Source organism: Papaver somniferum, chromosome 1, assembly GCF_003573695.1.
Source record: "Papaver somniferum cultivar HN1 chromosome 1, ASM357369v1, whole genome shotgun sequence".
Lineage (NCBI taxonomy): Eukaryota > Viridiplantae > Streptophyta > Magnoliopsida > Ranunculales > Papaveraceae > Papaver > Papaver somniferum.
In genome coordinates this window covers 97508721-97580809 of record NC_039358.1, presented here as the reverse complement: position 1 = coordinate 97580809, position 72089 = coordinate 97508721, and the positions used below count along the sequence as shown (strand labels likewise).

The 72089-nt window shown below is 36.7% G+C and overlaps 2 protein-coding genes and 1 pseudogene across 3 annotated transcripts; 2 read left to right on the top strand and 1 right to left on the bottom strand.

Moving 5' to 3' along the window:
• Positions 1-21305: 21305 nt before the first annotated feature.
• Positions 21306-21408, bottom strand: LOC113342484 (annotated as a pseudogene).
• Positions 21409-29043: 7635 nt separating this feature from the next.
• LOC113295003 (DNA gyrase subunit A, chloroplastic/mitochondrial-like) lies at positions 29044-42058 on the top strand. The gene is made up of 27 exons (XM_026543368.1): positions 29044-29720; positions 30782-30851; positions 31039-31104; positions 31262-31363; positions 31624-31668; positions 31768-31866; positions 32006-32092; positions 32313-32383; positions 32488-32596; positions 32733-32795; positions 34390-34455; positions 34557-34645; positions 34828-34876; positions 35994-36080; positions 36153-36246; positions 37380-37450; positions 37542-37631; positions 37818-37940; positions 38046-38203; positions 39215-39296; positions 39400-39564; positions 39662-39763; positions 39914-40035; positions 41175-41295; positions 41407-41461; positions 41577-41676; positions 41770-42058. Exons 1-27 carry the CDS (start codon positions 29275-29277, stop codon positions 41867-41869), a joined length of 2832 nt encoding a protein of 943 aa, XP_026399153.1. The 5' UTR covers positions 29044-29274; the 3' UTR covers positions 41870-42058.
• A 1587-nt stretch (positions 42059-43645) lies between these two features.
• Positions 43646-46805, top strand: LOC113294995 (protein DETOXIFICATION 24-like). 2 transcript variants are annotated; one of them, XM_026543358.1, is made up of 8 exons: positions 43646-44124; positions 44580-45121; positions 45275-45361; positions 45462-45518; positions 45606-45844; positions 45997-46115; positions 46179-46265; positions 46431-46805. In XM_026543358.1, exons 1-8 carry the CDS (start codon positions 43834-43836, stop codon positions 46494-46496), a joined length of 1488 nt encoding a protein of 495 aa, XP_026399143.1. In that variant the 5' UTR covers positions 43646-43833; the 3' UTR covers positions 46497-46805. The 2 variants fall into 2 exon arrangements, with proteins under 2 accessions (XP_026399143.1, XP_026399146.1); XM_026543361.1 differs by having other exon boundaries at positions 44020-44124; positions 44584-45121.
• Positions 46806-72089: the final 25284 nt, after the last annotated feature.

The following is a 72089-nucleotide window of genomic DNA, read 5'->3' as shown; positions in this document are numbered from 1 at the left end:
GAGCCTAAAGTATCCATACTTGTGTGTATACAAAAAGGTTATAGGAGACTGGGTAAGGATGCGTACCCGTACGCATACTGGCGGAAGTTCACGTCCGTGAATTTCTGCTGAGTTTGAAAACCAAAAACAAACTCATCTGATTACCTAAAGTACGCATACTTGCGGAAAGTTCACGTCGGTGAATTTCTGCTGAGTTTGAAAACTAAAACAAACTGAAATCCGGTTGCTTAAGTACGCATACCCGTACGCATACTTAAGTGGTTATTTTCTAAAATCGTTTGTGCATGAACCTAATACATTTATCAATAAGGAATGCAATCTTTGCAAACCGTGGCTATAATGTTCATGTATCGATTCGAGTGAATCAAACCGATTTTGCTTCAATTGTGTTCTTGTATACATCCATGAGAATATAGCAATTGAACAACTCTTTAACTAGTTTCATTTGAGCTAGTTACGGTTAAGATGAATAAGGTTGATATGAGAGTAATCATATGGCTAACCTCGGTTAACTATTTGTGAACCAACATGGTGTACACGTTTGGGTACGGTTACATAAACCTAAATGAGGGTACAGTTCATTTGTGTGTAACAAGCAAGTTCGATCTAACGGTTGAAATATATTAGCTTGGTTGAATCAGGTTTTTCATCTAATGGTGATTATTGAATGCTTTGTTACCAAGGTAACTTGGATTGCAAACCCTGATTTGATAACTATATAAAGGAAAACTCTAGTAACTGGGAAACTGTTAGTCCCCGGCAACGGCGCCAAAAACTTGGTAGTCCCCGGCAGCGGCGCCAAAAACTTGGTAGGTCCGGAAAGTTCTAAAAATTATCCCCGGCCAAAAACTTGGTGGACCCGGAGATATGTATAAAAATTAAGCGTGATAAAAACGGGGGCCTACAGTAATACCGCAAGTGCACGGTCGTCGGTTGTAGCTCGTGCAAGTACGGGTCGATCCACAGAGATCGGGTGTGTTTTGGAATGTTTCTAGCTAATTTAGGTTCCTAGATTTGCTTTGGGCTTAAAAGCCTTTTGGAAGTGTTGGGCTTAATGTACTATTGGGTTTGATAACAATAAAAGGAACTGAGCTTGGGCTCAGTTAGTCTTTGAAAGTGCAAATGGGCTTTGGCCTTAAACTTAGGCTTTTGATTAAGCCCACAGTTAAATTGGATTGGGCCTTAATGAGTTTGGGCTTTGGTCTTAAATGAAATGGGCCTCAGTGCACTAAACCTTGGGCTTTTGTTTCAGTCAAGAATCTGGGCCTTTGGGCTTCACTGATTTGGACTTTGGCTCAGTTGGATGGGATCTGAGTTCAGTTGGCTGCAGGAGAAGGAGTGGCAGGGTAGCAGCAGCCTGACAGCAACAGACAAGGCAGCAACAAGAGCAGCAGCAGCTTGACAGCAGTGGAAGTGGTAGCAGCAGTAGCAACTGCACAAGCAGTGCAGCAGCAGTGCAGCAGATGAAAGTGCACAGCAAGGCAAATGCACAACAAGAAAAGAAGTAGCAGCACAAGCAGCAGGAGCAAGAGTGGCAGCAGCTTGGCAGGGCAGCTGCACAAGCAGTGCAAAGAAAGAGCTGCACAGCAGCACAAGAGAGCACACAGCAGGGGACAGCAAATAGAATGTACAAGCAAGGAACAAAGCAACAGCAAAATAAAAGAACAAAACAAGAATGGACCAAGGCCTAAGGCCAAGGGCAGGGGTGATAAAGAAACTGAAATGAAGCAAAGCTAAGGCAGGATACAGGCAAACCTATAGAATGGGTTGAAAACTAGCTTGCTATAAGCACTAGCTTCTCCCAATGCACAATCAACACTACAACCTAAGCATACACAGGGAATGGCAAGAAAATCAGCTTGCTATGAGCACTGATTTCTTGCCATTGCACAATCAGCACATTGCTTCACAGATACCTAGCCTAGCATTCCTTCAAATGTAACAATACATTAAACACAACAGGAACATTAACAAATTTTACAAACTTAACAGGAGCATTTAAACTAACAGTGAGCAATTTAACAGTGAACTAACATAACCAATTAACAATGAACTAACATGGTGAACTAACAGTGAACTAACAACAGTAAACTAACAAGAATATCACACATTGAACTAACCCAAGAACAAGAACAAGTGCAATTAAAATTAACAATGCAACTAACAGGAGCAATTAAAAGTGCAGGAACAATTGAAATTAAAATGAAACTAACAGGACATGAAAGTCCTGGATGTGGGCTAATCCCCCCATGAAAATTACACACAACCCATAGTGCTATTTATAGTCACAGACCCAAATTCCCCAAATTATAAAATTAGGGTTTATAGAAAAATCCCCAAATTTCAACAGTGAAATTAGCTCACCTAAACATCAAATTGACGCCAACCCATCCCTTCTCTGACTCCCCTGTATCACTCCATGCCTTCAATTTCAACTCTACTTCACCTAATTTGTCAATTTCACCTCTAGGGTTCCTGACATGGGAGAGGCGTGAAATTGAGTGATTAGGAGGACATAGAGTTGATGAGAGTGGAAATAATGATGTGGGTTAGGGTTGTTGTGGAGAGCTGGTGGTGTTTGGTGGCGTCAGGGAGTGGTGGTGATGATGGTGGTGCGGCAGTTGCAGGAGGTGGCTCTGCAGAGAGGATATGGCTCGATGGTGTGGGAGAGAAGGGGGGTGTGTCTGGTTAGGTGGGTGGTCTCGGGTACTAGGGTGTGAGGCGGATGTATCTAGTTTTGATGTTCTGTGACTCTGAGCTGCTAGATGCGAATATGGTTGGTAGATCGGACGGTGATGTGAAGTGAAGCTTGTAGAGACCGTCAGATTTTTTGATACAACAAAATCAACGATGCCAGATGGAGTTAGGTACTGTAGTGTTAGGCGGGTATATCAACTTCGATACGCAGCAAGGGAGCGACCGTTGGATTCAACTACCATCTAATCTGAAGGCTTGGAATTTCAGCGCTGTGGTGCTCGGCAGAGACTTCAGATTTTGATGCTCTATGAAGGAGCGACCGTCGGATGCTTCTGAGAAATGATCTGATGGCTGAGAACGGAGGCGCTTTTGTGTGTAGAAAATGAGGTTGTGCGCACCATTCTTCGCGGCTTCCTTGCGTAATTTCTCCCGGCTTTTCACTACTTTTCTGCTCTTTTCGCTCCGCGACTCATCCGAACTTTATTTATTACCTAAAAATGCAAAATTAATTAATAAAAATATTTATTCTTGAAAACAATGAAAATACAGAATATGGGATAAAATGTAGAATTAATGCATAAAAGATGAGTTAAATGCCAACAAAAAGGGATAAATATATACAATATTTGGCACTCATCAAATACCCCCAAACCTGAATTTTACTTGTCCTCAAGTAAAACAAAACTAAGGAAATCCTAACTATACCACTGTCGCTGGTCTCTCGAATGCATTTAGCGTATGCACTAAGCCTTTTAAACCACTAAGTGTCCCTAGTGGACGAGTTGAAGTCTCGTGAAGGTTTACCAGAGGTGTGCCTACAAAACCTAAGGACAAAATATAGCTCAGATTCCATCAAATGTGACATGTGCAAAACAGTTAAGCTCACAGCAAAATGGAGATGTCAATCTAGCTATCGAAGGCACAATCCTAGCACTGATAACAAAAAAGACATGTGATAAGAGTGTAAAGTGTATCTACACATGTGTAAAGAAAGATCTGAAGTCATGACTACTAATCACCAAGAGATAGTTTCTCAGGCTAAGAACTGAGGTCGAAATCTAGCTAGCTGTCCGGACTTTACGAGAATTGTGAATGAGTTGGAGGTATTTCACAATTCTCGCGTTGTACATCAATGGCATACACCCTCCTTGCTTATTACAACGAAACAACAAAAGATGACTATTTACATGACTCTTATTTACATTGACTATCTCTTTTATTTTTGGAACAAGAGATGATGGAATTGATAAATACTTGATTTTTTTTTTTTTTTTTTTTGTATTTTTTTATTTTTTTTTTTTTTTCTGAATATACATCGTTTTTTTTTTTTTTTTTTTTTTTTTTTTTTTTTTTTTTTTTTTGAGGAAACACTTTTGATACATATACAAAAGGAAACAAAAGATTACATGACACTTTGCAAGAGGTAGCCCTTTTTGATGCACCCAGTTAAATTCGATGGTTGTCTTTCTTAATGTAACCTCCACCTTCTATCCCAACCAACCAAAGAACAAGCTAGTCAAGTTTCGTTCAGTATTCTAAAGTGATTGGCAATCGTAACTTCCTATCAACACCTTGAAGATCGAGGCCATACATGTATTGGTAGATCGTGCGCGTGCAAATTTCTTATCACTATGTGAATTGTGCTAGAATCAGGGTGCCTAAATATCTAGACTAAGACTCCTAATAAAAAACATATTTGCACAAGAGTCAACATTTCAAGGTAAATGAGCTCCATTTTTATGATTTTTCATTTTCAATTTTTTTTGAATTTTGATTTTTTTAATTTTTTTGGAATTTTTCAATTTTTTCAAAAAGAAGGAGTTCGTTTTCAATTATAGCATATTATCGTGGTATCTACTCTATACCCCCAAACCTAAACTAAACATTGTCCTCAATGTTTCAAAATGGAAAGAATTAAAATGCAACATATGGAAAGGGACATGCTGAGTAGAGTAAAAGGAGAGAGAATACCCGATTTCGGCGAAAGCAGAATTAAAACTCCGTTATTCAAGGCAAAAATCCAACATATTTCAGCCGAGATCATATTGGATTAGCAAAATATATACAAAAGGAACAAAAGGGTTTTTAAAAATTTTATCTACTGGATTATATACAAAAAATTCACCATACACTAACAATCTAAAGAGTTGAGGATCAACCCAAAAGAAAGTGTAGAGACAAAGTTTCAAAACACTAAAATTGGACTTAAATGGGAGTGAGAGTGAAAAACCGAATGAATTACCCTAAACCTAAATTGTTCAACAGGTTTACTTTTAAGCACAAAATCTAACAATTTTAGGGTTCAGGATTCAAAAGGTCTAACTCATAATGGACTGTTTTCGGGATGGGCAAACATGCAATTTCCAACTGTGGCTCTTTAAAAGTGTTATATTTTGAAGCAAAATAGTCCAAGAGGACTTGGGAAGCACACAGTTCCAATCCTAGATTAGGAATTTTCAGAAAAATTGGTTTTACAATATTGGTACAAACCAAATCTAGGTTGGGTGGAAGGCCACAGATTGTGACTTAGGTAGGAATAGGCATATCATTATCAATCAAATCAAAATCTTCTAACTCATCTACACATGTCACATCATGCTCACAATCATCAATCAAATTGGCAAGATTACAATCAGAATTATCAACATCATCAACAGATTTATTCTCGTATCGGCACATCAGGGGAAACATCACATGGAATACTAGAAGAAATATCATGCATTAAGGTCGGGGCAGAGAAGCCTAATGTATTTGAACCCAAGGTTCCATAACATTTTCAGTATAGACATGTTCTTCTATCATAATCATCATCATCATCATGATAGGATTTTGCAATCTAGGATAATTTTCAATCCTAAGGTCGGAGCTATTACAAGAATAAAACTCTAATTCATGGGGATGATCATATCATGTGGTGTTGTTCCTGTTTCCCTAACGGATTCCCATTGATGGGTTTTCTTTGCAATCTCGGCTAAAAAATTCCATGCATCATCCACAGATTTATCAATAAATCACCATTACACATAGACTCAACCATGGTTCGAGATTTAAAGTCTAGTCCCTCATAGAGGATGACGACAAGTCTCCACTTCTCAATTCCATGGTGCGGACATTCACTCAACAAATCATTAAAACGTTCAAAATAGTGAAAAACAGTTTCCTCATCCAATTGGACAAAACAATTGATATTTTGACGAATAGCGATGGTCCTATGGTGTGGAAAAATTTTTGGAAAAATTGATTAGTGAGTTGTTCCCAAGTGGTGATTGATTGTGGTCTCAAACCGTAAAACCATGTTTTGGCCCTTTCTTTTAAAGAAAATGTAAACAAACGCAATTTCAGAGAGTCTTCGGACAAATGATCAGGTTGCATAGTCCGACAAATTTGTTCAAACTCTCTTACATGAGTATAGGGGTTCTCAGAATCGAACCCTCGAAATATAGGAAGTATTTGTATCATGCTTGCATTTATTTTAAAAGGGTTATTGGTTTGAGGTAAGACAATACATGATAATGGAATTTGTATTGATGGATACATGTATTCATGGAGAGCACGAGGTTGGTCCATTTTGAAATGACACAAAGCCCACTATTTGGTTTTAAATGGGAAAATTTTAAAAATTTGGTTTTGGGAAAATTTGGTTTTGATGGGTAAAAGAAAATTTGGTTTAAAATGGGAGCAAAAGAATTTTTTTTTTTTTTTTTTTTTTTTTTTTTAAATAAAAGAAGAAAATAAAATTTGGTTTTTGAAATGGGAGCAAGCCCACTGTGCAAGCCTCTGATGAAATGAAGGCTGCGGCCTACGAAAATCCAAGTTTTAATTTTGAAAGTTTAATTTGGCCCAGTTGGTTAAGGCCCGAAGTTTGTTTTAAAACTTTGGTTTCGAGGTCCACTCTTGAGTGGAAGCAAGTCCACAATCAGTTATAAGCTCAGCTGGGTTTAAACCCAGAGTCCAAAATATAAGTCCAATGGAAAAATTTAAACAAGCCCACACAAAATAAATACAAGCCCACAAATTAAACAACAAGCCCACAAATAAATTATTACAAACCCAAAATAGAAAAATAAATAGCCCAAAAAATTGGGTTAATTATTACAAGCCCACAATTAAAAAATTGGAAGCCCACAGGTTGGGTTCTCTCAATGAATGGGTTTAGGCTTACCTTTTTAGCACAGCCCAGCTGCTCTGATATTGTTGCAAAAACCCAGTTGGGCTTTGGTTCTTTTCCTTGGTGGCGTCCCAGCAGAGGAAAAACAGGTTCAGAACAGCAGGTCCAACAGCAAATGAAGTGAAGCAGATGCAGATGCAAATGCTATGAAATGAAATGCAAAATAGCTAAAGAAAAACACAGATAAAACACAGCACCAATCCCCGGCAGCGGCGCCAAAAACTTGGTAGGTCCGGAAAGTTCTAAAAATTATCCCCGGCCAAAAACTTGGTGGACCCGGAGATATGTATAAAAATTAAGCGTGATAAAAACGGGGGCCTACAGTAATACCGCAAGTGCACGGTCGTCGGTTGTAGCTCGTGCAAGTACGGGTCGATCCACAGAGATCGGGTGTGTTTTGGAATGTTTCTAGCTAATTTAGGTTCCTAGATTTGCTTTGGGCTTAAAAGCCTTTTGGAAGTGTTGGGCTTAATGTACTATTGGGTTTGATAACAATAAAAGGAACTGAGCTTGGGCTCAGTTAGTCTTTGAAAGTGCAAATGGGCTTTGGCCTTAAACTTAGGCTTTTGATTAAGCCCACAGTTAAATTGGATTGGGCCTTAATGAGTTTGGGCTTTGGTCTTAAATGAAATGGGCCTCAGTGCACTAAACCTTGGGCTTTTGTTTCAGTCAAGAATCTGGGCCTTTGGGCTTCACTGATTTGGACTTTGGCTCAGTTGGATGGGATCTGAGTTCAGTTGGCTGCAGGAGAAGGAGTGGCAGGGTAGCAGCAGCCTGACAGCAACAGACAAGGCAGCAACAAGAGCAGCAGCAGCTTGACAGCAGTGGAAGTGGTAGCAGCAGTAGCAACTGCACAAGCAGTGCAGCAGCAGTGCAGCAGATGAAAGTGCACAGCAAGGCAAATGCACAACAAGAAAAGAAGTAGCAGCACAAGCAGCAGGAGCAAGAGTGGCAGCAGCTTGGCAGGGCAGCTGCACAAGCAGTGCAAAGAAAGAGCTGCACAGCAGCACAAGAGAGCACACAGCAGGGGACAGCAAATAGAATGTACAAGCAAGGAACAAAGCAACAGCAAAATAAAAGAACAAAACAAGAATGGACCAAGGCCTAAGGCCAAGGGCAGGGGTGATAAAGAAACTGAAATGAAGCAAAGCTAAGGCAGGATACAGGCAAACCTATAGAATGGGTTGAAAACTAGCTTGCTATAAGCACTAGCTTCTCCCAATGCACAATCAACACTACAACCTAAGCATACACAGGGAATGGCAAGAAAATCAGCTTGCTATGAGCACTGATTTCTTGCCATTGCACAATCAGCACATTGCTTCACAGATACCTAGCCTAGCATTCCTTCAAATGTAACAATACATTAAACACAACAGGAACATTAACAAATTTTACAAACTTAACAGGAGCATTTAAACTAACAGTGAGCAATTTAACAGTGAACTAACATAACCAATTAACAATGAACTAACATGGTGAACTAACAGTGAACTAACAACAGTAAACTAACAAGAATATCACACATTGAACTAACCCAAGAACAAGAACAAGTGCAATTAAAATTAACAATGCAACTAACAGGAGCAATTAAAAGTGCAGGAACAATTGAAATTAAAATGAAACTAACAGGACATGAAAGTCCTGGATGTGGGCTAATCCCCCCATGAAAATTACACACAACCCATAGTGCTATTTATAGTCACAGACCCAAATTCCCCAAATTATAAAATTAGGGTTTATAGAAAAATCCCCAAATTTCAACAGTGAAATTAGCTCACCTAAACATCAAATTGACGCCAACCCATCCCTTCTCTGACTCCCCTGTATCACTCCATGCCTTCAATTTCAACTCTACTTCACCTAATTTGTCAATTTCACCTCTAGGGTTCCTGACATGGGAGAGGCGTGAAATTGAGTGATTAGGAGGACATAGAGTTGATGAGAGTGGAAATAATGATGTGGGTTAGGGTTGTTGTGGAGAGATGGTGGTGTTTGGTGGCGTCAGGGAGTGGTGGTGATGATGGTGGTGCGGCAGTTGCAGGAGGTGGCTCTGCAGAGAGGATATGGCTCGATGGTGTGGGAGAGAAGGGGGGTGTGTCTGGTTAGGTGGGTGGTCTCGGGTACTAGGGTGTGAGGCGGATGTATCTAGTTTTGATGTTCTGTGACTCTGAGCTGCTAGATGCGAATATGGTTGGTAGATCGGACGGTGATGTGAAGTGAAGCTTGTAGAGACCGTCAGATTTTTTGATACAACAAAATCAACGATGCCAGATGGAGTTAGGTACTGTAGTGTTAGGCGGGTATATCAAACTTCGATACGCAGCAAGGGAGCGACCGTTGGATTCAACTACCATCTATCTGAAGGCTTGGAATTTCAGCGCTGTGGTGCTCGGCAGAGACTTCAGATTTTGATGCTCTATGAAGGAGCGACCGTCGGATGCTTCTGAGAAATGATCTGATGGCTGAGAACGGAGGCGCTTTTGTGTGTAGAAAATGAGGTTGTGCGCACCATTCTTCGCGGCTTCCTTGCGTAATTTCTCCCGGCTTTTCACTACTTTTCTGCTCTTTTCGCTCCGCGACTCATCCGAACTTTATTTATTACCTAAAAATGCAAAATTAATTAATAAAAATATTTATTCTTGAAAACAATGAAAATACAGAATATGGGATAAAATGTAGAATTAATGCATAAAAGATGAGTTAAATGCCAACAAAAAGGGATAGATATATACAATATTTGGCACTCATCAGAAACCTAATCCCCACACCTCCTGTGTGTTACTAGTTGCATAACTAGAGTCGATTCTCCTTTAACCTTAGGTTTCTTCTCGAGACCGTGTAGGTTAACGACTTGAAGACTTCATTAGGATTGTGAAGCCAGACCCAACTGTTCTCTTTGTAGTTGCGTGATCTGATCTTGCTGTTTCTATCGTGATTGAGTACAATTATAAAATTGGCTTGAGATTTATATCTCCGATAGGCAAGATAAAAAAGTAATCACAAACACCTTCGTCTCATCGTTTGGGATTCCACAATAACTTGTTTCGCTAGTCGATTAAGTTTATTGTGAGCTGATTGATAATACTCGTTTGTTCTTCGGGAATATAAGTCTGGTTTATCAATTGGTTCCTCTTCACCTTGATTTATCAAAAGACGGAACAAAAACTCTTGGGTATTTCTATGGGAGACGGATTTATTCAATCCTATAGACTTTTCTGTGTGAGACAGATTTGTTTATCAAGTCTTCGACTTTGGATCGTAGCAACTCTTAGTTGTGGGTGAGATCAGCTAAGGGAATCAAGTGCGTAGTATACTGCTGGGATCAGAGACGTAAGGAGCGCAACTATACCTTGAATCTGTGTGAGATTGATTAGGGTTCAACTACAGTCCAGTCCGAAGTTAATTGGTAGTAGGATAGTGTCTGTAGCGGCTTAATACAGTGTGGTGTTCAATCTGGAATAGGTCCCGGGGTTTTTCTGCATTTGCGGTTTCCTCGTTAACAAAATTCTGTTGTGTGTTATTTCTTTTCTGCATTACATTTTGTTATATAATTGAAATATTACAGGTTGTGCGTTAAAATCAATCAATTAGAATATCCAACCTTTGGTTGTTGATTTACATTGATTGACAGTTGAACATCAGTCTTTGGTACCGTTCAAGTTATTCCTCTTATATTCAATCGGGCTCGCAAATTTCTATTTGCTGATTGCGGATTGAATTAAGAGTTAGAGATATTAAACTCTTTGATATACTTTATTCTAGATTGAGTTTGACTGTCTAGCTGATTCTCCAGAAAGTGTATTGGAGTAAGTCCTCTCAGATTGCCCAACGAATTGTTGGGTGTGGTTGTTAGACCCCGTATTTTCAAGTTTCACTTGTAGTATATATTGTTTGATTGCAAATTCGGAAAATGATTATTTCGATAATTTAGATTTAGATTGATCTAACCAGACAAAGGATTTTATTAGATTAAACATAAGAGCCTTTGTCAACGACTCAACATATCTTTTTTTTAAATATTGAATCGAGTGGTTACCAAACAGATTTTTTCCTTTATTGTTTGGAATACGATTAAAAGGAGTTAAGTATATAAGTCTTTACAAGGGTAAGACAACTCGAGATAGTGACTTCTGTCTTGAGATTCACGTGCGTGACCAAAAGGTCGAAGACGCGGGAATACTGGGGGAACTAAGTAACTAGGGGTAGTTTACTTGTTCTCGATTATACGAAGTTGGCTTTTGTTATTTGTATAAGGCTTAATTCTGAGAATATTCAAAATTGGACTAGGTCCCTGGGTTTTTCTGCATTTGCGGTTTCCTCGTTGACAAAATCTTGTTGTATCATTTAGTTTACTTCTGCATTATAATTGTCTTATTATAATAAAGTAAATTACACTTGTACGTTAATCCTAATCACTTGACTTTGATCCTACAGTCAATTGGTCTGCTAACGTAACTATTGTCAAGTGAATATTATCAAGTTGTCGTATCGTCTCGACTTTGTCCATAGACGATCACACTTGGTATCAGACTTATAAGTTGAAATAAAAAGATGATGGTGTATTTGGGTACCGTCATATTTTCACTCTACAGTTCGCGGAATCCAGATGAACCACTTTGTACCAAGCAGTTTTGAATTTCTCTCATTCTTAAATTTGAAACATTTCTAATATCCATAGGCAGTATGCATTGTTTGCTTCGGAAATTTCCAAAACAACTTGAATAAAAATAGTTTGTGAACAATAAATTGTTCTAACTAGGATTGCTAAGGATCTCTGAACATCCAAGTTTAAATCATATTTCGAGAGTTTAACAAAAAATAAGCTTAAACTCAAAATTTCTTATTTGCAATATTTAAAAATCATACGACAACATCTCATTAGATAGAATGGTAGATACGATGAGTAAATATGATAGGTTTGTCTTCACATACATCTTTGTTGATGAAGTTCTCTCAAATATCTTCTTTTGTTCTCCAGTCATCAATCTCCGAAGGTTATACGGTGATATTCGATACTCAACTACCATGCTTTAATCCTAGTCCGAGACTCGACTTCAATAGACTAGAAATCACGATATAGTTTTGTACATCTAACATTGACAACAAGCTTGAGATAACAAAACTCGCGAGTTCAACCGAGCGATGCTCTTACAGTCTCCTCTTTTGTCAATTTTGGCGACTAAACTATCAATACATGTGGATTCAATAAAATAAACTTTTCAGCTCAATTTCCATAATGCTTGATTTCTTGAATCTTCAACATCTGCTTGAATTTTTCATACTTCAAGTTCTTTCATGGTTGTTGTTGATGGTGTGTTTTTGACAAGGGTGTTCGTAGTAAATTATCCTCAACCTAGATGTATAAATACACTAAAGATCCCTGACACGACATCAGGATTGTTGAATATATATCAATACAATTTTGTATTCCACAAAAGAATCAATAAAGTATATTCAATTAACGAACTCAGTAGTCCTAAAGCTATTTTGAAAGTGTACATTTATGCCAAATTTCAGGGCTTTCCCCAGCAGAAACCTCGATATTTCATGTACGCCAATGCACATACCCTTTATGTCATATACATGGCATTATTCATAATCAGAATGAGATTGAACGCCATTCTCAAATTAACATGTTATTGAGAGTATAGTATTTAGCACATAGTCATATCAGTATCGTCTCAAGTCGCAATCTCCCACGATTGAGTTCCTTAAATATATTGTAGCGGCACTATTGTATTCGAAATCTATACTAAAATAGCACCACGCCTCAAAATCTAGGCCTGACATATTTCCCTAAGCTCAAATCATAGGATATAGCTATATGATGATCACATCGTGAGTATTGCAGCATATTGGCTAAGTTGACACAATTTGACAAAATATGGCATGTGGAATGCCTGCCACTGCGCCACAACATAAGCCGTGCGTCATTCTCGGCCTTGGCAGCTTTGGCTAAGGCCGCAACACAATCCCACACCTCATTCTCGGCCTTGAAAGCTTTGGCCAAGGCCACGACGTGGTCCCGCGCGCCATTACTGTCCATGGCAATGTATCCAAGGCCATGGCAAGGTCCCGCGCCTCATTCTCGACCTTGACAGCTTTGGCCAAGGCCATGGTGTGGTCCCGCACGTCACTCTCGGCCTTGGAAGCCTTGGCCAAGGCCAGGACATGGTCTCGCGTGCCATTATTGGTCTTGGAAATGTGGCGAAGGCCATGGCAAGGTCCCGCGCCTCATTCTCGACCCTGACAGCTTTGGCCAAGGCCATGACGTGGTCCTGCGCGTCACTCTCATCCTTGGCAGCTTTGGTCAAGGCCACGACGTAGTTCTGCGCGCCATTATCGGCCTTGAAAATGTGTCCAAGGCCATGGCGTGGTCCCGTGCATCACTCTCGTCCTTGGAAACTTTGTCCAAGGCCACGATGTAGTTCCGTGCGCTATTATCGGCCTTGACAATGTGGTCAAGGCCATGGTAAGGTCCCGCGCGTCACTCTCGGCCTTGGAAATTTTGGCCAAGGACATGGCGTGGTTCCGCACGCCATTATCGGCCATGGTATATTTGGCCAAGGCCATGGCCCGATCCCACACGTTATTTTGGTCTTTGGCAGTCGCGGCCAAAACTATGGAAACTGCGACTTACTAGATCAGGCACTAATGCGCGCTATTCTTGGGCCACTATGCCAATTAAAGGCCATGCAGTAATTTAGTACTCCATTATCTCACGCACAAATTATGGCCTGAAATATCTCTCTCCATTTTAATTTTGGTATAAAACACACGCGGAACCATGCCACTTTTATGCCACTAGCATACTATGCTAAATTATAACGCATTAACTAGCCGCCAACATGCCAAGCTATTCTGGTATGCCACAACAAGGCACAAGCGCGCGTAAATCATGTAAACAACTACGATTTAGTCTAAGTAATATGAGATATGTGATTCATCAAAAACACCAAAGAAACATCAAAATACGTCACATGGGTTATTGGTATGGTGGTCTACGACAACATGCGGCGTGGCAACACTCCATGCGAAAAGTTAGAGTAGTGGCACGGTCACGACAGTTAGGAGAGATAGTGGGCGCAGTATAAAAGGAATTCATAAACTTCCCTAAATTATCTCGCACTATCCCACCATCTCCATTTCTCCATAACCCACGACTTCCACAAATTATGAGATTGGCATTGCATATTCTAAAAACTATTATAAATAGGCTACTTAGCCTATTCAGAGGACAAAACAAGCTTTCATACCCAAAAGCTCTGTATTCTTCCTAGTTTTCAATACCCAACACACACAATTCAATGCCATTGTCAATTTCTCAAACTTTTCTGCTTCCCTCCCCTAAGATCAACCCATCTTCCTTTCCATCGTGACCAAAGCAGGACGGAACAACTACTATCATGGTTTAGGCTTGTCCTATTCGATTTTGATTTTCGAACCTAAAAAGAAAGTACCATAGCGGTGCATTTGTTTTACCTGGAAGTAACTTTTAGGTACTAACAATTGTGCATATAATCGTTTTAGCACCTTTGTTGTTGAAGATTCGTAGAGAATAAAAACTTATGAGAATACTCAATTAGAGGTTTACTAGAATGACAAGTCAGTCTACTCAATGGTTATTACATCATTGCATAGTACTTTTACCTACTTTAAAGTCCATCTGTACCAAATTTTTGAAGCAATACTACGGTGATATGTTCTCCCCCTTGGTCTTTACTTATCCCTTTTACTTGATAGGTCGAACCTATACACTTAAATTCACCCCCCTTACATAATACTCCGAGAACCCATATGTTATAGTAGAATGTTACTAAATAATTCCCCCATTTTCTTCAAAAAAAAATGGATCTTAGTAAACTACGCATAAGAGTTATCGAGGCTAAAGATAATATACCAATTTTTCAAGACGATTCCACTAAGTTTTGCAACTTAGTATCTTCATCTAGGAGAGATAAAGGTACAACCATTTTTTATAACTCCACATCCGCATTTCCCATAAAGATATAACAATTAAGTACCCCAGTTGATATCATTCTTTAAAGAACAAAATGAGCCACCTTTCTTTAATAACAAGAGAAGGATTTCTTGGACATCAACATTTACAAGCAAAATTGTGTCCCAATATATTTTTCGCTCTTCTGGCCAGTTACGAACAAAGAAATTAAAGATAATGGTCTTACTGCTAGAGGCATCAATAAACATTATTTTCGTAAGAAAAATAACAATGGAAAAAATTATTCTCTAAGCCAATTACGAACAAAGAGCATAATTTGAGCGATAGCCGATATAACTCAAATAAAAATTACATCATCCCTATCCATATGCGGATGTAAAGATTTAAGTCTTAATCTTATTCCATGTTAGTTACGGGTTCAAAGAGGTAAAACATTGATTAAGACCATCTTATGGAATCCCTGTAATATGTTCGCAAAGTATAATCATGGGAAGATCAATATTGCAATCTCAAAATAGTTTACTCCTCCTTTATACAATTACGAACAAAAAAGTTAAGAGCTTAACCAATGAGAACATATAAGATATTCGTACTAATTACCAGAAATATGATTTTAAAGAACAAATTTCATAAAACAAGCAATACGTGAAACCATCGATAAAGATCAGGTATTGCGAATATCATTAAAATAAAATTAACGAAATAAACTTCAATAATTGATAGATGATAATACCTAAAATAACTAAAGTAGAAACATAAATAAACTACTTCAAAATCTAGTTTTTACTTTTTAAAACAATAAGAATAAATTCCTACAAGGAGTTAACTAAAAAGAAAATATGCTAATCAGCGTTTTAGGCCTTTGAGTTTGTCCTCAACAAAGTCCACAAAATCTACTGGGAAAATCTTTTCATTGAGGGGTTCATTGACACGAGATTTCACAAGAACAAGGTCAAAAAAAACCCTTTTCAACTCAGTTCTTAACATGTCTTGACCCTTCAAGGCTTCAATAAGTTAAATCCTAGCTTTCTCAAATTATTTTAGAAAATCGTACATAAAACTAGCAGAAACCATCTCTTCCCACTCAACATCTTGATGATCATAAGCAAAGTAATAACTTAATTCGGGATGATTCTCAGTAGTGTTCAAGTCATCAACTTCATCTTCAATCAGGGTTCTTTTCTTACTTGCTTTTGACGAAACCATTATCAAGAGCTTCTTCCATGTTTTTATGAGACAGGGTACGAGATACGAGAGACATGCTCTATTGCAAGAGTGACTTGAATGAGAGAACTCAACTCAAGTATGCGATATATACAGGTAAAATCGATAAGATATTTCCAAAATTAACAAATTGGTTTAGTAAGTACTTTTAAAAGTTGAATCAAAACTGGAATCAAGTAATTACTCTTTTGTTAAAACTGAAAACGCGGGGGATACCAAATACACTCAACTTTTTCGTTCGGCAACCTGTATAGACAAAACTTAATACAATAGTAAGTAGACCAATTGAATGATCCTTGACAATATGTATATAGAGTTTATATCTCAACCCAGGGATGGATCCAAGAATCATGAGAAGGGAGTGCAAAAATTTGCTATTGGTGAAACCAAAAATTTTAGGGGGTGCAAAAATGCAAAAGAAAAGGCTTGTTTGAAAAAAATAAATTCTTATAGGTCCTACAATGGGCTTTGGAGCCAGATGAGCGGGGGGTGCAAGTGCACACCCTTGCAATGGGCTGGCTCCGCCCCAGTCTCAACTTCTACCGAATCAGTATGCATACAGTCTTAGAGTCCGTGAACCTGATTGTTAATCAGAGTACTTGGACGATCTCAAAAATCAATATCCAAGATCAATGTAGTCGTATCCAAATAATCTACTCGAAATTCTGCCAGATTATTAAACTTGTTATCTATCTTTCAAGATACGAATTCTATAAGAAACAAGTCTCGTAATCGATTAATATTAAACAGATGTATCTACTTAGATTGAATACGTAAGAACCTGTGTAAATCCAATTATAAAGATAAACAATATAATGTCGAAAAGGAAAAACACAGCATACCAGAAATTTTGTTAACGAGAAAACTGCAATAGCTGAAAAACCCTGGGACCTCGTCCAGACTGAACATTGCACTATATTAAGCCGCTACAGATATTAGTCTACTATTAGACTTCAGACTGGAATATAGTTAAGACTGAAAATCCACCCTCCAAGCGATCCAGTTATATTCTTTCTCCTCACGTTTCTTGAACCTCGCAAGGTTCTACTCACTTGATTCCCTTAGACGATGTCCTTTATAGCCTAAGAGTTGCTTCAGCCGAGATGAAGGCTTTTGATACCAATCTTCCTCTTAAAGATAAGTCTATTTGGTTTCCGTTTAGATCGAAGATCAAGGTGTAGGAATATGTTTGCAATAGACAAAGCTAGCAAACCTCACAAATCCTGAACTTATGACTCCCGAAGAGCAACCTAGATTCTTAACCACCTCTCAAGAAAAATCTTTGAAAGATCAACTATGATCAGTCTTTAGATATCTATCTTGAGGAATCACAAAGTTTGAGAGGAAGAGAACTTGGCAATTACTATCTATCTTGCCTGAAAAAGATTACGAGAACCTCGATAACAAAAAAGCAAGATTAGGACTCACGAACTATCAAGGTAAAATAGTCAGACCTGGCTTCACAAATCCCCAAAGGAAGTCTTTTAGTCGTAGACCTAATAATATTCCATAGAGGAAACCTAGGTCAATAGAGGACGAATCTAGAATCAACTAGGACATAAAATGTCAGGGATTGATTTTCCTAGTTGAAAGAGCATCTCTATTTATAGTTTTCAAAGACCAGGGGTTGCTTAGAATTCAAGCTAAGATATCTTGAGAATCAAGCAAACACTTTAGGTCTTCAAAATACGATAGAAGAGTATGCACATAGGTTCAGTTACTGAATCGTGTATAATGATTGTTCGGTTTGGCAAGTTATCCAAAGAATTGAAAGCTATTTGATGTTCATTTAAACACATAAGAAATTAATCATAATACACGTACATAAGTGTTTAAGTGATCAATGATACACACCTAAGAAATTAATCATGATACACACACATATGTGTTTAACTTATACACACACATAAGTGTTTAATAGAGTTTTAGCAACGCTAAACATTAAAATAATAAGTCTTTAATTAAGCATCTACTAAACATTTTAGGGACAGTTGGTACAACGGTTCGCCAACCGTAGGGCTTGTTCACGAGTAAGGGTGCTACGGTTTGTGATCCGGGTTTTCCAACCCTACTAGTTTATGAAATTCGGTTGACCACAGTTCGTGAACTGGGTTCGCCAACTGATATCCTATCCAACTTAAAATTCAGTTCACCACGGTTCGCCAACCGTGTTCGTGAACAGTACCCAACTGAACTCGTGGTTTGCGAACTGGTTCGCCAACCTTCCTGTATTTTTGTAACTCAGATATCTATGGTTTGCGAACTGGTTCACCAACCTACCCTGAATAGAAATATCAGTAAGTTCATATTTATCTCTTATGATGTTTGAAACATTCCCAAGTGATACAATCATTTGTATGAGCAATTTTCAATTGATCCACCAATTAATTCATAAAGCTAATATTGTTAAGGAACATCTTATTTGTTAAATCATATTTCGATATTTTTCACAAGACAAGCTTGACTCGAAACTTCTTCTTTGTAATTCTACTAGAGGTCATACGACATAGTCCCAATAGATTGAATGATGGTATAATGAGTAAACTAAAATGATTCAGTTTTCACATACCTGATACATAAGTTCTCCAAATGTCTTTGTCGATCTTCATTCTTCAAGGGTGATCTCTGATACTCAACTACAATTCTAACCTAGTCTGAGACTTGACTTATTAGACTAGAAATCAAGATATAGTTTTGATCACCTAATATTGCAGACAATCTTGAGATAACAAAACTTGTGGGTTCAACCGACCAATGCTCTAACAATCTCCCCTTTTGTCAATTCTAGTGATAAAACTATTGAATACATATGGATAAAATAGATAAACTTTTCAGCTCAATCCACTATACTTATTTCCTTGGTTCTTCAACACACGTATTGAATTCTACGTACTCCAAGTTCTTCTAATGTTCTGCATGTGTTCGTTCAACACTTTGCTGTTGAAGATCCGTAGTGATAACAACTTATGAGAATACTCATTTAGATATTTTATAGAATGAGGTAAACACACTTTATTCATTAGTCGTTATACATAAGCATATTATTGTTACCTTCCTCAAAATTTAATTGCACCACAATTTTGAAGCAATACTACGGTGATATGTTCTCCCCTTACATGATGCTTCGTAAAGCCATATGTAATGTAGTAAGATACCACTTAATAATTCTTCTCTGTTTTGTCAACAAAATTGGCAAAGGCGAAAAATCAAGATAATCATGAATTAATCAAAAGAGTTTCAAGACTGGAGACACATACCAACCTTTAGTTTAGACGATTTCAACCAAGAAATCTCGGTTTGCGTCAAAGAGACATAAGGCGCAAGCATCTCCTACAATTCCACATCCGCTCTCCCCATAAAGATGTTACCATTAAGCACAAGTTCAGAAGAACTCTTCCCCATTAAATGTCATTCCCGGAAGAACAACATGAGCGACCTTAACTTTAATCATAAGAGAATGACTCTCTTGGACTTTAAATTTATTCGCCAATTACGAACAAAATAAATTTGTATCAAATATTTTTATCTCTTCTCTCCAGTTACAAACAAATAAATTAAAAATAGTGATCTTAATGTTAGAGGCACTAAGATACAAAAATTTTGTGAGAAAAGTCATAACACAAACTAGTCCCTAAGCCAGTTACGAACAAGAGAACAATTAGTGCGACGTGACTCAACATAATAATTATAACATCTCTAGCCATGTACGAACAAAGAAATTAAATTTCACCACTTACTCCCTGGTGGAGACACAATCAAGGAAGTAAGTTGATCCCTATAAAATATCTTACGGAATCCTATAGCAGTTCATTCATAAAAAGTATAATCGTGGAGAGATCAAAACTGCAATTCTCAAAATAGTTTACTCCTCTTTTGCAATAGTGAAAGAGCTTAATCTATGAGAAAATATGAGATATATGTTCTAATCACCAAAGAATGGTAACACATAAGAAATCTCACAAAACGCGCAATACAAATATATAATCCATAAAGATTAGGTATTGCAAGTCATCTTTCAAAGTAAAATTTAATTTATAAACTTTAAACATGCAAGATGATAATATTTGGAATAACTAATGTAACACATAAATGTGTATTGCTTTCATATGAAGGTTGTTTATTCGACCTACAAATGCTCTCACTGTATGTTATTGTGTTTGATTATTTTAGGGCTTAATTGGATAGTCCTCCGAAAACTGCAAAGACAACTTAAAGGTACCTAAAGGATTTAAAACAATAATATAATTTTACTGTTATAACTAGAAGCACTGCAAAACAGATGGAAGATAAACCAACTCCCCAATGAAACATTTCTATATAAAAAGTAAGCAGTCCAATTTCAAAAGGTTTTGGATGGAGATCAGTCATAACAGTCAAAAGATGATATAAATAAGTATACCAGGGATATGTAAGTAAAATAATGGATGAACGATCTGCAAGACAAACTAATACTCCATATTCTTGATATGGAATTTAGCAACAAACTCACCTCCATCCCAAGGAGTATCATCTGGGCTGCAAATAAAACCAATTGAAGTTGTAAGAGTGATTTTTTCAAAACTCCGGCCAAATAGAATCATCAGAGACAAAAGTCCACAAGCAAAAGAGAAGGTGGTTCCATCCCTTCCTTACGAAAATATAACAACATCCCATAGCATTATTTTATTGTATTGTGGCGCACCGCTGATGCTTGCTGTAGGATCCTGTTGCAATCTCTTGAAATCCCACATCAACCTCTTCCTTGAAGGGGTCGACATCCTCACAGCCTAAGAATAACCAAATAAGAAGCCAATAATATAATCAGTAAAATTCTCCGACACCAACAACCTGATTGCAAATTCAGCCTGACTTTTTCCATGTATCAAAATTATGTGAACCTAAAGAAAAAAGCTGCTCAGGAAGTTTAAGTAAGAAAGTGCACATACTGAAAATATTATCACATGTCATACTTGCTTCTAAAATTCTAATTTATAACAAATTTAGGTCAAAGCCTGAACAGGCAGAGCTCTTGGCTATCTCGAACTCATAAGATGACAATCCCATCAAGTTTATGTCCTTTCGATAAATACTGAGCTCTCATCATTGCACATTGCTTACGATAGATAATGATAAAACAATCACCAGAGGTGAATTGTAGGGTGCAACTTTTGAAACACCAACACACAACAGAAATGACAATCTATGTTATCATAATGAATTCACGGCAACTGTCATTTTCATCAGCTGATCTTAATCGCTGAGTTCTATTATATGTTGCTCAGGTAACCGCTCAGATCAACATTGTGCTTGTCAGCACCACGTTGACATCACATCAAGTATATTTACTTTCGTTAATATTGACCTCTCATCATTGCAACACAACCACCAAACATACTGTTAACAAATATTCACTCAGGGTACTTTTCTCATCATTTTGAAGAAAAATAACAAATACTGTTATAACAAATATAACAGTATCCTCTGCCGTATTGTAACATATCACTACATCTCTCTGCAGAGAAAAACCTTTTACAAGCTAAAGGAATAGCTGCGAATTTGCACGCTATCATGGACCCTGATGAAAACATACAACCCGAGACATATTTAAGACGAATCCCTAATATTAGACGCCCAAAATTAAAGCTAACAAACTGAAATATGATGGAGAAGGCTTTACTTACCCATGGGAATGATCAAAAGCATGAATCGGAATGACCCATTAATGCCAGTGCATACTTGTCCATATCGATGTCCTGTATCAACAATCCCATTAAACAAATTTTTTCAAAACTGTAACAAAAAATGCATCAAAATCACACTTTATTTCTATTTATATTAGCATCGAGACTCACAGAGGCCGATCATCCTCATCACGAGATTTTTCTATTCAACTTCCAACCAATCAGAAAACATACGAAAAATGGTGATTATGCCAACCACGAAACAGTAGGAGAGCGGTGAACTAAAGCTTGCTATAACTGATGCAACTCAAAAACCCCATTTTTAAAAAAATTGTAACAACATATACTTCCAACACAAGAACCCTAATCTAGTAACAAACAAAAACCCATATTTATCCAATAGAAAAGACATCATATTTACTAAATCAGCTGAAGTAATGATCTTACAAAGCAAACCACAGATTAAACCTAGCTTGATTAAACAAGAGCATGTTGTTAACCTTATCCTTTTGCTTTCCTTTGCTCCAATTCTGTACAAATCATAAGACAAAACAACTCATTATAAAGTAAAGAACTTAAATTCAACATAAAAGAAGATCCAAATATAGATTTAATCATGAACTGATCTTCTTCTTTTGTTTACCACCACCAGATTTAGCTGGATTTGAAGATGTGGTGGAGCTTTCTACTTCTTTGATGGCTGAATGAAAAGAGAATAACACAATCAATAAAAGAAAACTAAGAAAACAAACATATAAATAAACAAAAATAAGCAAATGTACAAACTGGCAATGAATCAAAAAAGAGAATTGATATGAAATCAAAGCTTTTAAGTTTACAAACTTCAAAACTAATTTCTTCCGAAATTTCAATTAAACTTGGATAAGCTAATCGATTGAACTAAAACGATAAAGAGAGATGATATTTATCTTTTGATTAAGTTGCTACAGATGAATCTTTGATTTTAGTTGTTGTTGATCTTCATCGCCTCTTTTTCACCAATTCAGGACAAACTTTCAAGAGATGATGTTCTTATAATAGAGGAAAAGAGGAGGCACACCCTAATAAGATTCAGTAGATTCAAAAACAGGTTGATACAGAAAAGATTAAGAGAATCAAAGTGTGTGTTGAGAGAGAGAAGTGAAGGAATAGGGTGCAGACGATAGGGATAAGGTTTAGTTTATTTTCCTCTTTCCGTAAAAAATTCTAACCCTCTCAGTGGTTCTTCAAGCTAGGAGTTTTTACAAAAATGCCCTTATAAAAAACTATTGTGAATGGAACGAGTTTAATTTTTTCGAATTTTTCCCCGATAAAATAACTGTGAGTCACGACACTATGCTTAACTACAGCCCAATAACAGTGGTTTTACTAAAGCCCAGGAAGTGGTTTAAAATCCATTTTCCACTAGTGTATTGCAAGTCATCTTTCAAAGTAAAATTTAATTTATAAACTTTAAACATGCAAGATGATAATATTTGGAATAACTAATGTAACACATAAATGTGTATTGCTTTCATATGAAGGTTGTTTATTCGACCTACGAATGCTCTCACTGTATGTTATTATGTTTGATTATTTTAGGGCTTGATTAAGCAGATCTGTTTTAACATTCATATTGTTGATTAGTTAGCCACCAACTTTAGGAGCACGCATATGAGGCACTCAATGAAGATATTATCAAAGTATTGTCTGGGGTAACAGATCAAATTATCAACATCAGATATCATATGCGCAAGATGGGAGATGTGACGAAGTCGGTGCGCGGTAAGTTCTTTTTAGACAAAAACTTTTCACTTGAAAAAAGAGAAAAATAAACTCGAAACTTAGTTTTTTAGATAAGTAGATTCTTATCTCTGTTTATATTTCCGATGCGAACATTTGGAAACAAACCATCTGCCTATGAAACCAGGAAGTTTCAGATTCGCCAACTACCGATGGAAAATCTCATATGGCAAACAAAATATCACATAATAAGATAGAATATCCATTAGCTGACTTTTATGGATTATGGTTCTAAAATATTTAGTTATATGAATGTATGATACTCTTCTTTTTCAATCCGCAGAATGAACATGGATCACATACAAAGCTTTTGGATGCTACTATGAATATAGAGGGGTTCTATTAGATGAAGTTCTTTTGGTGAAAATGGATTTTTTCATATTGAAAAGTTCAATTTATTTGGAACATGCACATGGCGCGTACGTTTATACTACTTTTCTAGTATCATAATTAGAATAAAGTATGGAGTTTTTGGTAGCAGCCTAGATAGCCTCTCAAGAAAAACTACTTAAAATATCGTAATTGGCATCTCTGATTTATCTATTGAAAAACTACTTAAAATATCCTAATTGGCATCTCTGTTTTATCTATTTTAACATCTCTGTTGCGGAGCTAAAGTTTGTTTCTTTAGCTTCTTAATTTTGATATTAATTATCATTTTGACCGTGCATAATTCTTTGAGTTAATAGGCAATGGAAAGAGTTATTTGTTTCCATAAAATTTCTTAATTATCTGGGTACAAATCTATTCAAGCCTAATGCAATTTACCTTTGCTCTCCACCAATGGACCCGATTTTGGAAATATTATTGAATGAAAGTTAAAATTTTGTTGTTGGAGAAGAACGGAAGGCACATCGCGCGTGCGTCTAGTCTAGTATCCTCAACTAAAATATAGGTTTAGTTCATCATGGATTTTTTAAAATCCATGAAAAATATAAGAGAAATCAGAAAACAAACCCTAGAAATTGTGATGATCATGCAACTCCAATCCCTGGCTTCTTGTTCTCTTTGTGTAAAAAAGTGTCTCCTTTATGTCTTCGTATTCTCCTTATATAGTATTCACAATATCTATGGCGTAGAATCCTTCAGGGACCGGGTTTTACATGTTTTAAAAACCCAAATTTATACCAAACACTATCTACGGCTAGGAATTGTCCCCACGACCTAGCCGTAGCTAAATAAAAATTTTAGGGTAATTTTCAGGTTCACTTACGGTTGGGTTACTCAATACAAAACCCAACCCTAAGTGGTCATGAGTTTTGATTTTTTTCTTTGCCATTTTGGTCGTAACTCCCTTGTACGATCTCCGATTAACCTCATTCTTTATGTGTTGACTTCATATTTTTGTTTCTACAAGATGGTGCTGACCAATTCTTTATATATCTTTATCTCATTTTATGGATAAGTTGAGAAGCAAGTTCTATCCGCATGTTAAGTTGGAATTCTTGTTACACTTTTTCTTCTTGTCTACGGATAGGTTTGAATGATTTTCTAAACGGAAGTGTCCTTGGAATTTTCCTCCAACATGTTCTTCAACTCTTACTTCTCCTTTTCATGCCAGAATATACTCCTTCCTTGTTCTTTGGTTGAACATCTTCAAAACTCAAAAGCATATTAAATCAAAGCATAATGATGTGAAAACTAACAAAAAAACAAATCATTTGAGTACTAAAATTGTGCAAATAATGAACCTATCAACAAACCACATTGTCTGGACACAAATGCCTAGCCAATACCATGGATCATTTGTATTACAACCCCTTACCACCTTATCCCCCAAAAGCACAACTTTTATTGTGGAAAACAATCGACACATGCCTCCCAACCCTCGCCATTTTAAACCGTATCCACCTTACCAACTCCAATATCTGCCCACAATGTAATTAGCAAAATTGCTACTCACATTCTCCTTAATTCTCAAGTTGTTATAGCTTCATGGGACATCCTCCTAACTCGGCTATCTAATCAATCAAACTCTTCCTAATATTCTGACCCCCAGACAACAATCTCGTAACTTCTATAAATAAACCATACTTCATTGTCAATACTGCTTTTTGTTTCCTTCTTTGGCCCTTGTGGTAAGCAAGGGTTGAAATTTTATATCGCCAAAAGCAACCAAATCTAGGAAGCATAAAACAGATGGTTCTCAGTTTTTAACAAAAATTTTCCTGGGCACGTGATAACTTTTCCTGCTATAATACCCAGAATGCCATCTTTCACAAACCCTGCGAATAGAACAAGAATGTCTACAACAATATTGGTGAGCTGGATTAAACCTAACTTAGACTGGATTAAAATCAATATAGATGGGGTAGCTCGAGTACATCCTAGAATTGTAGGGGCGGGTTTCATATGCAGAGATGGGCAGCTAGAACATAGAATCCCCACTTCACTGACAACAGAAGCTAGGATGCTCATAGCTAGGCCTGCACAAAAACCGCACCGAAACCGACAGAACCAAACTGTAACCGAGCCGAACCGTTAATCCAACGGTCGGTCACGGTTTGAAATTTGATAATCGTTAGATCTTCGGCTCGGCCAACGATTTTACCATTAAAACCGACCGAACCGAACCGTATTAACCGTTCAATTTGAATTGTTAATTTTTTATATACCTATTTAGATCCTAACCGTCAATACATGCATACATATGCATTACTAACCCCTAAATCTAAAACTTATTTCTTCTTCTGCAACGACATTTTTTCTCTTCTCCATCTCTGTAATCACCGTTTTTGTTCTCCTCTCTATCCATCACAACCATCAACTCGATCGGGAGCATCACAATCACCAGTTCTCGTAATCACCAGTTTTTCTTCTTCGACTACTTCTTCTCGTTTCTCTTTTTCAACCAACACCACATCCAACATCACCAACACCTACTACACCACCATTACAAGCACTACCACCTGCTACATCACCGGCACCAGCAACACCACCTTGAAAGATTGGAGATTTGATTGAAGATTGAAGATTACTTTGTTTTTAAATTTTAGGTTTTTTTTTTTTTTTTTTTTTTTTTTTTTTTTTTTTTTTTTTTTTTTTTTTTTCTAATCTTTATGGTATTCAACTTTATTTAACATGGGTTTTACAGATGTTATGTGACTATGAATTTTTGAAGGTTCAATTTGTATCTCTGTAATTGTGTGTTGATGAAATTGACATGGTCAAGACATGCCAACAATGAATTGTAAACTTCTCCTGATTCAAGCTTTGTGTAGTTTAATTAGATCTGTTAACAGTCCATTAGTCATGAAATTGGGACTAATGGTCAAATCTTTAAGATCATTAAACTATTAAGTCATGGAATGAACCATCAATGGATTGATTTTTTATCTAACGGAAGAGGAACTGAAGGTGTTTAATTTTATTGTTTTTTTAATCCAGGTGGAATCGGTGAAACCGTATAACCGTTAAAAATAACCGAGCCGACTCAGTTCGGTTTTAAACCGAATCGTGCCAATACAATTCAATTACGGTTTTGAAATTGAAAACCGTAGTATGTACAGTTCGGTCGACGATTTTGCCTAAAAACCGAACTAACCGAACCTTATGCGACCGTGGTGCATAACGTGAATGATAACTGAACTCAAGCAAAGAATGAGCCAAATCCCATAATGCATTATCCAACATAGCTACATAGAAGGAAATCAAGCAATGAACGGATTGGCGAATCATACTGCGAATACTTGGCCCATTGGTAAACTTCTACGATATGGGATCACACAATTCTGTCACACATAAATCAAGTCAAATTGTGATAGATGATTTTTGTTCTTCTTTTGATTCCCTAGACTAGTGGTCCATAGACTACATCCAAACTCCTTAAATTAGAGTGGATTTCAACAATTACAGGGTTCGAACCCCTACCTCCGCAGTGGGAGGGAACATGCCAACCACCAGACCACTTGGTGATTGGCTTGATAAATGACTCTTTGAATGGATTATACTCTTGTGTAATTGCCTCTTAGAGCATCTCCAAGAGAGGGTGGATCTATTTATTTTTAGTAACACGTAGGATTTTAGACCCCCGTTTGGCATAAATCCATCTCGAATAGTAGGGTCCTAGAAGTTAGGAGGGACCAATTACTAAATATGAAGGTGTTCAAGAAAGTATTATCTACACCTCCGGTTGCACCTCCACGTCATGTTTTTAACCAACTTTCTTTTAATTCTAAGGGTTAAATTTCTCACTGTTGGAGATGATTTTCTAGATATGAGGTCCTATATTTACTCTATATGTAGACCAATGTAGTTAATATCGGATATCGGTTCATATCGTCCAGGACCGATACACTGGTACGACTTTATATCGGGGATATTATCGTTTAAATATCAGTATAATATCGGTTCCAAATTTAGAGACTATAATTTTATAGCTACCATCATTCCCATGATGGGTCTCTAGCTTGCGTAGAAGAAGGCAATGAACCACATGAAGAGTTTGTGGTGTTTGCGTTGGATGCACTAGAAGAATCCATAATCAAAACCTAAAACAAAAAAAAACAAAATTTGAATCAGTAACTATGTTATGGTTATTCACACATTTCAACTTTTTTCAAATCTGTTGTTTCAGACTTCCAAGTTCCGACTTCCAACCAATCTGTTGTTTCAGACTTCCAACCAATTATAAAAACAGAGGAATTAACAAATCAACTAAAACCTACCTGATTAAGTAAAAATTGATGACATTTTACAATGTTATGCTTCCCTGATAACATACAAACTATGTTATGCTTTAAGTAAAATACAAATTGATGGCATTTCCTATAGTTTTTCGAAACAAATTGGTGACATTTTATAACTTGATGGGAAATTCTGAACAAGTACTTGAATAAAAAACCCAAATTTTTATATTAAGAGAGACATGCAAATTAAACCCTACAAACCGCCTGTATAGGAAAGACATGTTACCCATACCAAAACAACCATTAATCACACACAAAAATCATAATCAAAGCAAACAAAGGGAGTAATTAATTATCAAAAGTTTCAAAACCCTAACCTTCTGTAAGCCAACGATCTCTGGAATTTAGATGTAATCAAAAGTTCCTTCTTTAGATTGAGATTCTCACTGATGAGATTGAGAAGAAGCACATGATTGAGAAGAAGAACTGATGAAGAACACAATTTATTTTCCTTTCACTTCAGTTCACTGATGCTTTTTTTCAACTGAAGAACTAAATTTTGGATCGAGTTTAGGGATTTATCCCTTCCCTTCCACGAAAAACCTAAAATGCCCTTATTCTTTACCTAAAACTACTAGAGGAACCGGTACCGGATTATCGAAGGAAATATCGTTTCGTCTAATATCGGACGATATTATCGCCAAGATATCGTATCGCCGATACAATGCTTATCCTACCGCTCCAAGGCCGATATCCGATATTTCCCCGATATATCGGCCCGGCCGATATTGACTACATTGGTGTAGACCACGAAAACAAAAGAACTGAATAAAAAATCCACGTAGGATTTTTTACACCTTCTGTTGGAGATGCTATTAGTAGCTTAATAGATATCATGTTTCAGAAAACGAAAAGAAAAAGAAAAAAGAATTACAGTCACCATGTGCAATGTGGTTGTGTGGAAACCAAGGCAATAAGTGGAAGATTGGATACTGGCGCGCTATCAGTTCACTCTTACAGGGTTTAGGGTTTTTACATTTTTCTCAGACAGAAACAAGAAGAAGAAGATTAGAGAAGAAAACAGAGCGATAAACCTACAAGCATCTCTTTCCCACACCAAAAACTCAAAAAGCTTTAATGGAGTTTGAGTGAATGAAATCCTCACTCTCAAACTCCTCCCAATTCTCTACAAAGACAACAACAACCATGGCGTTCTCAACAGGACTTCGTTTTACAGCTTCTTCTATCATTCGCTACCGTCCTTCACTCCCTATCACTACTCTAAACACATTTAGGGTTTCTAAGTATCGTCCTGGTTTATCTGAGCTCCGTTTCCTGTCTGCTGCTCCTCGCAGAACTATAAAACCTAGGGCTAAGAGAAGTGAAGAAACAGGAAGAGAAGACGAGGAAGGAGGAGGAGGAGGAGAAAGTGGAAATGGGAGTTTGGCTGTCAAGGAGAGACCTGAGGGAAAGATTGTTCCGATGGAGCTTCATAAAGAGGCACATGACTCGTATATGGCTTATGCTATGTCTGTATTGCTTGGTAGAGCATTACCAGATGTTCGTGATGGATTAAAGCCAGTTCATAGAAGAATTTTGTAAGTAATTGCTGATTTTAGTATGTTTTTCATATGATAAGAGGATGTACTTGTGGATAGAATAAACAATTGTTTTTTTTTTTGTGTGTGCTATAAATCTCATTTTCGTAGACAAATTTCATATTACCTATATGGCTTTTGTCATGGCCACACTTGAAACATATTGTAACATGGAAATTGTAGCTTTAGTACAGAAATTCAAGCGAAATGAAATTCAGAATTTATTAATTAGATGTAAATGCCAAGTACTGGAGTGCTGTATATGTGAGTGTGGTGCTGTTGCTGCTTTCCTTATTTTGCTTCATCCATGGTTCCAGAATTTTCATGACATAGTTGATGAGTCAAGGTGGGAATCTGAAAGTGTCTGATAATGTCAGATGAAGTATAGAGTGGAAATGCAAAAGTTGGATTCCCTATAGTTTAATAGCTGGAAGCACAGTATTTTTTCCTTAGTCTCTCACTGATGAGTAGTTAGTAAGGGTCAAACCAGCTGATACCCGATAGTTGCCCTGGGATGCCTTTTTCAGTTTCGGTTGGTTAGACGTTGTACATTAAGAAGAATAAGGGCAGATTTCACTAAAACAGATTAGGATTTTAGAGACTGCAAACAACATAAATAAACTTACAGTGAAGGAAACAGCAAATGGGTGAGCGATGCAAAATAAATAAGAAAGGAAAGCCTGCACTAGGTGACCACAGTTCTAGATTTTCTAACATAAAGTTTTGCAACCAGATTTTTGTTACCGGTGATTAGTTAGATTGCAGTTGTACCTAAACACTAGTATAACCATCTATAAATCTATGATGCGGCACCCATTTAAGCCAGCCGATTGTTATGATTGTTCGTTCTACCCTTTCTGTTTTGAAATGATTTGGCTTTCAGCAAGTTGGGAATAGGTGTACACAGTATGTTTTGTGGTTTTGCTACTACTATATATATATATATATATATGTGCGTGTTCATGTATTTTTGTTGGTCATGAGATACTTCAATGTTGGAGCATGTGCCTTTTAGATTGTGTAATAACATGTTGATAATCAATCTTCAAAATTGGCTTCAGATTTGCTATGCATGAACTGGGTCTTTCATCACGAAAGCCACATAGGAAGTGCGCCAGAGTTGTTGGAGAGGTAAAGACTCAAACTGTATAGATATTTTTGAACGTTTACATGTGATGTGTTCTGCATCATAGTTTGCAGTGTAGGTGGCCTGTCCTTATCCTGTGTATATTTTTCTTTACCTTAAGTTCTCGTATTACTTTGCAGTAGTATATGGAAGTTATCTGCTTAACAGCTAGCTGTCAATGCCTTGCTGCAGGTTCTAGGTAAATTTCACCCACATGGAGACACTGCTGTTTATGATGCTTTGGTGCGAATGGCCCAGGTAAAAGATCAACTGTGTTGACTTAATCATTTGTCCTTTATATGAGCTGATTATCGTACCCATATGTCTTCATATCTGTGGTATTATTTGCCAATTTGTGAAGTTGTCAGTTCTAATTTTCCAGAAAATCGTCTTACGTTAGCTACTGAATTTTCAGGATTTTTCTATGCGATGTCCTCTCATTCGAGGGCATGGTAATTTTGGTTCAGTTGATGCAGATCCTCCTGCTGCAATGCGTTACACCGAGTGTAGACTGGAAGTAAGCTCAAATACACTCTTCTACATGTTTTTGATTTGTCGTTTAGATGAAAATTAGTCGGAATTTTCGTACTTCACTTTTGAAAACTATAGAAAGGTAAGAACTGAGGTTCAAGGGCTTACAGAAGAGCAGAAAGTAGGAACTTGATTGAAAGATAATCCAGGAAATAGGGTTTCAACTTTCAAGTAAACATTTAGTTTAAAACATTCTGGGAAGAATTTTTTTTAAAGACATTTACATGTTTCTTTTGATACTTGCAGGCACTTACAGAAGCAATGCTCTTGTCTGATCTTGAACAGAATACGGTGAGACGCTGTTTTTGTTAGCTTGTGATGCAGTTCCTTTGGATTAAATGCTCACGCTCATGCACTGGTTGGTTGGTGTTTTTCAATATTCTGTTTCAGGTTGATTTTGAGCCAAATTTTGATAATTCACAAAAAGAACCATCAGTTTTACCAGCAAGGCTCCCAACTCTTCTATTGAATGGTTCTTCTGGAATTGCGGTAAGTGGATACGTGCTACTTTTTTTCATGGTTTTTTGGTTTGAATTTCTACAATTTCTAGTAATGATCTATTTAGTCAGCATTTTGTCTTCTATTCTGAGGGACTGGCTTTCATATTCCATTTCTACACTTTCTTTAGGTTGGAATGGCAACCAACATTCCTCCGCATAATCTTGGAGAGTTGGTAGATGCACTTTCTGTTCTGATTCACAATCCAGAAGCTACGGTACCAAAGTTCCATCTTGTCTTCTTCTTCTTAAACATTATAAAATGGGCTTACTGTATTCATCACCACATTTTAGACCGTCTCCTTTTAAATGATCACATAGGGCTTGTACCAACATGTGCCCCTGTAAATAGCTGATAAAGTAGTGCAAAGACTCTTTCTGAAATACTTTTCTAATAAAGTTTAGAATTCTGAATCTATCTTTTTGGAATTATAAAAGCTCCAAGAATTGTTGGAATACATGCCAGGGCCTGACTTTCCAACTGGAGGTATAATCATGGGTACAACTGGGTATGCTCTATCTCCCCCCCACCCCTCCTCCTTCTGTACTGTCTACGCACATGTAAATTCTTGCAACTAGCTGATATAAAGTTTTACATATTCACATGTTAAAGTATACTAGAAGCATACCGAACTGGACGTGGACGTGTGACAGTTAGAGGAAAGACTGACATTGAAGTAGTTGATTCCAAAACAAAGCGCTCTGCAATTATTATCAAGGAGGTCATTATTTTCTTTGTTGAGATTATTTTTCCTTTTTCTTTTTTTCTCCTTTTCCTAGTTCTCTTTTACTTCTATATTTGTTAAAAAATATTTATGTAGAGAAGATTTCCTATTCTAATGGTTTAAGCTGTAACAGATCCCTTATCAGACCAACAAATCTACTCTAGTGGAGAAAATTGCTGAACTTGTGGAAACTAAGGTATTGTTACAGAATGTATGCTGCATTTGGAGGTTATTATGTTTTATCATTGTGTTGTACCCACTAACCCATAACGTGATGCTTAGAGAGAAATTTATAGACTATGATCTATTTTTTCCATCGAGTGTAATCTTGATAATTAGAAGAACAAAAATAAAAACAAAAGTTGGATAACTCAACCACAAGCGGGTTTGATGCTTTAACTAATTATACACGTGATCCTGTGCTTGACCATCACTTTCGAACTTGTTTTAATTCGTGGTTAACATTAGTAACTCAAGGATCCAAATGATCCGATAATATTGAGGATGTGCAAGTTAGAAAACATAAATGTTTATGAAACTAAATAGCAGCACAAGAATAGATGGGTAAAACCACCTAGGTTGGCAAACAAAACACAGGATTTGAGGAAAAAAAACACTAAATTGGAGCGATATGAAGGCTTTTATGGAGCTGCATAGCTTAAGTAGATTAATCTACTATTTTTCATCTTTTAACTAGCCGCACTTTGGATGGGACTATGGGAGTTAAGTAACTTAACAAGTTGGAAGCCATCTGAAAACACAAGACTTCTAGCCCATCTCCTATTTTTCATCTTTTAATGTTTTGGCTTAAGTAGAAGATCCTACTTAAACTAGCCTTACCCTATAGGAAGCTAAGCAAATTAGCAAAATGAAGGCCACCTTGCAACACAAGACTACTAGCCGTCCCCTTATGTTGATGCATTGTAGACTAATGCTATATTTGTCAAAAATTTCATTGATGTCCTTTTTTATGAATTGTGTTCAGAAGTCCAAATATGTCCCAAATGTGATTTTGGGAGGAGTCTTAGTGTAAGTTTTTTGGGGACTTTTCTATACTTTTCAAATTGTGTTTGTAATGATGAAATAGAAATAAGTTGCTCTTCTTCTATTCCCACTGTATTCTTTAGCTAAATTAGTTTGCCCAGTCCTAAAGATTTATTAGATGCCTCTTATAAGTTTGGAGTCTCCAATTAGCTGGGTTGAGATTCAAGCCTTTTAGATGTACACATTGGTTCACCAAGATACTTCAACGTATCCCTTTTCCTTTTGTTTGTGGCCTTGTTAAGTTCTCCATTAACAATATTTCTCAAATTTTGATAAGACTGTATCGAGGTTATCCATTAATGACAGCATGTGTTCACATGTCTTATAAAGTACTTGAAGTATTAAAATTCTCAGGCCACAACATCTATTTATTTCTAGTTGTTTGGGCCGCAGTTCGTTTCTCTTTTTTACACACGTACTAAATTTATTGGTCTTGAGTGTCCATGTCGCCAGTAGGTTGCTAGCTTGGGATAGTTGATTATTAAGTTGGGTGGCCTTAACATTTACCTTAAATTAATTAGAACGGTAGCCACATCATTAGTAGAGCTTCTAATACAATAAATATCTTTGATTTGTTAGTGGTGGGGTTCCTTTATCTTATTGATTTTCGCTTGATCTATAATTCCTAAACACATGTTCTTGATTATATTCATGTATATTGTTTAAATGCGTCTCAATTTGAAGGTATAGTGAAGCAACAAATTTGACTTTCCTACATAAAATGTATCTTTCTGTTACTGGTGCAGATTCTTGAAGGCATAAGTGATATTCGTGATGAAAGTGATCGTACTGGAATGCGTATAGTCATAGAGGTCTGGAGACACATGCTTTGTATCCTACTACAGATCTCTATGCTGTTAGTATTTGACTCATAATAGTATACTGATCATCAACAATGTAAATGCTTTATCAGCTTAAAAGAGGATCAGATCCAGCTCTCGTTCTCAATAATCTGTATCGCTTTACTGCGCTTCAGTCTAGCTTTAGTTGTAACATGGTTGGGTAAGTCGTATCGGGCGAATTCCATCTCGTTATGTTTGGAATAACATGTGGTTCCATTATTCGGTCATCTTTTTTTTTGTCCAACTGTGCACTTCAGTTACACTTCTATTTTTCCCCTTCTATATTTAGGTTTAAATGTACTAACTTTCTTTGATGTTTTAATTTGTTTGACACTTCCACAGCATCCTGGACGAACAGCCAAAACTAATGGGGTTAAAAGAATTGCTTCAGGTATGTGATTGTCGCCTCGTGTTCTGGTTTTATTGTTATCTCCTGTGTTCTGAATATTCAAGTGTAAAAGTTAGACCGAAGTATCAAAAACTGAATATATTTTAGAACTTCATATTAAAAATCAAATGGTCACATTCTGAATATTATTTACTATTTTTCCTTGATTAATAATAATGTTATTTTATTTTATTTTTGCAAAGGTTGACCAAGAGAACTGCTAACTTTTTTGCAGCTTTGTATGCCACTCATCTCTCATTGTGCTCGTACACATTTTAGGCTCATCATATAATTTTTTTAATTTGGGTATATGCCTGTTTTGTATTTCAAGACATTGCTTTCTGTTGATGACCCTAAGAAATGATTTTATTGAACTTTCACTGGTTACCAGTTACCACTGTGTTTGTAGTTTTTGTAACACTTACCCGCACCCGGTTTCAGACTTTATTTACGCTTGGTCTCCTTCCTGTTCTTCTTTTTTTCCGTACTTAGGAAATGAGAGTCTGCTATACATCATCCTTTTGGGCGTTCCTTTCGTCAGATATATATTGGTATGAGGGAACACGTCGTGCAGTTATATGACATGTCCACCTTTTATCAATGATTTTCTGTGCTGAATAAACTTTTTAGGGCTGTCAAGTATAGTGAGCCTTCAGAGTGACTGATTTGGAGTAACGCACATTTTTGCATGTTTCTGAATATATCAAAGAAACTACTTTAATTGGTACTTTTAACATCATAACAGTAACCCAACAACTCTTAAAGTCCTGCACTTGTTTCCTTAGATTCCATCCAACAGGATTCTCTATAGAGCACATGCACACAGTTAGTGACGAATAATGATCATTCAAATAATCAAGGCTCTGGTGAGATACTTTTATGTATCACTTCTCTAGTAAGTTGCTTCACTGGTGCAGTGACATGTGCTAACATGTCAAACATATAGCAATTGTGTGATCCTGTTTGATACATTGTTTAAATGTTGTTGTTCTGTATGTATTCTACATCTGTAGTGTATAGCATTTTCCATTAGATAGTTGTTGCTTCTCAAGTTTTTTAGGAATGTCATTGATGGTATTTAAACCCTAAAACATGTCATCTTTGTCACTTCCTTTCCCAGGCATTTCTGGATTTCAGATGCTCAGTTATTGAAAGGCGTGCAAAGTTTAAGCTTTCTCAAGCCCAAGATAGGAAACATATTGTAGAGGTATGGCAAGTACTTATGGAAAATGTTGATGCTTTCTTACCCATGATTTTCTAACACCACCAAAATTCCCAGGGCATCATTGTTGGGCTTGAAAATGTTGGCGCAGTTATTCGTGTAATTAGGGAAAGTCCAAGTAATGCAATGGCTTCAGCTGCTCTGAGGAAAGGTGAGTACTCTTATCCTTCTTTCTTCTCTTTAAGTTTTACTTCTGCTCTGTAACTTCTGAAGAGTTATGATTGTTCAATTGGAGTAATTGAATTTTCCAGTAAAGAAATATTCTATATATAAGACTTCGTGTTATCTCCTTTGATGCTTTCATGTTTTTTCCAAACTATGATTGTTGTCTTTTTCATTTCTAATGTTCATTCCTTTTGTGCTGTTTGGAGGCTTCTATTAGTTCTAAACTTCTAGTTTTTTTCCCCCTGGCACTCTGCATTGTGTCAACTTTGACACTGAGCAATTGCATTTTGCATTATTGGTTGTAATCCGATTACCTGATTCTGATGATGTCTCAGGGTTTTAGTCACACATTTTTGCCTTGAAGAACACACTATTAGTTTGCTTCAAAATGGTACAAAGACACCGAAACCTGAACCTAATCTAGGTTAGTGTGGTATTTTGGATGTCGAAGTTACTCAAAGCTCAATCCAACAAAGTTTTCTGGACCTCAAACTGGAAACCCAACTACTTGATTGACTACTTCTTTTTTGTCATTTTCATCTATTTTCTACTTCGTTTTTATACTTGGCCAGAGAAAATAATGGTTAATTAAATTTTTGTTCAAAATTGGAAAGTGACTTCTTCATATCTACATCTCCTCGACCACAAATCATACTTGATTTGATTGTTTGTTTGAGTAAAACTAATTCTAATGGTTTTAGAGCAGCAATAATAAAATTTTCAAATTGATTACTAGTCCATCTCATTCTGAATTATTCCACAAAAATGGGCATTATTTTTGGAAACCTATTCTCAATGGTTCCATTTTTTTTATGTATATATTAAAAAAGGTAAACTAGAAAGTGTAATATTATCTAGCAATCGACATGTTTCTCGATATGCAATCCATACCTAGAAACAATGTACTCGTTGCAAATGTACTATCTCAGAGACCCCTTCTCAAGTTCTTCTGCATGAATACACGAGCTTTTTTTAGGGAGGTTCCTTAGTTCTTGTCAAGTTTTGGATTTCCTAACAAACCTCTCAGCTCCTTGAATTCAGGTCAAACTAGAATTCGGAACATCACTCAAATTCTTGAGGTAGTTGTGAACTAATTGTAGCTGTTCTTTGCTGGTGCAGCATATAACTTATCTGAAAAACAAGCCGATGCTTTATTGGACATGACCCTGAGAAGGCTCACTTTAAATGAGGTGGGGTACAATTTATCTATTATGGTTCAATTAACTGATAAAGTATGTGTTGTCTTACTAATTCCGCATGCTTTCTTCCCTTATATTGCAGTCAAAGAAGTACATTGATGAAGCTAAGCATTTAACAGAAGAAATATCTAAGTTACGTGAACTCTTGTCAAGCAAAAAACAAATATTTCAGGTAAATATTCCATGAAAACTTCTATATCCTAGTTTTCAGTATGTTCTTCTACTGGTAAGATATTCAAAATGCTTGGTTTTAACGTATCAAGTTGCAGTGATGATAACAGTACTGGAATCAAATTACTGCTTCGTTATACTTTTTTGGCTTTATACTTTTTTGGCATCTTGGTTTGTTGTTTGCTAGTTGATAGAACAAGAAGCAAATGAAATCAAGAACAGATTTGCAACTCCAAGGCGTTCAACGCTGGAAGATGCAGACAGTACACTTGATGAAATGGATATAATCCCAAACGAAGAAATGCTTCTGGTACAACCATAAATTCCTTATTTCATTTTCAATTTGTGTGGTTGCTTGCTGTCTCAGTTGCTCTTTATGCTAATGCGTTTATGTGTTTTTGGCTTCAATATTCAGTCTCTCAGTGAGAAAGGTTACCTTAAGAGGATGAAGCCCGACACCTTTAATCTTCAAAAGCGTGGTACCATTGGAAAGTCTGTTGGGAAGATGAGAGTAAATGATTCTATGTCCGACTTCCTTGTTTGTCATACACATGATCATGTGCTCTACTTCAGGTTTTTACTTCTACTGTAACAGAATACATCTATATTCATTTTCTTGAATCTCATGTATTTTATGTTGATTGCTGAAGCATCAGTTGCATGGATGTGGGCTTCTGGTGTTAATTTGCTGTTACCTTAGTTTTCACTGTCAGAACTAAAAGTTAACCCTTGACGGTATAGCATAAATCATGCATTGTCTCCAGTAGGAATCTTAAGTAGTGACCCGACAATGATTCTTTCGTGGATAACCATCCATTTATTTCTCCCCTCATCTATTTATTCTATCACCTGCCTACACTTCTGATTGGTCAAATGCTATGCATATTGTGTTTTTTACTCTGTGAGAGTTTGGGTCTAAGAACACCCTCTCTTGGCAAATGATTACAATACTGCGAGTGTTTCTCGGATAGATTTGTCAATGGTAGCTGCACTGTGGATGATAAAGAGTATTCTTTCGTGTCTAGTGGTCCCTGGAGTCATGGGATTTAACAGGCCTATATTTTCTTTATGAGTCAAAAGAATAGTTTCCCAGCAGGAACACTAGTTGATTTTCCAACTCTTACGTCATGCTTCTTATAATCTTCGAACTAAGTCTAACTTTTTTCCTCATCACAGTAGTAAGCAGATTTCTAACCTTTGAACTAAAAACTTTATTCTCCGTGTTTCTCTTTTCCATTTGTCTGTTTAATCAATTTTATGTGTCTTCTTAGATGCGGAGATCATCATAGGACGGTAATGATATTTCAATGAAAGTTGCCACAAACTACATACATTCTGTTCACAGGCTTAAGTCAAAGAAAGCCTGTGCCATAAATCACGTAGTCACACTTATACTTGTCAAATATAGCTTGTTGCATTCTAATGACTCTCTGTGTATATTTAACTCTTAATGGTGCTTAGTCCATCATACGTCATTATGTTTTTCTTGTAAATAAACATTTCTCTTGACATCAGGTTTGATTTACCACCTCAAGAAATTCAGTTAATTTACACATTATCATACAATCAAATTTCCCATTTCAGTGACAAGGGAATCGTATATTCTGCCCGCGCATATAGAGTTCCTGAATGTACCAGAACTGCAGCTGGCACTCCTTTAATCCAGGTAGTCATTGTTTGTTTTTATTTTTGAATGAATCATACTTTTGTGGTCTTTTTTTTGTTTAATTTTTCTATTTGCTTCCTTGTGTTACTTGCTTGTGTACCAGATCTTGTCCTTATCTGATGGTGAGAGGATAACATCCATAATTCCTGTCAGTGAGTTTGCTGAAGATCAGTATTTAGTAATGCTCACGGCAAATGGGTACATTAAGAAAGTGTCGTTGAACCTTTTCTCTTCAATCAGATCAACAGGAATCATAGCAATTCAACTGGTCTGCTCACTTCTCCGTTCCTTTTCTTTTGTAAGTTTTGATCAATTTATAGTCACTCTACCACAGTTCTTTGGGACTCATCAATTCGGATTGACAGGTTCCTGGTGATGAACTAAAATGGGTCAAACTCTGCACAGATGATGACCTTGTCGCAGTTGCCTCTTTAAATGGGATGGTTATTCTGAGTCCCTGCGATACCGTAAGTTTATATAGTTACTTAACAATTTTAGAGCTGTACTGATGCTTCAGTTTAGTTCCTTTATGGGATGATGTTATCTTAGTTATTGTGCTTTCTCTGTTTTTCATCATTCATAACGTGACCAGTCAGTATCTTTGATTTTAACAACAGCTTCGAACACTTGGAAGAAGCACCAGGGGTTCAGTTGCCATGAGACTAAAGAGTGGGGACAAGATGGCATGCATGGACATAATACCAGCAGCCATAAGGAAAGAATTGGACAACCAAACTCGGTACTTTCTACTCCGTTCTTTCGTAACTTTTCTGTGTGTTTTATTTTTATATTTTGTATTTGTATTTTTATTTTACATTTCCTCAAACTCCCTTTCTTTTTAAAAGTTTTCGATCGCGTGTTTACTTTCTATAGTGCTCTAATTCTTAATGGATATGACCTTAATGCTCCAATTTCATGCATCAGTCCAAACTTTGGTTAGCCTATTACGAAACAGAAGCAACATTTCTAATTTTCAATGTCCCAATTCCCCCCACCCCCATCTCTCCTTCAGACTTTTAAAAAGTGGGTGTGTCAATTAAAAAGCCATTTTCTCTATTCACCTTAAATCCCAACAAGCGTAGTATGTAATCAGTGACCTGACTTGTCTTCTAATTTTCTCTCTTTCCTATGAAGTGCTGTATAATGCTAGTATTTGCTGGAGATGTAGTAAATTATGTGAGCCATGAACAAGAATGCTGTGTGTTTGTCAGTCACACATGAGCATAAACACATGTCTGACTAATATAAAGAAAAGGTCGCTTCAAAATTTTGGCATGGGATGGTAAGTGTTACCAAACTGCCTCCCATCATCACCAGCCATTCATGATAAATTAGGAAAATTATAAGGGTATATTAGATATTTTAATGCGAATTAAAAGTCTTTAACATCAAAGACTTCGGTCTAATTATCAGTATTAATAGGGACCTTTAATAAGAATACAAACTTCATACCTTGAATTTATAAACTACCATTCTTATAGAAGATCGATTAAAAAGAAAAAATCTTGACTTAGAGGTAGAGTGGAAACCCTGAATATTAGAACTACGTGTATTTGCTCATGATTAACTGCATATAATTGTTTGTGGAGTGAATACTTTAATTACTGCTTTCTACACGTTGCCTTTTATCTGCTTTAGTTAATCAGGTAACTGCATATAATTGTTTGTGGAGTGAATACTTTTCAGCTAATGTATTATTATTTGGTACTAATGTATCTTCTGATAAACTGAAGTTCTCTGCATAGTAGATATTGCAATTAAATCATATCTGTTTTGAGCGCGGTTCTTAAAGCGGCCTTTACTTTTAGGTCAATTTTTTGGCCACTGTTAACTGTCCTGTCTATTTACATATATTTATCTATTTGTTCGCGGGTTCAGGGTTAAGGATCCTAGTCCCCCATGGTTGCTATTTATATCTGAATGTGGTATGGGAAAGCGGGTCTCTGTGAACAGCTTCCGCCTATCACCTCTAAATAGAGTTGGTCTGAAGGGTTACAAGGTATTTAGCTTTTGATTGCCCTGAACTTTTATAAGCTGAACAAGAATTCTGTTTCTCTTTCCAATCACTTTATATAGACTAAGTAATAATCGTCTCTCCAATCACTTTTAGCTTCAAGAGGAGGATCGCCTTGTATCTGTATACGTGGTTGGTTTGTCTCCAGCAGGTACGCCTTTGTTGTGACTGACATTTTAATGCCAAATTCTCCAAAAAATTTCCATGCTAGTGTAAATTATTTCCTTGTAATCTTAATGATAGGGTATTTTGGTTTTGTTCGACAGAGGACGGAAGGACCGATGAACAAGTAGTGCTAGTCAGTCAAAGTGGAACAATTAACAGATTCAAGGTTCAGGATATATCAATACAGTCCAGATATGCAAGGTAACTATAGAATCATGATTTTTATTAATTTATTTTGTGGCCTTAATAATTTATATTCATCTAGTGGTTGATGATTTCTGTTCTGCTTTCTAGGGGTGTTATTCTGATGAGACTTGAGCATGCTGGAAAGATCCAGTCAGCTTCTTTGATATCGGCAGTAGAAAAGGAAGTGGACGCCGAGCCAGCAATCTGATTATAAGTCTGTAGAGAACAAAACACATCAAATTTTGAAAATATCATTTGTCCACAAATGATTTGTAAGAGCTCAAAAAAGAAAAAGAAAAAAATAGAGTTCTGGTCTGTAAATTGTCTGTCAGTATTACTGTATCTATCAATCTAGATCCATCTGTTCTATCAATCTTCCTGTACCATATTCTAAAAGCATCCTTTATTTTTCCCTTAAACTGTGTTCCAACTGATAATCAGACTTTTCCATGACCCTGCAAGTCAAAACATATGCCAATCAAGTCCTTGTACCTGTTGATGTTGGTTTGGCATTCGGGGGGTGAGTCCTCCCAGATTAAGCTTCATCCTTTATGGCGTTTTAGTATGCTTTTTCGGCTATGCCATCTGCAAAGTAGTTTTTGTTTCAGCTTACATAAGCGATCACCGAAAATGCAAGATATACACCACTCTCGAAGATTCTTCAAACCGGACCACGACATTGCATCCACTTAACTTAAACAATTTTATTTTTCTCAAATCGTTTGCCAACATGACCAAAACTGCCATGGAAAGTCTCAAATATTTCTATCGGCCTCGTGCGCATGGCATGTACCCTTGCACGACCCTAGCTTGATGATCAACACATGACTTGTTAGAATATTCAGGAGTCACCGTGAGCCCAAGAGTTCGCCATTCCTCGAGCGTGATAGTCTAGTAAATGTAAATAAATTAATAGTCTGGTAACTGCAACATCCTAAAAAAATGGCCAATTTGGCAGCTACAAAATAGTCACCAGAAGAGATACGGAAATGCTTCGTGCCTCCGGTCAGTGCGCTGGCATGGGAGTGACGTCATCTAACCCTCAGCATATCTACAACTATATTTCAACCCAATTTTTAATTCCACGCTTTACCCTCAACATACGGGATGTATCATATTTTAATTAGAAGGCTATTATTGGGCATCACATTTCATCAGAGGGGCGTCACCTAATAGGACAAAAATGGGTCACCCAGAAGTAATATCAAAAACCCCTTATCTCAAATAATTTTGTAATGACCGAATAACCCTTTAGTTAATTTTAATTTTATTTAATTTAATTAGATAATAATTAATTTCTACGGTTGGAATCAATACAAACCTGGACGTAAAACAATTTCTACGGTTGTCAATCAAAACCTGGACGTAAAATCAATTTTTACGGTTGGAATCAATCCAAACCTGGACGTAAAACCAATTTCTACGGTTGTCAATCTAAACCTGGACGTAAAATCAATTTCTACGGTTGGAATTAAAAGGAACCTGGACGTAAAATTGAAATTTACGGCTAGGTTGACGAAAGGAAAATTTAGAAAACTAAACCTAGACGTAAAATTGAAAATTATGGTTGAAATTCAACTAAACCTGGACGTAAAATCACTTCTATGGTTGGAATTAAAAGAAAACTGGACGTAAAATCGGATTTTACGGTTGGAATTAAAAGAAACCTGGACGTAAAATGAGCTTCTACGGTTGGAAACTAATCCAAACCTGGACATAAAACTACATGCAAATAAAGTTTTACGGTTGGAATTAATCCTAATCTGGACGTAAAATCACTTCTACGGTTTTTAAGTTTTTATTTTAGTTAAAGGGTAATCTAGACATTTTGTATGTGTTAGGAATTAGGATATTCCATAACTACTTTTTTGGACATTAAAAATCCAAGTGAAGCCCCTCTATTGGAGTGCGACGCCCCAATAATAGCCTTCTTTAATTAAATGTTTGGATATTTAATCAAGTGAGCGAGCCATTTATGATTTCAGTTTTCCGTTTTTAATGATTTTTGAATGCTGCACCAATTTTTAGAGCCATTGACCAAGTTAAGAACTGAAATACTAGTATGCTATTGTTCATTCTTTGATTATTTATTATCAGGTCAGGTAGATGAACAAGGACGACGACTAATAAGTCAATCATCAAGGTTCAAGGAAGAAAAAGCTACTGCAATCAATGGAACCTAATAATACAGCTGAAGAAAATCTACTACTAACAAGATCATCATCACCATCTTATGATGGGAGTGATACTAATAACATTAAAAATAACCAAAATCTGTGTAAAAGATTTTGGGTTGAATCAATGAAAGTATGGAAAATTGCATTTCCTACTATGGTTACAAGAGTCACATCATTTGGTGTTCTTGTTGTCACACAATCATTCATGGGTTACATTGGTGATACTGAACTTGCTGCTTATTCTTTGATGCAAATCTTTCTACTTCGTTTTGCAAATGGGATCCTTGTAAGTAGCTAGTTCATTTCTGTCCTCTTATTATTATTATTATTATTATTATTATTATTATTATTATTATTATTATTATTATTATTATTATTATTATCATTATTGTTATCTATATATTCTTATCTTAGACATACAATCTGATGTCGTAACTCATTTACATTCTAATTAACTGATAGAAAAAAAAAGTTGGTAAAAATCATAGGTATGTAACTTCAGTTTTAGGTTTTCTTTGACTTGAATTTCTTGATTCACTCTAACAAAGTTGTGACTTGTGAGGAAATTTATAAAGAGAAGTGTGGAAAGAGTGTTAGTTATTTCACAAGAAATTAAAAACACAGCTGCCAGTGAATTTTATTCTGATGCATTAGTTCTCCTTCCGTTTGAGTTGGCTGAATCATATTGGTGCAGGATTAATCTTGCATACATCTATATAATTATGTGTCTTTGGCGTGTAGTTAGGAATGGCAAGTGCTCTTGAGACGTTCTGTGGTCAAGCATATGGAGCAAAACAATACCAAATGATGGGAATTTATTTGCAGCGGTCTTGGATAATTCTTCTTATCACTACAATGCTTATTACTCCCATTTTCATCTTTTCGACTTCAATTTTTAGGTTACTCGGTGAAGGACAAGAGTTATCTGTCGTGGCAGGGAATCTTTCATTATGGTGCATTCCGATTCTCTATTACTTTGTTTTTGACTTCACTTTGCAAATGTATCTACAAGCCCAGGTCAAGAACATGATCGTAGGATGGCTATCTGCAGCTGCATTTGTTTTACATATAATCTTGTCATGGGTATTTGTGATCAAGTTGAATTTGGGAGTACCTGGTGCAATGGGAGCTATGATTATTTCAACGTGGTCAACAGTAATCGGGTTATTCATTTATGTTTGCGGTGGTTGGTGCGCTGATACATGGACAGGTTTATCAATAAGCGCATTCTCTGAACTTCTTCCAGTTGTTAGGCTTTCACTCTCATCTGGTGTGATGCTCTGGTAGATGTTTTCTCTCTCCAACTCTTCGTGATTTTAGTTCAAGATCGTTCATATGCTAGGCTTCTCATTCCTTGTTGATTAATTAGTGTTGCTTAGTTACTTACTTGGCAGTGCTCACTCTCACTGATGTTTTTTTTATCTTTTTGATTACAGTGTAGAATTATGGTACAATGCGGTTCTTGTCTTATTGGCAGGATACCTTAAACATGCAGAGATCTCCATTTCGGCCTTTTCAATTTGGTACAGTTCCTATGCTATCTTTCTGTTTACATTTCAACGATTATATAGTCTATCATTCTACTCTTCTATACTAACGGGATTTTGCACTGAAAATTCACAGCCTCAATATTTTGGGTTGGCAATTTATGATATTCCTTGGTTTTGCAACAGCAGCATGGTATGTCGAGTTTCGTGTTGTTTTTTATTCAATCTTTCTTCGAGACATCTATGATTTTGAGTTACCGATGATATTCTATTCATATAGTGTACGAGTGTCGAACGAACTTGGAGCAGGGAATGTGAAAGCCGCTCAATTCTCCGTTAAAGTCATCATGACCACTTCTGTATCACTTGGAGTGGTCTTTTGGATTCTGACTTTGGTTTTTGGCAACTCAATCTCCTACTTGTTTTCGAGTAGCAATGAGGTTGCAAAAGCAGTCTCAAGTCTCTCAGTTCTTCTAGCTTTCTCAGTCTTACTCAACAGCATTCAACCAGTACTTTCAGGCAAGAACTCAGTTAAAGGAATATACAGAAACACTACGCCATAAAAAATATCTTCCATTGCTAATGCAGATTTGAAAAATAGATCTTGTCTTCTTAGTTTTTGGTTTGCCGTTCCTAACTTATGTCTCTTTTCTCTCTAAACCTGTTGGTAGGGGTGGCAATTGGTGCTGGTTGGCAAACACTGGTGGCTTATGTCAACATCACTTGCTACTATATTATTGGGATTCCTATTGGACTTCTGCTTGCATATGTCTTCCATTTCCAAGCTCAGGTAGGATACAGCACCTCTAATTGTGAAGGCTTTTCTCTGCTCTAACTTGGTATTATGCTGCAGGGAATATGGATTGGAATGATATGTGGGGTCGCAATGCAAACACTTGCTCTTATTTACTTCACCTGGAAAACTGATTGGGATGCTCAGGTAATGTTGCAAAATATTTTTGCATTGGCATATCAGCAAAAGTGAAAGTAATATGAAATTCAGAAATGAGGTCACTAATAAAGGAACATGTTCTGCACCAACACTAATCGTTTTACTATGCTGTTTTATGTTTTTTGATTGAATTCTAAATTTGAAATCTCTCAGGTGGAAGCTGCATCAGCCCGGCTCAAGACGTTCTTGAGGGCACCTGAAGAGTACCTAACTGAATGAGAAAACCTTATTTCCTCCATATCACGGATATAATGTTATGAACACCGACTACCTGAGCTAGAAACTCGTCAGCATCTAGATGAGGGATTTTTCTGTGTAGGTAGCAGATTTAAAAGAGGTTTTTTAAAAAAAAAGTTCACTATGCCAATTTGTTTGGGGATATTCCGGGTTCCATGCAAGATAAAATATCAATTGAATTGGTATCCCCAAAGCAAACTGGTAACCCGATTAGCAGCCATGATCATTTTGATGTGTTTGAAGCTTCACTGGAGTATTTCTATGTTTTATATACAAAGAGTTCCTTGTTCATTCGTTATTCAGAATGGTGACACTATCCATACACCAGTGGGTAATTTAGGTTCAGGGTTTTTGTAATTGCAAAATCATAACATTGTACAGTGATTTGAATCCGAATTTATGTTTTATTAATTTTTTTTCTTTAATTTTGACACGACAAGATGAGATAAGGAGACCCATACCAAACAATGAGAAAGAAAAAAAAAAAAAAAACTAAAGTTTTTACAAAAACCTTCCCCACCTTGTCAGCCGCCAAAATTTCTCTAAAGTCTACCGAGAACTTAGCTGGATCCAGTTGCACATATTTTTCCGCCGGATGAATACTAGCCAAATGATTATCCGCTCTATTACGTTCGCGATACCAATGGCTAATCTTGACAGACACAAATTGACCAAGAAGATCTCTGCTCTTCTCCAAATATGGATAGCACACCAAGGTGGCTTAGGCTCATTGCTATTCAACATAAGATAAACAGTCGTGGATACACAAATGTACTCGTGCTGCCTGAATCTTGATAGCAATTTTCAACCCTAAAGGCAGTTCCTATGGGATCACCAAAAAAAATTGGTTTGCCAATCCAACTAGATGGCCAAATGCCTTTTCCCACTATGGAGAGCTGCACACGTGGATGGTCTAATTCAAAAAAGTTTAAATTTAATAACATAATAATCTATACTAGATTACCGCGCACAATGGGGGGCCGACCGAAAATCTGATCAAAATTCTTCTGGATTCAATTTTTACGGAATTCTTTGACTTTGCAACGGAAATCCAATTAGGAACACATATATGCGTTACTAATTTTTTTTATCTTATATCACACTTTTTCTGCACCACACTTTTTCAACTTTTTGGTTTAATTTGAAGCAATTGAAGGTAAAATTGGTAGGATTCACTCGATTTTATGGAGTTGAAATAGAACTGGGGACCCCAAATCATTGATTATCAAACCAATTTTGGAATAGGATGATGAACTTCGATCCAATTTGGTCGAATCGAATGAAATTGTACAAAATTGTGGCAAATTAGATTAGGCCACGGTTTTTTCAAGGATTTTAGGTAGAAATAATTAACAATCAACTTGCGTTTTGATCGATTTGATGGTGCTTATTAGTAGTTGGGTATTATAACTCTTTGATTATCAAATCAATTTTGAGAAAAAAACGATGATTTCATGATCAATTGAACCAATCAAAAATGAAAAAAAAGCATTGCCTCCAATTGCATTTTTGGCCTCCATTATCATCACATAGAAGGACTCCTTTCGGTCGTCCAACAATACTATAAAGTTTAAACTATTAATATAATAATCAGTTAAGAGTCAGAATTTAATAATATAATAATCTATATAGTATTATAAAGTTTAAAGTTTTAATAATATAATAATCTTTAAACTATTGTTAGGAGTCAGAACAAAGTGACAGTTTGTAATAAAGTTGCAGTGGGCTTTTCTTCTTTGCGCACCCGCGAACAATGATTGGACTCGTGGTTTTGCATCAAACGCGCGCTATTTGTTCCATCTCACTCAACAAACCAATAAATTTGTTGGTTTGTCCATCTATTTTTCATGTTTGTTGAGTCCATAGTGGGACCGAAATCAACAAATCCTTGTTTTATTGAGTCCATAGGAACTGCTCTAACTCCACCCCCTGAAGTTCATGAACAGTAATTGGAAAAGGATGAGAACCACCCCAAGCAAAAATTAAAGGATCACCCAATCTTTAATAACAACACCAAAACCAGCTGATTCTTCACCTATAGAACCATCATAATTAATCATGGCATAGAACCATCAGAATTAGTCATGGCATCATAACCCAAAAGGGCTAACCAAGTGCAAAAGATAAGTTGCTTAAGAACAAACTCACAGTTAATACCCTAACTGAAAAAGAAGTCATGCAGTCCTAGTTTATCCTCCATTTTGAGTTTCTGTGAACTAAGCTTCAAAAAAATATCATGGACTATCTTAAAATTAACCCGGTTCACAGAGTTAGACTGTGAAGAGAACGCTCTACTATTTCTCTCGCACTAAATATAATATATAAAACTATTCAAAACCATCATTTTTATTAGGCCAACCCGATTATTCCCCTTAAACTGACTAATGCACCACTCAATCTCTTCATTCCAATTCATCCTTGAAGTTCTACAATAACCCATTTTAACAAGAGGCCCTCTCATATTTGAAAAGCAAAAGGACACTCAAAGAAAATATGGTCTTGACTTTCACAATGAGCATCACAGAATAACCAAGAAGCACCTGAGAGGGGACCCTATTTTACCAGTTTATCTCTAGTTTCCAGTCTCCCTTGCAAAGCCACCCAAGAGATGAAAGAATGGATTGGAATATGATATTTGAACCAAACGAAAGCATGCCAACTAGGAGCAACTCTATGCAGACCAATAGCTTTATCTGTATCTTTATGACTCCATCTTTAATACTAAAGTCTCCAGTAAAGCTAACAGTCCAAATCATATTATAAGATTCAGCAATACAAAATTCAGCTTGAGAAATAATTCTGAAATTATCAATAATTGTATTGTCTTCAACCAAAGGCAGATTCCATTCATCTTCTTTAATAAAATCAGCAACAATACAATCTGAATTAGGGAAATAAGCCTGGATAATAGTTGGATCTAACCTATCAGTCAACCTACCTTTGAAATGCCAATTATCAGTAAAGAACTTAATATTAAGCCCATTGCAGAAAACATGAAACATAAAAGTCCTAACAATCTCTCTATGATCCGGTATCCTCTTCCAGCATCAGGAGGCATCCTAGGAAGCAACCAAAGACCAAAAATCCATATTCTTCACAAGATTACTCTGAACCCATTCAGTCCAAATTGACTGCTTGCCTAAGACCAGATCCCAGATATGACTGAGATTAACAATTCCTTCCCAAGTCACTACCAGACCAAAGAAATCTTTTAGAATGAACTTGTGAGCTCCTTGATAGCTCTCTTAGGAAGAACGAACTGGGATAGCCAAAAATAAACCATCCCAGTCAAGATATATTTGATAAGTATCATCCTACCAAGATAAGTTAAAGACCCAGCCTTCCAAGCATGAACTCTAGACTTGATATTAGCTAAAAGAGGCTGACAATCAAAGCAAGAGAGTCTAGAGGAGAGAAATGGCACTCTTAAATACTTGACTGGAAGAGTATCTATGGAGAAATCCAGGATTGAAAGAATGGAATCCAAACAATCACTATTAACAACTGAAGAAAAAAAGAGAGGTCTTTTGCCTATTCATTTCCAGACCTGTACAAGCACTAAAAATCAGAGATACAATTCCTTAGAGTCTGAGCAGCAGGAATCGAACCTTTAAAGAAAACCAGGACATCATCTACAAAACACAGATGAGTCAATCTAGTGAATTTGCATCTAGGATGAAGACCATACTTTCCCAGAGACACTTGCTGCTGCGAAGAAATGCTAAAAAGTTCCATGACCATTACATATATATAAAAAGATAAAGCGCAACCTTGTCTCCAACCTCTATTTGCACCAAAGTAGCCATAAGGGGACCCATCCACTAAAACAGAGTATTTGGGATTGGTAATACACATCTCAATCCAGCCAATAAGCATGTATGTGAAATCTATCTTTCTTAGAGTGCAAAGAATAGCTTGCCAACTAATATAATAGTAAGCCTTCTTAATATATATCTTCAAAGTACACCGAGGAGTGCCCTTAGTTCTATGGTAGTTCCTAACTCATGAGCCACTACATATTATCTTGAATATAACTTCCAGAAATAAAAGCAGAATGACAAGGATGAACCAAGTTTTATAAATCACTTTCATATGAAGAAAAATAATTTTTGTGATCCACTTGTAAATAACATTGCATCAAGCAATAGGTCGAAAGTCAGAAACCATACTAGGGTTATTCTTCCTAGACACAAGAGTGATAAAAGTACTATCTACCTCCCGAAACAATTTTGATTTAGAAAACACATTTTGAAACAACATCTACAAAATCTTCCCCAACCACAGACCAACAAAATTTGAAAAATGGCTTGAAAATCCATCAGGGCTAGGCGCCCTTGTAAAACCAATAAAGGGCAAAGCCGCAATAATATCATCTCTAGAAACATGTATGATAAGATCCTCAAAGAAAGCTTCATTTACTTTTCTATCAAAACTCAACTGATTGATCATATCAACATTAGTTTCAACAATCCCAGCTTCATCATAAAGGATAAAAAAGAATTTAATACATTCATCATCATCTTTATCCTCAACCAACACTTTATCAGACATAGAAGTCAAGCTCAAATTTTTTTCTCTAGATCTTCTGACTCTCAAGGAGTTATAAAAGAAAGAAGTATTAGAATTACCTAACTCAAGCCATTGAACCCTGGATTCTTGTATTTTCATAGACTCTTCAAACCTAGCAACAACAGAAAAATGAAAAATAACTTCCTTCTCTTTACCAGTAAGAATAGGTCAGAGGGTAGAAGGTTGAGCCTGCTCCTGAACCTGCAACTTCTCATTTTTTTGCATTAAGAATTTGGTCAGTTAAGTTTTTGAATTTCTTCTTTTTCCATAAGATAATCCTAGCCTTAGTTCTTCTCAGTTTAGAAACTAAGACAAACATATGATTGCCTCAACCTTCTAAGTCTAAGCATCTCTAACAGTAACAATAAATTCAGGGTCCTTAGTAACAAAATTAAAGAAACGAAAAGGAGAAGGGCCATGTTTACACATTTCAAAAATAGTACCCAATCTTGGAGAATGATCAGAAATTCCAGGTCGAAGAAAATCAGCTTTAGAATTACAAAATTTATCAATCCACTCCAAGTTTACCAAAATTCTATAAATCTTAAAGCCAATTCTCGATCCACCCTGCTTATTAAACCAAGTATAGAAGCATCTCAAAAACTGAAGATCAAAAAGTTGAGCATCCTGAACACACAAACTAAACTCATGATAATGAAAAGGCCTCAACTCAACACCACCAATCCTCTCATTAGAATCCAGAATAGAGTTAAAATCTCCAAGAATGATCCAGGGCTTAGAATTAATCTTAGAAAAAACACAAGTATCCTTCCAAGACCCCTCCTAACAACCACGTCATTTGAACCATAAGCAAAAGTGGTTATACAAAGTTAAAATTCTTAACAAACACATCAACAAAAATTGACTGAACATAAGAATGAAGTAAAGTAATATTAACTACCTCTGGATCCCGGCCTAACCAAATCCTACCAGAGGCATAATCTGAATAATTATCCCAAAACTGCAAATAAGGCATAATTTTATTTCTAATCCTATCAGGATTACACCGCTACAGATGGGTTTCAACAACACCGATTATTGAAATTCAATATTTCTAATAAGCGAGTTAACTTCCACTTGCTTTAAGGGGTCATTCAGCCCCCTAATATTCCAATTAGCAATTTTAAATATTATGAATAGTGGTGAGGTTAGATTTCTTACCTCTACCAGAATTTTTCAAGTCAACACTCTTAGAAGCCAAAACTTGCTTTGAGCTCTCAATACCAGAAGATTGTTGGATAAAGTAATCTCTAACACCACCAGGAGCATATGAACCGTCCCTTACATCTTTACCATCCACCTTATTACCTCCACTGAAACTTCAAACATATTTGAAGTTTGCACAAATGAAAGCCAAGGAGGAAGAAAGAAATTGATGAGAACCGGCCCCCAACTTAGAAGATTTTTCCTTACAAACCTCATGATACTCAATTTACATAGAAAATTCTCTCATAACCAGAGGCTCTACAATAGAGTCATTAACCATATAAGTACCTCTTAGACGTTTTAACTACCCAAGTTTCTTTTAAAGATTTTCTCTAATCAACTGGCTTAGAAATGACCACTGACTCTTTTATTGGAACTTTTTAACAAGACGCCACTGAATGTCCAAAAGACTGACAGTGAGGACATTTGAGAGGTTTCCAGGTATACTCACTTGAACCTCAAAAACCTCATTACCTTCAATAGCCACAGGAATCACAGAAGGAAACTCACATTTCACATCAACTTATACACAAACACAAGCATAGCTAGGGCTGTCAAAGAGTCTGGGTCCTTCCGGGTATCATAGAACCCGGAACAGAACCTGACTTATTAGAATCGCTTCTTGGTCCTGGCGTTTCCGGATCCGGTTCTTAATTTTGTAGACCTAGAACCGGCCGCTATAAAAACAATGTGAGATGACGAGGGTACCAAGTAAACCATAATATATTCGATAAAACCTATAAGTCCGATACTTTGTGCTATCGTCTATGGAAAAAGTCGAGTAAATACAACAAGGTAATCACTTGATAATAGTTACGGTACAAGACCGAACAAAAACTCGTAGGTATTTCTGTAGGAGACAGATTTATCTATTACCGTAGACTTTTCTGTGTGATACAGATTTGTTTATTAAAGTCTTCGACTTTGGGTCGTAGAATCTCTTAGTTGTGGGTGAGATCAGCTAAGGGAATCAAGTGCGTAGTATCCTGCTGGGATCAGAGACGTAAGGAGCGCAACTGTACCTTGGATCAGTGTGAGATTGATTGGGGTTCAACTACAGTCTAGACCGAAGTTAGTTTGTAGTAGGATAGTGTCTGTAGCGGCTTAATACAGTGTCTGTTCAATCTGGACTAGGTCCCGGGGTTTTTCTGCATTTGTGGTTTCCTCGTTAACAAAACTTCTGGTGTCTGTGTTATTTCTTTTCCGCATTATATTGTTTATCTTTATAATTGAAATATCACAGGTTGTGTATTTGAATCAATCAATTGGGAAATACAACCTTTGGTTGTTGATTAAAATTGATTGATACTTGAACATCGGTTTGTAGTACCGTTCAAGTGATTTCTCTTGTTTTCAATTAGACTCGCAGATTTCTATATGCTTAAGTAATTATTGAATCAATAAAGAGAGATATAAATCTTTGATATACTTTATTAAGATTTAGCCTAGTTGATTCTCTTGAAAGTATATTGGAGTTAGTCCATACAGACTGCTAATCGAAATATTGGGTGTGGTTGTTAGACCCCCGCTTTTTCACTTCTGTACCTGCAAAATAATAAACTTAACTTATTATCAATAACGCACAGGACGGAGTATGTTCACAATGGATGATCACAAGTCAATGTTAAACTATTGATCTAGTTTGAGTGACCTTATGTCAGAAGAGAAGGCTCTCAAGAATAATCAAACTAGGTGCAAATCAAGAGATAACTACCGTTATTTATTCAAATCAATAATAGAAAACTAAAATAACAATACGATTCTATTTTCCCACCAACGGTACTAGTAGACGTTTCTTGATCCCAGAGATGAAGTTTGCCTAGCTCAGGATAAGGTTGTAAGAAGATCAAACTTCCTTATTTATAGACCAATGTAGTTTGGGCACCAAGGAATTTCCATAACCGAAGATATTCAAAAGATATGCAATAAAACACCTAATTCGGTTTTATAAATTCCAACCAATATCCAACCGTATAGCCGAAATCTCAATGGACAAATCAATATTGATTAACAATTAACTAATATATATATATATATTTCCAAATATGTGTTTTGATTGTTGGTAAAACAAAACATATTAACTTCGAAAATTTAACAAAGATTCTCTATTATTTTCAGTTTGGGATATCACCTTGAGTGTTAAGGAATATCTTTGAATAATTAAGAAAAAGATTTCAGCATATCTTGAACTTTCCTATTTTGAAAACCCAATTTCCAAATCACACAAACCCTAAAGTGTAGTTGACTTATAGAAATCGGCTTTGCCTATTGGTATCAGTTCTACCAAGATACCTAAATCAAGTGAGGATCAGTTCTACCTTGACTCTTAATATAGGTAGGGAGGTTTTACCTTAATTCCCATTTTAAGATAAGTTCATTTCTACCCTGATTCCCTATATAGGTTATGATCGGTGCATACTTAAGATCTTCAATGAAAACCGAGACCATAATCCTTTTGATTTCCTTTCGACTACGAAACAAGTTCGTACATATACTTCCTTAAACTTATGTAATTAAACATAGTTTCCTAGGTATGAAAGCAAACCTATATTCACTACACAATCTAGTAATGAGTTATAAAGACTATGTCGATGTCGCAATTACGAAGATCAAAAGATAAGCAATATACATCATAAATCAATATACCAATACAAAGCACTTATCTTGACACTTTGATCACAATATGATGGTCAAGTCTATTATACTAGAGTTTCACATATACAACTTCTCATGTTATGTTTTAAATCAAAAACGAATTGAAATCTAATGATATATAAATGGAACAAGTCAAGTCATGTATTACTAACCTCAAGTGGAAGTATGATGTTATCTTCGTTGTCGATACGTCTTCGGAATTTCAGGTCTCAGAGTAATACTTGTATGTCTCAACATTTTTAAACTTCCTAGTCTAACCTAACAAAGTTGACTTTAGTAATATAATCAAGCGACTTATGATTCTTGATACTAAAATATGACAACCAACCTTGATATGCCAACGCTTGGTGGGTTCAACCGAGCAGTGCTCTAATACAATGAGTAACTATCGGGTCCTGGTATTTACTCGTTAGCATGAAATTTTTACTAAATTCTAAAAATTGAGTTTTAAACATATAAAAATACTGAGTGGAAGTATCACGAGAAATCGTTTCATGTAAACAAATCTAAATCGCCATAATCCTAAATAAGCAAATATTGTAGTGAATCTATTAGACCGAGGGAACTTAAAACCATCCAGAATATATGTAGCAAAAGTTAGTCTAAAAAATTGAGCTTCCAACAGAAAATAAGAGCAATATTTTACATCAATCAATCAAAAATATAAACCTACAAAAGCTTATTGCTTAACAGAGAACGGAGAACCATACCATGAAAGTATCAGTCAAAGCTTTTATCAATTAATAACTAAAAATCATACAAACTAAAGAATCAAAAAAAATTTCATTATTTAACAATAACGGGGGTTCCATAAATCACTGAACTTTACTAAAGCTTTAGTTAATTAACAACGTACAAAGATTTCAATTGGAACAATTAAAGCATACAAATTAAAGAATCAAAAAGTTTAAACCTATTACAACCAGGCAATACAGATGAGGTAGCTAATGAAATAAGTAAAGAATAAACTTCTATCATGATTTGTGAAGACAAACCCCAAACGAAATTTATGTTAAGTTGCGATCTTGCCGATGGAATTTGGAAGAAGAAAAGAGAAGTGCGGCTTGAAGATAGGTCTTTCTTTCTTATATTCCAAAACTACATTTATAAACCTAATTTTCTCTACTATATTTCGAAATTAACCTTCTTTATTTATCATATTCCCAAAACTACATGTATAAACCTAATTCTTCTCTATTATATTACGAAATTAACCTTTGAAAGTGTAATAATTATTATACTCGAGTACCCGTGGGTATTCGGCGGGTCGGACTCGGTTGGAACCATTTATAATCGGGTCTAAGAGGGTCTACCCGGTTAGGAACCAAAACTACGAACATGCCCAGTTTTGGGACCCGAACCCAATTAAACCGACTCCGGGTATATGGGTACCCATTGACAACCCTAAATGCATAGATCATTTTGGTTCTCTAAATAGTATATTTTTCATGCGTAGTAGGTCTACCAACAAATATAGAAATCAGTCCCAACCCTAGAGTATTCCACATATATAAAGGGACTTTTTTCAATACATAAATGGGTTTAAAATCCTCAAGTTCATTCTCAATATTTTCATGCCAGGGATGAACAACAAACAACTTACTAAAAATATAGAAGCACCCGTGCTCAAGAGCAGAAACCCTATCATCATCAGATTCAAAATCAGATAAAAATTTAGAATCACCATTCAGAGTCATCATAAACTCACCATTGATCTTTCATTCTCTTTTTACAACATACGAACAACCATGTAAAAAGATCTCTTACCCATAAAAGCACCAACCACTAGTTGCCTGCACTTATTAATAACAAAATCAAATGTATTATCAGGTATGGAAATTATCTGCTGAACATCAACCATATAAGGAGGATGATAAAGAATCGGAATATGAGGAGACATATCAGCAACAGGAGGAAACAGATTCTTCCAATCCAAACCCTCAGATCTAAGAAGAAAATCAGAATTACTCCAAAAATCAGACCCGGAACCACCAGAAAGATCATAATCAACTTTCCCATGAAAAACCATATCAGATGCTCCCATAGAAATATCTTCTACCCCCTAGGAGGAGGAAGATAAAGGCGGTTGATGAGAGAGATGACAATATTCCGCTGTAGCAGGCGAAGAAACCACAAAAAGTGCAAAAAAAAAAAAAAACCTTCAGAAAATCGCCCCACCACAGACATTCTCTCTCCTCACGTGATTTTTTTTCCTTGATTATTAGTAGCAGTTCTATGATGAGATTTCCATTTCAGTAAAAATTCTTCATAAAAAACCCCATATATGTAACCTCCTTATAGTAAACTTGTCCGGAAAAACAAAAAAACTTATATATAATAGTTTAAATTAGATTAGTAAAATAATCAGACCTTGATACAATGCTAAATATGAGCTCACTTACTAATATTTAGCATTGTTAAATTAGTTGAGAAAGATGCTAACTAATCTAAAAATTCCAAGATAGACATGCGTTTTATGTAATCTCTCTGTAACATGATGTTGGATATTCTGGAAAAAGATTCTTATGGAGAGCTTTTACTATATGTGGGAATTTCACTAAACATTCTATGCTTCTGTGCTATTGAATGGTGTAGAGGACAAAATATAGCATCTACCCAAGAACTGGCAGCTAAGAGTACTATGACTGAGATACAGAATAAGACTCAAGGTCAGATGTAAAAGACCTGAAACAAATGTCCATTGACCGAGCCATAGGAGGTCAAACAAGACAAGGACACGAAGTTGGGTGCACATGACCTGAGTCCAGATGCGAATCTAAAAATATTTTTGATGCTGTCAGCTAAGGGGAGACCTGGAAACCAATCCCAGGTCGGTACAAGCACAAGGCATGAAACTATCGAAGTCCAGGATATCACATGCTTAGTCATCAACATGTAATTATCATGTTAATATGATGTATAAATATCCAAAGAGGCTGATGATGTAAACAATTTAATTATGATAATAAGAAATAGACTTAAGACAGTTCTCTCTCCTTTCTCTGATTATCTTCTAACAACCATTAACCTTAACCGACTTAAAAGATAATTAGGAAATCAAGATCTAACACCACCGGAATCCTGATCGGAGATCAAAGAACAAAGAAACTACCATGATCATACCCCAAATAGAGGACAGAGGTAAGGACTTTGTGAAGGTACGAGTTTGACGAATCTTCATTGGCGCCGACTAAGTTCTTATAACTTCATGATTCTTACACATAATATTGATCATAATCATAAATTTGATGCATGATTCGGTATAATTACTTGACGAACTGCATGTTTAAGCATGATTTCCCAAATATTGATGATCTGTGTGTTTATTAGTCCATATCATGATGATTTTGATTGAAATCGAACTTTCACATGCCGATTTTGATGATCTTAATCCCATAAACATGTCGACCTTGACCAGATCTATTGATCAATGGTAAAATTTCTTTAAAAGAAGAATTGCTCGAACCTAGATCTAAATTTTACGGATTCATAATATTTTTCTGGTCAAAATCTTATTTGATTCATGATCTTGTATGAATAGAAATATCAAATCTAGATTTCATGAGATGTTTTATTAAAACCGACGCATGATTAAGTTATTAATTTAACATCTTCATCAATATGTCTATAAATCTGTTTACAACATGATAATATGATAATTGATTTTCCTAAATTCGCATTTTTCATATAGAATCACATGCTTTAGGCAATCGAAATCTCAAAACTTATCTACTGTTAGGTTTTCACCAACAGATCCATGTTAAAAGCACGATAACTGTGCTTTCTAGTAAACATAAAGTGATAGATCAACCAAAATCATACACTACTACTCAAAGAATAATTAGATATGATACTTGAATCGCTAATCAAAAACTTTGATAATTGATCTCTGATAATGACTCTACTGCGTAACAATTAAGTATTGCTTGAAAAAGCGGGGGTACAACAACCACACCCAATATTTCGATTAGCAATCTCTATGGACAAACTCCAATATACTTTCAAGACAATCAACTAGACTCAATCTTAATAAATCATATCAAAGAGTTATATCTCTCTTTCTCGATTCAATTCTTACTCAAGCAAATAGTAATCTGCGAGTCTAATTGAATACAAGAGAAATTACTTGAACGGTACAAAAGACCAATGTTCAAGTATCAATCAATTTCAATCAACAACCAAAGGTCGGATTTCCAATTGATTGATTCTAACACACAACCTGTGATATTTCAATTATATAACAAAATATAATGCGGAATATAAATAACATAGACACCAAAGTTTTGTTAACGAGGAAACCGCAAATGCAGAAAAACCCCGGGACCTAGTCCAGATTGAACACCACACTGTATTAAGCCGCTACAGACACTAGCCTACTACAAACTAACTTCGGTCTGAACTGTAGTTGAACCCCAATAAATCTCACACTCATTCAAGGTAAACTTGCGCTCTTTACGTCTCTGATCCCAGCAGGATACTACGCACTTGATTCCCTTAGCTGATCTCACCCACAATTAAGAGTTGCTACGACCCAAAGTCGAAGACTTTAATAAACAAATCTGTATCACACAGAAAAGTTACAGGAATAGATAAATCTGTCTCCCACAGAAATGCCTACAAGTTTTTGTTTTGTCTTTTGATAAATCAAGGTGAACAGGAACCAATTGATAAACCAGACTTATATTACCGAAGAACAGCCTAGTATTATCAATCACCTCACAATAATCTTAATCGACGCGGCGAAAGAAGATATTGTGGAATCACAAACGATGAGACGAAGATGTTTGTGACTACTTTTATATATTTCCTATCGGAGATATTAATCTCAAGTTAATCGTTACGATTATACTGAAAACGATAGAATCAGCAAGATCAGATCACACAACTACGAGAAAGTAGTATCGGTCTGGCTTCACTATCCCAATGAAGTCTTTAAGTCGTTATCCTGGTTTACAAGAAGAAACCTAAGGTTAAAGGAGAATCGACTCTAGCTAATACAACTAGTATCACACAAGAGGTGTGGGGATTAGGTTTCCCAGTTGCTAGAGTTCTCCCTTATATAGTTTTTCAAATCAGGGTTTGCAATCAATGTTAGCTTGGTAACAAAGCATTCATTATTCACCGTTAGGTGAAAACCTGATTTATATTCAAGCTAATATCTTTCAACCGTTGGATCGAAAACTTAACTTGTTACACACAAATGAAATGCACGATTTTAGGTTTGTGTAACTGTACCCAAACATGTACATTTGTTGGTTCAACAATAGTTAACCAAATGGTTATCCATATGAGCACTTTCATATCAACCATATTCTTCTTCACCATAACTAGTTCAAATGACTCAATTGAACTAGTTAGAGAGTTGTTCAATTGCAAGGAAATCTTATGTAACTACACATGACACAATCGAAGCAAAAACGATTTGATTCACTCGAATCGATTCATGAACTTTATAGCCACTGTTAGAGCATAGCTCGGTTGAACCCACCAAGCGTTGGTATGTCAAGTTTGGTTGTCATATTTTAGTGAACCAAACTCATTTAAGAGTCACTTGATTAAATGTACTAGAGTCAACTTCGTATATGTTAGCTTGAAAGTATTAAGATATGAGACATCACAAGTATTGCGAAGACTTGAAGAAGTGGAGAAGTACGGAGCTACAACTACAACATCATCCTTCTACTTGAGGTTAGTGATATTTGACTTGAACTGTTTCATTCCCTAACGTATCTTTCAAGTCGTGCATATTGAAAACAAAACTGCGAAGCATGAACACTCTAGATAGACATAGTATTAAGGAATTCAATACGAGTTTTATTGCTTAACCATTAAACTTTGTAGACAAGACATCAACATAATCGTATGAATGCAATTGTGCTTATGTATGTGTATGAGGTGAGGATTTCATCATAAGAAACAATGTTGTTACATGTGTTTTAAGGAAGTAAGTTCATGAACTTTGTTTGTGAACCGAAAAGGAAATCGCCAGGAGTTATTGGGGCTGTTCTTCATTACATATCTTATGAACGACCAATATGTGTGATTAGTATAAACGCTCATGACTCGTTTGTGTTCTTGGTAAAACTATTCACATGAGGCCTGACTTTTGTATTGGTATGACTTTTATTAGCGAAACCGATCTTAAGTAATCACCTGTTAGTATGATCGAGTTTGTGTAGTTTGTAAGGCCTAACACTGGGTAAAGGGGAACCGATCCTAGTAAGAGGTGCAACACGTCACAAAGGGGAATCGATCCTTGTATGGGGTGAAGCAAGGTGTATAGCAGAAAGGGAAATCGATCCTATGGACATGTGCAACACGTTTTTAGGCAAAGGGGAACCGATCCTATGGACATGTGCAACATATATGAGTTAGATACCATATATATGTGGGGAACCGATCCTAGAACCTAGTCAACCGAATTTTGGGAAGCTAGTGTGACTATGCACAAAACTCACATGGAGGTAGAACCGAAACTTGTTTTGGTAGAACCGTTAAACCCATGATTTGTGATTGAGAAGTTCTTGATCAATCGCATAGCTCTTGAAAGTCAGATGAACCAATTCTAAACTTGTTTGGAAGTGTGGTAAATCGGTTTCAAGTGAGTAAGTATGAAAGAGGACTTACAAAGAAAGGATGTCGACACACTTTGAACACATGCAATAATGCGTATATTTTTTTATTGTTCAAAGATATTCCTTAACGGCTAAGAAGGAAGTAAATCCCAGGATCGAAATTAAATAAGTTAAGAATCTTTTAATTAAGGTTTTTAATTATATATGGAAAATAAGAATTAGTAATGTGCATTTGGTAGTTAAAGATTTTCTAAGGAGATCTTCGGTCATTATTTTGAACAAAGCATTCTCAGGAATTATGAAAACTGAATATGGAAATTATTATAGAATATCTTGAGAATATTTTCGGTTTTGGAAATTCCTTGGTGTCCAAACTTTCTTGTCTATAAATACTTGAAGTTTTCCTATCTAGCAAACTAATCCTTCGTGACAGTAAACTTCCTATGTTGTACAGTTACTGGTGAAGCCGCCTATTCGGAGAGGAGCGTAACCTAATTAGGCGAAATCTCTTACGGATGCTCAGTTTAAAGTCTTCTTTGGGATTGAGAAGCTATAGCGTGTACCGTTGGTGGGAAACTAGATATTTTCGGTTTATCTTTTGTTTTCATATTGATTTGATTGACTAACGGTGGTTGAACTTTGATTGCACCTAGTTTGTTTATGCTTGAGAATCTTCTCTTCTGATATAAGATTCACTCAAACTAGTTCAAGGTTTCGACAGGGATCTTTAGACTGTTAGTACTAAAGACGATCTTGTGATAATCCATTGTTAACAGACTCCGTTCTGTGTGTGATTTATCACAAGAGATTCAAGTAGTTGTGTGCAGGTGTTTATTGAAGATCTAAGAAGATTTGAAGACAAAGAAGAGATATAATATTTCTGACTTGGTTATATAAATCTTTTGTGTGCACAATACTTGTTTCGGTAAAAGAGGATCCAATTATAATCGGTTTATCCTTGTGGTATTTTGATAGAATAGTTGTGTAGATCGACATCAATACGTTTCCTTGAGATTTAAGGTATTGATTGCAAAATCTTAACGATTACCTTTTGGTAATTCAACGTAAGATAGATCTTGGAACCTGGCAAAGGAATTTAGGTTAAGATAAACAGAAGAGCCTTTGTCCAACTCATATCACTTGGTTGAACAGAGTTGATACCAAACAGATTTGTTGTTCCTTTACTATTTGGAATACGAACCAAAGGAATTGATCCAAGTACGTGACTTGTTTATAGGTCGGAGGCGTGGGAATACAGACGAAACTAGGTGAACTACAGGTTTAGTTGCTTGGTCTCAACTATACGAAGTTGGTTTATTTTGTATAGCGGCTTAATCCTGAGAGTATTCAATTCTGGACAAGGTCCCGGGGTTTTTATGCATTTGCGTTTTTCCTCGTTAACAAAATCTTGCTGTGTCATTTACTTTATGTTTCCGCATTATAATTGTTTTATTATAATTAAAGTAAATTACACAAACGTTAATTCCTATTTACTTGATAAGCAATCCTATTGTGTTTGGTTAAGTCCGAACCTTTGTATCAAGTTGTGAATGGGGAAAAATGATTTGCTGGTTTTTACGGAATTGAAGAGTCGACCGTGTGGAGACTCCTTGAACCGAGCGAAATGTTGAACCTCACACAGACGCACTGCATGAAGGGAGTGATTTAAGTTCGAGAGATCAACCTGTAAGACCCCGGACTAAACCAAGAACAATGGCCGTTCCAGAGTCAATTCGGTCACAAGAGAAGATGGGTTAATCTGTAGGAGGGAAGCTGAGAAATGCGTGAGATCAATGGTGATCTGAGATTGTAGGTGTGTTGTGAATTCAGCGTGAAAATACTCTGAATGATTGAATTTTGCTCAATTGAGAGTAGTTTCTGTGAGTTCGTGTAGACGAAAGATTGTCTGTATGAACTTTGATGAGAAATTGCTCGTTTTGGCGAATGTTGTTCGATTGTTCGAAAAACTTTTGTCTTTTCAATCAGGATTCAGGGACATTTTATAATGCCGGAGTTGAAAACACCATGATCCCATGAAGTATGACAGTTGCTGGAATCAGAGAATGAGAAATGGGGAAATCATGTTAAAACCAATTACTCATCGTCCGGAGACTTGGTTAACTTTCCACCCACTACTTTGCTGACTCTTCCAACTGATTGCACGACTTGCTCACATTCTCATCTTGGGTGAACACACGTGCCGTAGACCGCCAGACCGAAATCCTAGTTAATATCCCCCCATGTGACACGATTGAAATCTCGTGATTTTGGAGTCAGTTGCTGACTTTATGGGACGATGAGTCCATGTAGCGCTGAGTTGAACATGTGTGAGTAAGTGTTTCGAAACTCATGAATTTAACGTGTCTGCTGAGGAGAGGTATCATCATAACCTAAGACGAGCAAAACTGTGTTGCTAAATTGTTGAATATTGATAGTTGAACCAACATTCTCTGGTTTGAGCAAATATTGCTAGTCCGAGCAAATACTGCTAATTGAGTAAATATTGCCGGTTCGAGCGAATATTGCTAGTTCGAGCAAATATTGCTAGTTTGAACAAATATCGTTCTTTTAATGAATTGTTGGTAGCTGGACCAAGTAAAATATTAATTTAAGTTACTGACTACTGGGTCGAGCAAAATAAATACGAATGTTAATCATGGAATCAACATAAAATTATCAGAGTGTTCGAATCTGCTCAGAATTACGTTTCTGCAGAGCTTTGGATTCAAAACCCTAATTTTACCGAGATAATGATTTATTGCAAATCATGTAAGACCGGCTACATGGGATGATTGGTTGACCATATAACGCCCAGATGCTCGAATGAGAAAAAATACCAAAGTCTCTTGAGGACCAGTTGGTGAAAGAATGATTAAATGTTGGTTTAATCATTTACTGAAATAATGCTCGTGTGAGCGACAAATCATAAAACCTGGTTTTATGGAAAATATGAGGGACCGGAAAAGAGGTCATGGGACCGGCTCTTGATGGTCGTGGGACCAGTAGATGGTCATTTGAGCAAACTTCCAATTGTTTGGAAAGAGTTTAAACCTAACATGAGCAGTTGAGCAAATTAGGTTAAAATCATTAAAGCACGCGGGACCAGTTGTTTGCAAGCCTTAGGGTCACCCTTGGTCGGTCAAGGGGATGTTCCCATGTCACCATAATGTTCACGCTTCAGTCCTGAGAATTTTGATATTTTCTGGTGCACGTTTGAGCAACATTTGGAGAAAATATGCAAAATCCATGGTTTTGCTGAAACCGGCAAAAATACATGAGATGATGAAAATAATAAATAAAACAAGGAATTACAAGGTGTGGGACCGACCACGTCTAGGGCATGGCCGGCCGGCTGACACGCGGTCCCACATGCTTTTTCCAGTTGTGTGATTTTACATATTTTTCTCTGATTTAAGGGAAATTCCATGAAACTGGAGAGTTTGGCGAAATTAGGGAACTTCCATGAGATGAGAGACATAAATTAAAATATAAAATAGGGAATGGGAGTGTGGGACCGGCAATGGCCGTGGCATGGCCGGCCGGCCAATGGGCGCGGGTCCCAAGGAACTCTTCCCAATTTTTTGTAATTTTGATGATTTTAGATAATTTTCATAAAATCAAAGGGATTTGTTGAAAATCAAGATATTTTGTTGAAATCAGGGAGTTTTCATGAAATCAGGAAACAAAACACCAAATAATAATAAAATAATGGGCGTGTGGGACCGGTTAGGGCATGGCCGGCCGGCTAGATCCCGGTCCCACAAGTTTTCCTAATTTTTTAATATTTTCCATGATTTTAGAGAAAATGCATGAAATTAGGTAATTTTAGGGAAAATTCATAAAATCAAGGAATTTTCATATTTTGAAAAGGAATAATAAAATAATGGGACGTGAGGTGCGGGACCGGTCACGACCAAGGCATGACCGTCCGGCCGGCGGTCCCGCGACACCTTTCCCTAATTTTATTATTTTTGATAAAATCATGTGATTTAGATAAAAATACATGAAACTAGGTAATTTTAGGGAAAATTCATAAAATCAAGGAATTTTCATAATTTGAGAAGGAATAATAAAATAATGGGACGTGAGGTGTGGGACCGGCCACAGCCAAGGCATGACCGGCCGGCCGGCGGTCCCGCGACACCTTTCCCTAATTTTATTATTTTTGATAAAATCATGTGATTTAGATAAAAATACATGAAATTAGGTAATTTTCATGATTTTAGGGAAAATTCATAAAATCAAGGAATTTTCATAATTTGAGAAGAAATAATAAAATAATGGGACGTGAGGTGTGGGACCGGCCACGGCCAAGACATGGCCGGCTGGTGCTTGGTTCCGCGACACCTTTCCCTAATTTTATTATTTTTGATAAAATCATGTGATTTAGATAATTTCTCTGAAATAAAGGAAATTTGCTCGAACAAGAGGATTTTCATGAGATCGTGCAAATAGTAAAAATATGATAAAATATAAAATTGGGCGTGGGACTAGTCACGACATGACTGGCCGGATGGTGAGCCTAGTCCCCCGAGGCTTATGATTAATATTTTATTATTAATATTTTCCCTTCCTATTTTGCATAGGTTCCTCGTTTGTTCGTATTTATGAAATGCTCGTTCGTGCATTCAAAATGCTGGTCTGTGCATTAGCTGCTAATGACACTTGCACCATTTTTGTCAGGGCTTATTTGATGCTCAGATGCCTGTTTCGTTGAATATTTATTACTAACCTATGGAATTCTGCTGGGAAGAACCACAAATTGAAGTAACGAAATATAACGAGGAATCGTAGAGTATTGCTGGATATTCAGGCGATTAATTGACGACTCGTAGAATATTGCTGTATATTCAGATGATGGCTCGTAGAATATTGCTGGATATTCAGACGATTTAAGATAATTAATTGTTGGCTCTATACTAGAAGGGCTTCCTGTCTAGGAGCATTAATTATCTGAGGGTTGAGCAATATGAACTTGTTGGAGTGTCATATTCCTCTTGCATAGTCGGGGAAAACCTGGTTACATCCCGAAGACGTTGTCGCTCTATACTAGCAGACATGCTGTCTAGGAGCCGCCCAATCTTTCGATTCTATACATTATGAGATGTGCCGAGGCCTCAGCTGAGAGACTACACATCTTCATCTTCCCTGAGAGACTTTCTCCATCAGAGGTGGCATGAGATTTCATGCATAGAGACATGAGTCTCGATACTCATCCGATTGCCGGATCCTGAGTAATTACTGAAATTGCTCAGTATTCATGAGATGTGTCGTGGCCTCAGCTGAGAGACTACACATCTACATGTACTCTGAGAGACGACCTTCTCAGTCAGAGATTTTATGGCATGAGCTTTCATGCTTAGAGACATGAGTCTCAATACTCATCCGATTGCCGGATCCGGAGTAATTACTGAAATTGCTCAGTATTCATGAGATGTGCCGTGGTCTCATCTTAGAGACTACACATACACATCTTATCTGAGAGAACTTTCTCAATCAGAGGTTTTATGGCATGAGCTTTCATGCTTTATTGAGAGACATGAGCCTGAATACTCATCCGATTGCCGGATCCGGAGTAATTACTGAAATTGCTCAGTATTCATGAGATGTGTCGTGGTCTCAGCTGAGAGACTGCACATCCACATCTTCTCTGAGAGAACTTTCTCAATCAGAGGTTTTATGGCATGAGATTTCATGCTTTATTGAGAGACATGAGCCTCAATACTCATCTGATTGCCGGATCCGGAGTATACTTTTATAATTTTACCCTTTGTCGAAAATCCACCATCTACATTAAGTCTCATGCTTAGTGAGGAACAGTCATGTTCCTCAGTCAGCATTGAATGGTGATTTTCCACGTACAAACAAAAATAAGTAATTGAACTTAGTCATAAGATAAGACATTACAGGATTTCGACTGAATGAGCAAACCATGGTTTAAGCGGAACCCCAGTGGCATAATAGAGCATCATCCAGTGAGCATAAATTGGTGTAGAACCGCTGATTCGATGGTGGAACCTTGGTCGATTTAGGAATCACGGGTCCGGGACCAAGAAAGGGAATCCGCGGACGTTCGTTCATTAGTTTAAGAAACAAACAAGATAGACCTGATTCTAATGATAAAATTTTGTTTATGAGCTTTCACGAAAAACATTTTTTTTTAAATTTGTGAGATTTCACAAAGTGGAATAAACTCTCGTTTCAAAGGTGAATGCTCGTACGAAGAAAAGTTTTTTTTTAATAGACATTGCATCTGTTTGTAATAAAAATTTTTTTATGAGCTTTCATGAAAATTTTATCTTCGAGCTTTCAGAAATCTTTGAAAATATACTCTCGCTTCAAAGACAGATGCTCGTGCGAGGGAGCAAAATATATAGACATCTTTTTTCAAATTTACGTGAGTTTCACGTTAAATATTTATATATTTTTTAAAATCATGTTTTGATTTTGAACAACTGTTGAAAGTAGACAATTATATATGATGAAATAATGTCTGTATGTGAGTTTTCACAATTGTAAAATGGACGTCTGTCCAATTTTTGAAAAACTAGTGAATGTTAAAATTCACGTGGGTGGTTCACGGTTTGATGAAAAACAAGTCATGATTTTGAATAATGAATTTTGCTCGACTTTGCAGGTTTGAAGGAACGAGCAAATTTTCGAAATTTTGACGTTATAATCACTACAGCTAGTGAAATTGTAAATAGGTAAGAGTTGGATTGTTACCGTTTCAGCGCGTGCTTGTTGTTGGTATATCCATGACTCCATGTATTTCGCCTCAGATAGTGGTGACTTCTGGTTACAACCACCCTTCTGGATCTTCCGGCGAACACTCCAGAAATATCAAGGAAAACATGAAGACGTTTGCAGATGTTCATCCTGGGATGAATCAACCTTTCAGAGACGCTGGAAAGCTGGTACTTTGTATATCTCTAGATCATCTGTGAGTCGTCCCTTATCAGCATAAGCACCGCCGACTTCAGCAAATGAGACTATCGGCTGAAGATGAAGTTCGGCTTTGTGTTGATGGTGTAGCTCCTGATTCAGATGTGGATGAACGAATAATTTCACCATAATTCGTCATCAGAAAATTCAGAAATTAGGTCTTCATTGAAATTGTTGTAGAATCTTCGTTCGATGTTGGATTTTCGCGGTCTACCCATGTATCCTCATGCCCAGGAAATTTCCAAACTTTATCAAAGAAGCTTTTTGGGTTCCGAGAAAGTTTAGGATCCGAAATCGACGAAACAGTAAACTTCCAGGAGACCTTCAGAAAATTTTCAGCTGACATGTGGTCCAATGTTTTGGCCACAACTCTTCGCTCGTTTCTTCAATTGCTGTGAAATTTGGATATGTTGAAGAGGACATCCATACGAAGAGAGTGATGTACGTCCCATCCACAAAGTCTTCACCAATTTCTCCCAGATCGTCGGTTTGTACAGGGAAGTGTAAAATCATCTCAGACGAGCTTGTTGTAAAACATTCATGTTGTGTCTTTAGACCATTTGCTTGTGTCTTGAACGGTTGGTGGACGCTTTTAATGTCATTGATTCCTTTGAGATCAGGACCCTTTGATTGATACATGAGCATGGTGCTTGCAGCGCCATCTTGCTTCTGTCAGTCGTAGAACATCACTTCTGAAACCCTGGTCACGAGACCGTAGCTGAGGTTGCTCTCGAGACGGGATGATGTAATGACCATGGTTTCATGTCCCGGTGGTAGCATTGATTTTATGATGAATGATTAACACATGAGAGTCTGGTGTCACGAGTCTTGGACTGTAAAACTTGATGAAGGACTTAGCGAAAAGACCTGGTGGACACCGATCGACTGTGGAAGTTATGAATCCCGTCTAAGAATTGATGCTTGCATGTTGTACGCTCTGGAAGCTGTAAGAACCTCATACTACGTTGGAATTTGAAGCTTGACCCCAAATTTTGAAGCTAAGAGACTTAGTTGTCTAATGAGACAAGAATCACTCAATTTGGAGTTGTAGAGGTCATCCAACGAAGCGTGCACATTTGTAATTTGTAATCCCGTACAAATTTTTCAGATTTCGTAGACCTGATGGTAAAGGCCATATCTTTCAGCTCGTACGTCCAATTGATGCGCCCTTTTGGTATGTTATAGAAGAGACATAGACGAACATCTTTATTTGAGGAAGCATTGTCCCATTCCTCACCTATTGGTACGTTTTTGCAAACCCATGGCCTGAAGTGTGTTGTATATCATTTGTAGAGGTGATGAGAACATCTTGTAGAAGACTCTGGATTATGCCCACCAGTCGTGCCAGATTTGGGAAGACTTTCATGTGAGCATGTTATTAGGTCTACACATCTTGATATGAATCATTGGTTCTTAGAGAAGTCCGCTTCATATGTAACACTTTAGAGAATGATTAGTTGATGAAGCCCTGAGGATGTTGCTCCTGAGACCGTTGTTGGTGCTGAAACAATGAATGATTACACTCCATAGATCTTTGTCGATGCTGAGATCATGGATTGTGTTCCTCTAGAGATTATTGTTGATGCTGATACCATGGTTGAAGTTGTTCCAAAGACCGAAAAGGCTAGAATCATGATTATAGATATAATCTTTGCTCCTTCATCCAGTGAGCCTTTTACATTCACGAACTAGTTGACGAGTTGAGCGTCCGTAAGATGAAGGTGTACTGAGAGTTCAACCTGAATGCTCCTGAAAGCATAACTTTACCATGAACTGGCTTTGTTAGTGAGTCGACATTGTTACGATAGATAGCATCAGCAGTTTTCATACTGGATGTGATTGGTGAAGAGAGAAAGTTCCTCAATCATGCAGGGGATTGTGATGTAGAGAAATCCCGTTGATGAAGTTTCACAAAATCATCTCAGGTTGCCCAGTGTATATTGACGGAGTTATTTCCATCCATGCATGAATGATGTTGCATATGCTTCAGAAGTCTTATCATGGGATAATGAAGACTTATCAATTGTAGTTTAGTTACACTTTGATCGTGCTGGTGTTGAATCACTATGTCACCGTCGAGATATTTGTGTTGAAGTTGTATTCTTTGATTGAGAGTACAATTTGATGGCCTTTTAGATGCTTGAGCGTTGAAGCGTATATTCCTTAAGCATCAAATGTCTTAGGGGTTTGATCATCTCAGCCCCAGAGTATCTTCTGTTGATTCAGCATCCCTTTCGTTGCAGTAGTGGGATTCGACACTTGTGCAGACATCAGAGCTTTCTGATTTTGTGGAACACATGGACTTGTAGGAGAAACGCCCAAAGTGTTCTTTTCCATGCTTGGACGTCATTAATGAATGTTTCAATGCTTGATTCGGAGAAACGTTATATTCAACCACTTGATAAAATACTAATGCGGTGAAGCTACCATTCATAACGTCTTGTAGAGTTGCTAGCATAATTAAGTCCCCATGCTAGGATAACATGTGGGGAAATAAATGACATCGACATAGAATGAGACTTGCCTGAGTGCGGAACCTCTTGATGAATGTCTATGCATCTTTTGCAGGTTCTTGCTTCAATCCCGCCAAAGTTCGAAATTCCTCCAAGTGCTCCGATGATGGAATGTCCGTCAAATCTTCTGGATCTTTGGAGAGATGTGAAACCAAATACACTTTGTCAGTACATGTCATATCCTGGATCTTCGTGAAACTTGGTTTCTGTGCAACCAAAGGCGCTTTGTAAGTATCCATCTTTTCAGCGTGGATCCACGCTCGTCTGAAGGACATGTCATTTCCTGATTATGTGAAACTTGGTTTCTGTCCAGGTTGAACTTATGTTTACTTTGAGAATGATGTAGCCATAAGTATTTCCGAGCGCTCCTTCAAGGTATCTGATTGAGATGGAGCATGGGTATCTTCTTGTCGAGCATGTGGATCCGATGGTTTTCAGTGGAATGTTGTTGATGGCGGTGTCAGCATCGATCAACGTTCTTCCAAATTTGTTTCTTCTGAGATTGAATGTGGTAAGCAGTCCCCAGTCGTATATCTCTTGGTCTGTGGCTGGAGGCTCAAGAAGTATTTTCAGAATGGACTTCTTGACACGATGTGGTTAAGTACTGTGAACATGTCTCTCCTTTTTGCCTTCGACAAATAAAACAATTCAAGTTCGACCAAGGATTGAACTGCCTCTTTGATAGGTTGTTCAGAGAGTGTAAATATTCTGACTGGGAGAATATTCTTGTGTACTCCTTCAGTCCCCAATTGAAGATATTGTGGATCAACCTTCTCTTTGATAATGTGCTTCAAAACTCCGCAGTCGCTTGTGGGATGATTGACGAACCTGTGGAAGTCACCTCTTTAAAGGAAAAAGGAAAGTCAGGTGCTTCTTGATCAGGAACTCTTGTGCGTTGGTCAGAGGCTTGTGCATCTTGCTTATCCTTCCTTTGTGCTTTTGAAGGAGTTGAGGTATGTTTGCGCGGCGGTTTGGCTTTCTGTTTGCTCCCTTCTGCAACAGTGTTTGTGGAAGGATGGAGGTTTTACTGCTTCTTGATCAGGCATCTGCTTCCTCGAGTGTCACGTGATTCCTCAGTCTTTGTGGGCTTTGCACTTTCTAACAGGGCAGGT

Bases quoted from the DNA above. Each gene is read 5' to 3' on its own strand.
- LOC113295003 (XM_026543368.1), top strand. From the start codon at position 29,275: ATGAAATCCTCACTCTCAAACTCCTCCCAATTCTCTACAAAGACAACA. The intron at 29,721-30,781 runs GTAAGTAATTGC...AATTGGCTTCAG, and splicing joins CCAGTTCATAGAAGAATTTT to ATTTGCTATGCATGAACTGG. The intron at 36,081-36,152 runs GTATGGCAAGTA...CAAAATTCCCAG, and splicing joins ATAGGAAACATATTGTAGAG to GGCATCATTGTTGGGCTTGA.
- LOC113294995 (XM_026543358.1), top strand. From the start codon at position 43,834: ATGGAACCTAATAATACAGCTGAAGAAAATCTACTACTAACAAGATCA. The intron at 45,519-45,605 runs GTATGTCGAGTT...CTATTCATATAG, and splicing joins GGTTTTGCAACAGCAGCATG to TGTACGAGTGTCGAACGAAC. The intron at 46,266-46,430 runs GTAATGTTGCAA...GAAATCTCTCAG, and splicing joins AAACTGATTGGGATGCTCAG to GTGGAAGCTGCATCAGCCCG.